This window comes from Odontesthes bonariensis, chromosome 6 (genome assembly GCF_027942865.1).
Source record: "Odontesthes bonariensis isolate fOdoBon6 chromosome 6, fOdoBon6.hap1, whole genome shotgun sequence".
Classification (NCBI taxonomy): domain Eukaryota; kingdom Metazoa; phylum Chordata; class Actinopteri; order Atheriniformes; family Atherinopsidae; genus Odontesthes; species Odontesthes bonariensis.
In genome coordinates, this window is record NC_134511.1 from 3,317,009 (window position 1) to 3,389,097 (window position 72,089).

Here is a 72,089-nt window from a genome sequence, read left to right on the forward strand (position 1 = left end):
GAAAATTTCTAGGGGGCGCCACTGAGCCATTTTGCTCCGCCCACACACAATACCCTTTACATACGTACGAAGTCGTCAGGGTGGACGTGTGTACCAAGTTTCATGACTTTGCGATGATGATAAGGCTTTCATATTACAAACGCCATCACACGATTTTCACCTCTGGCCACGCCCACACCGTTCAGAGTTTGGAAAAGTTTCTCCATGAAGTTTTGCCCTCATGTCTTAAGAGTAACCTGGCCAAGTTTTAGATTTTAGCATGAAATATGTAGGAGGAGTTTGATCAAATAAGAGGTGTGGAAAAAAATGAAGTTTCCGACCACCATTAGGTGGCGCTGTAGGTGGATATCACTTTTTTATATGTGCACGTTCAGGCTGGGTCCAGCATTCACCGTATGAAGTTTGGGACAGATTGGATAATGTATGTGGGAGTTATAAGCGACTTAATTTTTTATGGCGCGTCATAAATTTGAGGTGTCGCCACGGCCACGCCCTTTAAGTTTTGAAAAAGTTGGCCAATGATTTTTTCGGCCCATGTCTTAAGAGCAACCTGGCCAAGTTTGAAGGTTTTTGCATCAAATATGTAGGAGGAGTTCGATCAAATGCGAGGTGTGGAAAAAAAAAGACATTTCCAACCACCAGCAGGTGGCGCTATAAGTGGATGTCACTATTTTATATGTGAGCTTTCAGTCTGGGTCCAGCATTCACCGTATGAAGTTTGGGACAGATTGGATAATGTATGTGGGAGTTATAAGCGACTTCATTTTTCGTGGCGAGTGATGGCGAGTCATCAAACTTTGAGGCGTCGCCACGGCCACGCCCTTTAAGTTTTGAAAAAGTTGGCCAATGAATTTTTACCTCCATGTCTTAAGAGTAACCTGGCCAAGTTTGAAGTCTGTAGCATTAAATCTGTAGGACAAGTTCGATCTTAAGCAAGGCGTGGAATCGGTCAAAAATGGCACGAAAACGCACTTTCCATCCAAAATGGCCGCCTTCCTGTGTACGTGGCACATTGGCGGCAAGAGACTTTTTTGTGCGTCTGGGCATGATGGATGAGTGTACCGAATTTCGTCGTCCCACGCGAAACTAATCCTATTAAGGGGACCATTTTTAAGCATCGTAGGGGGCGCTACAGAGCCAATGAGCGACTCCCAAAGATATAATGTTTAGATTCTTTCATGTCGTCGACTAGCACGTGGCGCTCGCAAAATTTCCTGAGTTTTCGCATACCTTTTGCAAAGAATAAGAAAGAAAGAATAATAATAAACCTTACAGATACAATAGGGTCCTTGCAGTTTCACTGCTCGGTCCCTAATAAACCTTACAGATACAATAGGGTCCTTGCAGTTTCACTGCTCGGTCCCTAATTAAATATGTAGGAGGAGTTTGATCAAATGCGAGGTGTGAAAAAAAAAAGAAATTTCCAACCACCAGCAGGTGGCGCTGTAGGTGGATGTCTCTATTTTATATGTACACATTCAGGCTGGGTCCAGCATTCACCGTATGAAGTTTGGGACAGATTGGATAATGTATGTGGGAGTTATAAGCGACTTGATTTTTTATGGCGAGTCATAAATTTGAGGCGTCGCCACGGCCACGCCCTTTAAGTTTTGAAAAAGTTGGCCAATGATTTTTTCGGCCCATGTCTTAAGAGCAACCTGGCCAAGTTTGAAGGTTTTTGCATTAAATATGTAGGAGGAGTTTGATCAAATGCGAGGTGTGGAAAAAAAAAGACATTTCCAACCACCAGCAGGTGGCGCTATAGGTGGATGTCACTATTTTATATGTGAGCTTTCAGTCTGGGTCCAGCATTCACCGTATGAAGTTTGGGACAGATTGGATAATGTATGTGGGAGTTATAAGCGACTTCATTTTTCGTGGCGAGTGATGGCGAGTCATCAAACTTTGAGGCGTCGCCACGGCCACGCCCTTTAAGTTTTGAAAAAGTTGGCCAATGAATTTTTCCCTCCATGTCTTAAGAGTAACCTGGCCAAGTTTGAAGTCTGTAGCATTAAATCTGTAGGACAAGTTCGATCTTATGCAAGGCGTGGAATCGGTCAAAAATGGCACGAAAACGCACTTTCCATCCAAAATGGCCGCCTTCCTGTGGACGTGGGACCATGGCGGCAAGAGACTTTTTTGTGCGTCTGGGCATGATGAATGAGTGTACCAAATTTCGTCGTCCCATGCGAAACTAATCCTATTAAGGGGACCATTTTTAAGCATCATAGGGGGCGCTACAGAGTCAGTGAGCGACTCCCAAAAATATAAAGTTTAGATTCTTTCATGTCGTCGACCGGCACGTGGCGCTCGCAAAATTTCCTGAGTTTTCGCATACCTTTTGCAAAGAATAAGAAAGAAAGAAAGAATAATAATAATAATAATAAACCTTACAGATACAATAGGGTCCTTGCAGTTTCACTGCTCGGTCCCTAATAACTAGAAAGCTGCAAGCAGCTGTGAGCGGGACCGAGGTGTGTGTACGTTGGGATGTGCGCATGTTGGGGTATGCGCTGGACGCTTGAGCTGCAGCTCTGCCCACACGCACGATACCCTCTGCATACTTACAAGCACATAAAAACCCAAATGCGGAGGGGTTTTTGAAAATTTCTAGGGGGCGCCACTGAGCCATTTTGCTCCGCCCACACACAATACCCTTTACATACGTACGAGGTCATCAGGGTGGACGTGTGTGCCAAGTTTCATGACCTTGCGATCATGATAAGGCTTTCAAATCACAAACGCCATCAGACGATTTTCACCGCCTGGCCACGCCCACACCATTCTGAGTTTGGAAAAGTTTCTCCATGAATTTTTCCCCCCATGTCTTAAGAGTAACCTGGCCAAGTTTGAAGCCTGTAGCATTAATTCTGTAGGAGGAGTTTGAGGTGTGGGAAAAAAAAGACGTTTCCGACCACCAGCAGGTGGCGCTGTAGGTTGATGTCACTATGTTATATGTGCGCGTTGAGGCTGGGTCCAGCATTCACCGTATGAAGTTTGGGACAGATTGGATAATGTGTGTGGAAGTTATAAGCGACTTCATTTTTTGTGGCGAGTGATGGCGAGTCATCGAACTTTGAGAAGTCGCCACGGCCACGCCCTTTAAGTTTTGAAAAAGTTTCCCCATGAATTTTTCCCCCCATGTCTTAAGAGTAACCTGGCCAAGTTTGAAGTCTGTAGCATTAAATCTGTAGGACAAGTTCGATCTTAAGCAAGGCGTGAAATCGGTCAAAAATGGCACGAAAACGCACTTTCCATCCAAAATGGCCGCCTTCCTGTGCACGTGGGACCATGGCGGCAAGAGACCTTTTTGTGCGTCTGGGCATGATGAATGAGTGTACCAAATTTCGTCGTCCCACGCAAAACTAATCCTATTGCGAGGACCATTTTTAAGCATCATAGGGGGCGCTACAGAGTCAATGAGCGACTCCCAAAAATATAAAGTTTAGATTCTTTCATGTCGTCGACTGGCAAGTGGCGCTCGCAAAATTTCCTGAGTTTTCGCATACCTTTTGCAAAGAATAAGAAAGAAAGAAAGAATAATAATAATAAACCTTACAGATACAATAGGGTCCTTGCAGTTTCACTGCTCGGTCCCTAACTAGAAAGCTGCAAGCAGCTGTGAGCGGGACCGAGGTGTGCGTACGTTGGATGTGCGCACGTTGTGGCATGCGCTGGACTCCGTAGTCGCGCAGCTCCGCCCACCCGCACGATACCCTCTGCGTACGTACGAGCACATAATAACCCCAATGCGGAGGGGTTTTTGGAAATTTTTAGGGGGCGCCACTGAACCATTTTGCTCCGCCCACAAACGAAACCCTTTACATACACACGAGGTGGTCAGGGTGGACGTGTGTGCCAAGTTTCATGATCTTGCAATGGTGATAAGGCTTTCAAATCACAAACGCCATCACACGATTTTCACCGCCTGGCCACGCCCACACCGTTCAGAGTTTTAAAAAGTTTCTCCATGATTAATTTCCTCCATGTCTTAAGAATAACCTGGCCAAGTTTGAAGCTTGTAGCATTCAATATGTAGGAGGAGTTCGATAAAATATGAGTTGTGGAAAAAAAGAGACGTTTCCAACGACCAGCAGGTGGCGCTATATGTGGTTGTCACTATTTTATGTGTGCACGTTCAGGCTGGGTCCAGAAATCAACGTATGAAGTTTGGGACAGATTGGATAATGTTTGTGGGAGATATAAGCGACTTAATTCTTCATGGCAAGTCATAACTTTGAGGCGTCGCCACGGCCACGCCCTTTAAGGTTTGAAAAAGTTTCTCCATGAATTCCCCCCCCCCCATGTCTTAAGAGTAATCTGGCCAAGTTTGAAGCTTTTAGCATTAAATCTGTAGGAGTAGTTCGATCAAATGCGAGGTGTGGAAAAAAAAAGACATTTCCGACCACCAGCAGGTGGCGCTATAGGTGGATGTCAATATGATAATATGTACGCGTTCAGGCTGGGTCCAGCATTCACCGTAAGAAGATTCGGACAGACTGGATAATGTATGTGGGAGTTATAAGCGACTTCATTTTTTGTGGCGAGTGATGGCGAGTCATCGAACTTTGAGGCGTTGCCACGCCCACGCCCTTTAAGTTTTGAAAAAGTTTCTCCATGAATTTTTCCCCCCATCTCTTAAGAGTAACCTGGCCAAGTTTCAAGTCTGTAGCATTAAATCTGTAGGACAAGTTCGATCTTAAGCAAGGCGTGGAATCGGTCAAAAATGGCACGAAAACGCACTTTCCATCCAAAATGGCCGCCTTCCTGTGTACGTGGGACCATGGCGGCAAGAGACTTTTTTTTGCGTCTGGGCATGATGAATGAGTGTACCGAATTTTGTCGTCCCACGCGAAACTAATCCTATTGCGGGGACCATTTTTAAGCATTGTAGGGGGCGCTACAGAGTCAATGAGCGACTACCAAAAATATAAAGTTTAGATTCTTTCATGTCGTCGACCGGCATGTGGCGCTCGCAAAATTTCCTGAGTTTTCGCATACCTTTTGCAAAGAATAAGAAAGAAAGAAAGAAAGAATAATAACTAGAAAGCTGCAAGCAGCTGTGAGCGGGACCGAGGTGTGCGTACGTTGGGATGTGCGTACGTTGGGATGTGCGTACGTTGGGACATGCGCTGGATGCTGGAGCTGCAGCTCTACCTAAACGCACGATGACCTCTGCGTACGTACAAGCACATAATAACCCCAATGCGGAGGGGTTTTTGAAAATTTCTAGGGGGCGCCACTGAGCCATTTTGCTCCACCTACACACGATACCCTTTACATATGTACGAGTTCTTCAGGGTGGACGTGTGTGCCAAGTTTCTTGATCTTGCGATGATGATAAGGGTTTCAAATCACAAACGCCATCACACGATTTTCACCGCCTGGCCACGCCCACACCGTTCAGAGTTTGGAAAAGTTTCTCCATAAAGTTTTGCCCCCATGTCTTAAGAGTAACCTGGCTAAGTTTGAAGCTTGTAGCATTAAATTTGTAGGAGTAGTTTGATAAAATGTGAGGTTTGGAAAGAAAAGACGTTTCCAACCACCAGCAGGTGGCGCTATAGGTGGATGTCACTATTTTATATGTGCGCGTTCAGGCTGGGTCCAGCAATCACCGTATGAAGTTTGGGACGGATTGGATAATGTATGTGGAAGTTATAAGCGACTTAATTTTTCATGGCAAGTCATAAATTTGAGGCGTCGCCACGGCCACACCCTTTGAGGTTTGAAAAAGTTTCTCCATGAATTTTTCCCCCCATGTCTTAAGAGTAACCTGGCCAAGTTTGAAGTCTGTAGCATTAAATCTGTAGGACGAGTTCGATCAAATGCGAGATGTAGAATAAAAGAGATGTTTCCAACCCCCAGCAGGTGGCGCTATAGGTGGATGTCGTTATAATAATATGTACGCGTTCAGGCTGGTTCCAGCATTCACCGTATGAAGTTTGGGAGAGATTGGATAATGTATGTGGAAGTTATAAGCGACTTAATTTTTTGAGGCGAGTGATGGCGAGTCATCAAACTTTGAGGCGTCGCCACAGCCACACCCTTTAAGTTTTGAAAAAGTTTCCCCATGAATTTTTCCCCCCATGTCTTAAGAGTAACCTGGCCAAGTTTCAAGTCTGTAGCATTAAATCTGTAGGACAAGTTCGATCTTATGCAAGGCGTGGAATCGGCCAAAAATGGCACGAAAACGCACTTTCCATCCAAAATGGCCGCCTTCCTGTGGACGTGGGACCATGGCGGCATGAGACTTTTTTGTGCGTCTTGGCATGATGAATGAGTGTACCGAATTTCGTCGTCCCACGCAAAACTAATCCTATTGCGGGGACAATTTTTAAGCATCGTAGGGGGCGCTACAGAGCCAATAAGCGACTCCCAAAAATATAAAGTTTAGATTCTTTCATGTCGTCGACCGGCACGTGGCGCTTGCAAAATTTCCTGAGTTTTCGCATACCTTTTGCAAAGAATAAGAAAGAAAGAAAGAAAGAATAATAATAATAATAATAACTAGAAAGCTGCAAGCAGCTGTGAGCGGGACCGAGGTGTGCGTACGTTGGGATGTGCGTACGTTGGGGAATGCGCTGAACGCCGTAGTCGCGCAGCTCTGCCCACACGCACGATACCCTCTGCGTTAGTACGAGCACATAATAACCCCAATGCGGAGGGGTTGTTGAAAATTTCTAGGGGGCGACACTGAGCCATTTTGCTCCGCCCACACACGATACCCTTTACATACGTACGAGGTCGACAGGGTGGACGTGTGTGCCAAGCTTCATGACTTTGCGATGATGATAAGGCTTTCAAATCAGAAACGCCATTACAAGATTTTCACCGCCTTGCTACGGCCACGCCCTTTGAGATTTGAAAAAGTTTCTCCATGAATTTTTCCCCCCATGTCTTAAGAGTAACCTGGCCAAGTTTCAAGTCTGTAGCATTAAATCTGTAGGACGAATTCGATAAAATGCGAGGTGTGGAAAAAAAGAGATGTTTCCAACCCCCAGCAGGTGGCGCTATAGGTGGATGTCGCTATGATAATATGTACACATTCAGGCTGGTTCCAGCATTCACCGAATGAAGTTTGGGACAGATTAAATAATGTATGTGGGAGTTATAAGCGACTTCATTTTTTGTGGCGAGTGATGGCGAGTCATCGAACTTTGAGGCGTCGCCACGGCCACGCCCTTTGAGGTTTGAAAAAGTTTCTCCATGAATCTTTCCCCCCATGTCTTAAGAGTAACCTGGCCAAGTTTGAAGTCTGTAGCATTAAATCTGTAGCACAAGTTAGATCTTATGCAAGGCGTGGAATCGGCCAAAAATGGCACGAAAACGCACTTTCCATCAAAAATGGCCGCCTTCCTGTGGATGTGGGACCATGGCGGCATAAGACTTTTTTGTGCGTCTGGGCATGATGAATGAGTGTACCGAATTTCGTCGTCCCACGCAAAACTAACCCCAATGTGTGGACCATTTTTAAGTACCCTAGGGGGCGCCACTGAGCCACTTTGCTCCGCCCACATACGATACCCTTCACATACGTACGAGGTGTTCAGGATGGACGTGTGTGCCAAGTTTCATGACGTTGTGATGATGATAAGGCTTTCAAATCACAAACACCATCACACGATTTTCACCGCCTGGCCACGCCCGAATTGTTCAGAGTTTGGAAAAGTTTCTCCATGAAATTTTGCCCCCATGTCTTAAGAGTAACCTGGCTAAGTTTGAAGCTTGTAGCATTAAATCTGTAGGAGGAGTTTTATAAAATGTGAGGTGTGGCAAAAAAAGACATTTCCGACCACCAGCAGGTGGCGCTATAGGAGGATGTCACTATGATAATATGTACGCGTTCAAGCTGGGTCCAGCATTCACTGTATGAAGTTTGGGACAGATTGGATAATGAGTGTGGAAGTTATAAGCGACTTAATTCTTCATGGCGAGTCATAACTTTGAGGCGTCGCCACGGCCACGCCCTTTGAGGTTTGAAAAAGTTTCTCCATGACTCTTTCCCCCCATGTCTTAAGAGTAATCTGGCCAAGTTTCAAGCTTGTAGCATTAAATCTGTAGGACGAGTTCGATCAAATGCGAGATGTGGAAAAAAAGAGATGTTACCAACCCCCAGCAGGTGGCGCTATAGGTGGATGTCGTTATGATAATATGTACGCATTCAGGCTGGGTCCAGCATTCACCGTATGAAGTTTGGGACAGATTGGATAATGTATGTGGGAGTTATAAGCGACTTCATTTTTTGTGGCGAGTGATGGCGAGTCATCAAACTTTGAGGAGTTGCCACGCCCACGCCCTTTAAGTTTTGAAAAAGTTTCTCCATGAATCCCCCCCCCTATGTCTTAAGAGTAACCTGGCCAAGTTTGAAGTTTGTAGCATTACATCTGTAGGACAAGTTCGATCTTAAGCAAGGCGTGGAATCGGTCAAAAATGGCACGAAAACGCACTTTCCATCCAAAATGGCCGCCTTCCTGTGTACGTGGGACCATGGCGGCAAGAGACTTTTTTGTGCGTCTGGGCATGGTGAATGAGTGTACCGAATTTCATTGTCCTACGCGAAACTAACCCCATTGCGGGCACCATTTTTAAGCATCGTAGGGGGCGCTACAGAGCCAATGAGCAACTCCCAAAGATATAATGTTTAGATTCTTTCATGTCGTCGACTAGCACGTGGCGCTCGCAAAATTTCCTGAGTTTTCGCATACCTTTTGCAAAGAATAAGAAGAATAATAACTAGAAAGCTGCAAGCAGCTGTGAGCGGGACCGAGTGTGCGTACGTTGGGATGTGCGCACGTTGGGCATGCGCTGGACGCCGTAGTCGCGCAGCTCTGCCCACACGCACGATTTCCATTGCGTACGTACGAGCACGCAATAACCCCAATGCATAGGGTTTTTTGAAAATTTCTAGGGGGCGCCACTGAGCCATTTTGCTCCGCCCACACACAATACCCTTTACATATGCACAAGGTCGTCAGGGTGGACGTGTGTACCAAGTTTCATGACTTTACGATGATGATAAGGCTTTCATATTACAAACGGCATCACACGATTTTCACCTCTGGCCACGCCCACACCGTTCAGAGTTTGGAAAAGTTTCTCCATGAAGTTTTGCCCTCATGTCTTAAGAGTAACCTGGCCAAGTTTGAAGATTTTAGCATGAAATATGTAGGAGGAGTTTGATCAAATAAGAGGTGTGGAAAAAAATGAAGTTTCCGACCACCATTAGGTGGCGCTGTAGGTGGATATCACTTTTTTGTATGTGCACGTTCAGTCTGGGTCCAGCATTCACCATATGAAGTTTGGGACAGATTGGATAATGTATGTGGGAGTTATAAGCGACTTAATTTTTTATGGCGCGTCATAAATTTGAGGTGTCGCCACGGCCACGCCCTTTAAGTTTTGAAAAAGTTGGCCAATGATTTTTTCGGCCCATGTCTTAAGAGCAACCTGGCCAAGTTTGAAGGTTTTTGCATTAAATATGTAGGAGGAGTTCGATCAAATGCGAGGTGTGGAAAAAAAAAGACATTTCCAACCACCAGCAGGTGGCGCTATAGGTGGATGTCACTATTTTATATGTGAGCTTTCAGTCTGGGTCCAGCATTCACCGTATGAAGTTTGGGACAGATTGGATAATGTATGTGGGAGTTATAAGCGACTTCATTTTTCGTGGCGAGTGATGGCGAGTCATCAAACTTTGAGGCGTCGCCACGGCCACGCCCTTTAAGTTTTGAAAAAGTTGGCCAATGAATTTTTCCCTCCATGTCTTAAGAGTAACCTGGCCAAGTTTGAAGTCTGTAGCATTAAATCTGTAGGACAAGTTCGATCTTAAGCAAGGCGTGGAATCGGTCAAAAATGGCACGAAAACGCACTTTCCATCCAAAATGGCCGACTTCCTGTGGACGTGGGACCATGGCGGCATGAGACTTTTTTGTGCGTCTTGGCATGATGAATGAGTGTACCGAATTTCATCGTCCCACGCGAAACTAATCCTATTGCGGGGACAATTTTTAAGCATCGTAGGGGGCGCTACAGAGCCAATGAGCGACTCCCAAAAATATAAAGTTTAGATTCTTTCATGTCGTCGACTGGCAGGTGGTGCTCGCAAAATTTCCTGAGTTTTCGCATACCTTTTGCAAAGAATAAGAAAGAATAATAACTAGAAAGCTGCAAGCAGCTGTGAGCGGGACCGAGTGTGCGTACGTTGGGATGTGCGTACGTTGGGGCATGCGCTGGACGCTGGGGCTGTAGCTCTGCCCACACGCACGATATCCTCTCAGTACGTACGAGCACATAAAAACCCCAATGCAGAGTGGTTTTATGAAAATTTCTAGGGGGCGCCACTGAGCCATTTAGCACCGCCCACACACAATACTCTTTACATACGTACGAGGTCGACAAGGCGGACGTGTGTACCAAGTTTCATGACTTTGCGATGATGATAAGGCTTTCAAATCACAAACGCCATCACACGATTTTCACCGCCTGAACACGCCCACACCGTTCAGAGTTTGGAAAAGTTTCTCAAGATTTTTCTTCCCCCCTTGCTAAAGAGTAATCTGGCCAAGTTTGGAGCTGTTACCATAAAATGTGTAGGAGGAGTTCGATCAAATGCGAGTTGTTGAAAAAAAAAAAGTTTCCGATCACCAGTAGGTGGCGCTGTAGGTGTATATCACTATCTTATATGTGCGCATTTAGGCTGGGTCTAGCAATCACCGTATGAAGTTTGGGACAGATTGGATAATGTATGTGGGAGTTATAGGCGACTTAATTTTTTATGGCGAGTCATAAATTTGAGGAGTCGTCACGGCTACGCCCTTTGAGGTTTGAAAATGTTGGCCACTGATTTTTTCCCCCCATGTCTTAAGAGTAACCTGGCCAAGTTTGAAGCTTGTAGCATGAAATCTGTAGGAGGAGTTTGATCAAATGCGAGGTGTGGAAAAAAAAAGACATTTCCAACCACCAGCAGGTGGCGCTATAGGTGGATGTCACTATTTTACATGTGCGCGTTCAGGCTGGGTCCAGCAATCACCGGTTGAACTTTGGGAAAGATTGGATTATGTATGTGGAAGTTATAAGCGACTTCATTTTTCGTGGCGAGTGATGGCGAGTCATCAAACTTTGAGGCGTCGCCACGGCCACGCCCTTTAAGTTTTGAAAAAGTTGGCCAATGAATTTTTCCCTCCATGTCTTAAGAGTAACCTGGCCAAGTTTGAAGTCTGTAGCATGAAATCTGTAGGACAAGTTCGATCTTAAGCAAGGCGTGGAATCGGTCAAAAATGGCACGAAAACGCACTTTCCATCCAAAATGGCCGCCTTCCTGTGTACGTGGGACCATGGCGGCAAGAGACTTTTTTTTGCGTCTGGGCATGATGAATGAGTGTACCGAATTTCGTCGTCCCACGCGAAACTAATCCTATTAAGGGGACCATTTTTAAGCATCATAGGGGGCGCTACAGAGTCAATGAGCGACTCCCAAAAATATAAAGTTTAGATTCTTTCATGTCGTCGACTGGCAAGTGGCGCTCGCAAAATTTCCTGAGTTTTCGCATACCTTTTGCAAAGAATAAGAAAGAAAGAAAGAATAATAATAATAATAAACCTTACAGATACAATAGGGTCCTTGCAGTTTCACTGCTCGGTCCCTAATAACTAGAAAGCTGCAAGCAGCTGTGAGCGGGACCGAGTGTGCGTACGTTGGGATGTGCGTACGTTGGGGCATGCGCTGGACGCTGGGGCTGTAGCTCTGCCCACACGCACGATATCCTCTCAGTACGTACGAGCACATAAAAACCCCAATGCGGAGTGGTTTTATGAAAATTTCTAGGGGGCGCCACTGAGCCATTTAGCACCGCCCACACACAATACTCTTTACATACGTACGAGGTCGACAAGGCGGACGTGTGTACCAAGTTTCATGACTTTGCGATGATGATAAGGCTTTCAAATCACAAACGCCATCACACGAATTTCACCGCCTGAACACGCCCACACCGTTCAGAGTTTGGAAAAGTTTCTCAAGATTTTTCTTCCCCCCTTGCTAAAGAGTAATCTGGCCAAGTTTGGAGCTGTTACCATAAAATGTGTAGGAGGAGTTCGATCAAATGCGAGTTGTTGAAAAAAAAAAAGTTTCCGATCACCAGTAGGTGGCGCTGTAGGTGTATATCACTATCTTATATGTGCGCATTTAGGCTGGGTCTAGCAATCACCGTATGAAGTTTGGGACAGATTGGATAATGTATGTGGGAGTTATAGGCGACTTAATTTTTTATGGCGAGTCATAAATTTGAGGAGTCGTCACGGCTACGCCCTTTGAGGTTTGAAAACGTTGGCCACTGATTTTTTCCCCCCATGTCTTAAGAGTAACCTGGCCAAGTTTGAAGCTTGTAGCATGAAATCTGTAGGAGGAGTTTGATCAAATGCGAGGTGTGGAAAAAAAAAGACATTTCCAACCACCAGCAGGTGGCGCTATAGGTGGATGTCACTATTTTACATGTGCGCGTTCAGGCTGGGTCCAGCAATCACCGGTTGAACTTTGGGAAAGATTGGATTATGTATGTGGAAGTTATAAGCGACTTCATTTTTCGTGGCGAGTGATGGCGAGTCATCAAACTTTGAGGCGTCGCCACGGCCACGCCCTTTAAGTTTTGAAAAAGTTGGCCGATGAATTTTTCCCTCCATGTCTTAAGAGTAACCTGGCCAAGTTTGAAGTCTGTAGCATGAAATCTGTAGGACAAGTTCGATCTTAAGCAAGGCGTGGAATCGGTCAAAAATGGCACGAAAACGCACTTTCCATCCAAAATGGCCGCCTTCCTGTGTACGTGGGACCATGGCGGCAAGAGACTTTTTTTTGCGTCTGGGCATGATGAATGAGTGTACCGAATTTCGTCGTCCCACGCGAAACTAATCCTATTAAGGGGACCATTTTTAAGCATCATAGGGGGCGCTACAGAGTCAATGAGCGACTCCCAAAAATATAAAGTTTAGATTCTTTCATGTCGTCGACTGGCAAGTGGCGCTCGCAAAATTTCCTGAGTTTTCGCATACCTTTTGCAAAGAATAAGAAAGAAAGAAAGAATAATAATAATAATAAACCTTACAGATACAATAGGGTCCTTGCAGTTTCACTGCTCGGTCCCTAATAAACCTTACAGATACAATAGGGTCCTTGCAGTTTCACTGCTCGGTCCCTAATAAACCTTACAGATACAATAGGGTCCTTGCAGTTTCACTGCTCGGTCCCTAATAATAAACCTTACAGATACAATAGGGTCCTTGCAGTTTCACTGCTCGGTCCCTAATAAACCTTACAGATACAATAGGGTCCTTGCAGTTTCACTGCTCGGTCCCTAATAAAAATGGACCAGACTCAGTGAATAATTCCCTATACTCCCTATAAGATAGATCAGTGAGCAGTGCTGACCAACATGTCATTGGGGTCATCAGGTGGGAACCTCTTTTCATCAGCGTTTCGTCTAGTTGGGCCCACGACACATCCAGGAGAATAGAGAGTGATCACTGGCGTCCCAGAGTCACCCCCCTAATGCCAGCCATCACTGCTCCTCACACCACAACAACCATCTTTTTTTTTTTTTTTTTTTTACAGCCACAAGCTACCCCAGCCTCTCACCAACTGCACACCAGTCACAGCGGGGTGGGGATGCAAACCCTGGTTCGGGTAGGGGTAATGAAAGTATAGAGGGTGCCAGAGGTGGAGGCAGGACAAGACACACTAGCAGATTCAGCAGACAAACTCACCTAAACAGTCCTATAATCATTGAAAATGCCAGCAAAAACAAAGCCATACAACTCACTCAAAGCCAACTCACCTAAAATGGCCGCCTGGTTTCAAAAGGCTCACATGGGCCACACCCTCCACTTAAATATCCTGAACTTCTTCTTTGCTTTTTCCAAAAGTCTGTTTTCCCTAAGTGCTCCCCCTGCTGGGCCCCCAGCTGCTATTGCTTCTTCTAATTCAAATCCACTGACTGGACTTTACTGCTTCATCTGACACTTCCTTCACTATTTTCCTCACACTCTGTCCACTTACACCCAGTTCCCTCAACAATGAGACAGCAGACTTTGCAACAAATCCTCTACATCCTACTTCCACTGGACAGATTCTAACCTTCCATCCTCGCTGCTCTGCTTCTGCCCCCAACTCCACATATCTAAGCTTTTTCCTTTCATATGCTTCTGCTACTAATTCCTCCCAAGGAACAGTCAGCTCTATGAAATAGACTCTCATTCTACTCCTAGACCACAAGACTATATCAGGCCTTAGATTTGTAGAGGCTATCTCCTGGGGAACAACAAGCGTATTTCCTAAATCTACCTGCATCTCCCAATCACAAGCATCCTCCAAGCTGCCGTGCCTCCTTATCGTCTTTTTAACTTTCTCCCTCTCTTGAACAAACTGAATTGCAACTCTCTTCACCTTAGACCCTCCTAAATTTACCTGCCTTTGTTTATCTTCAATACCTGCAGCAAAGCTTCTTAATACTTGGTCATGTCGCCATGTATACCGGCCTTGTGACAGACTAACCTTAAAACCTGACAAAATATGGGCCAGTCTGTGGCGTAGTGGGTACAGCAGACGCTCCACGTACAGAGGCTATTGTCCTCGTGCAGCTGGCCCCGGTTCGAATCCCACATCGGACGCCCCTTTGCTGCGTGTTATTTCCCTCTCTCTGCCCCTTGCTTCCTGTCTCTCTTCACTGTCCTATAATAAAGGCATAAAAAGCCCCAAAAAAAAAACCTGACAAAATATTCCTTAGAGTTGCAGTACCTGAACATAACGGGTCTCCATTTACCCAGAGTTTTAGGTTCTGGGGAGTTGGCAATACATCATATGTTGCCCCTATCTAGGGAGAAAAATGTGTCCAGATCTCGCTCACTAAACTGAGGAACCAACCGCAGGTTACTGGCAACATCAAACGAACCAGAATTTGACCTACCAGAAGCATAGCCTGGAACTTGTTCAAACTGTATTTTGTTTCTTGAAGACCAAACTAAATGTGGACGGACCCCCAAACAGACAGCTGAAACAGCTGAGGCCTGGCAGAGGAAACCCACCCTTTGGTGATGTCCACTGTTTGCAGACCTCTGCAGGTCCACACAAGGGTTCAAATTGAGATTAAAAGTTGGAACTCTCTGAAACTTCTCTGTGGATGTAAATACATTGAAATGAAATCAGTAAAGTAGTAAATAGATTCATACAAGGTGGAGGACAACGTTAAAACATTCAGAAGTGACAGCACATGTAACACATGAATTCAGGAATTAAGACCACGGGAGGATCAGAGGATGACACATTTGTCTTTGTATTTCTTTTTCAGTTCATTTACTTCTTCTTCGTGCTTTTTCTTCAGTGTCTCCATCTCTTCCTTTACACATCTTTGCTTGTGGCCTGAGAGGTTTTCTAACAGTTTACTCTCTTTGTTGTGTCTCTCTTCTGTCTCTTGCATTTTTCTCTCATGCTTTTGTTTCGTTTCCCGTATTTCTTCCATGTGTTTTTCCATCAGAGCTGTAAAATCTTTGGTGTATTTTCGTCTGAATTCATTGAACTCTTCAGCTTGTTTTCTGGCGGGGTAGGGGATCTTTTTCTGGAACATTTTTTTACATATTGCTTGAAATACTCTTCACACCCCCATTGCAACCAATTAATTAAAAGTTTTGACACAAATATGAAAAGTTTTAGTGGCCTCTAGAACGTACAATCTAGGAAAAACAGTATCCAATCATTGTGAACGGTCCGGTCACAATGATTGGATTCTGATGCCGTCTATCAAACTGCAATCTGCTCCTCCTTCCCCCTCCTTCCCCCTGTGCGCGTACCCTGCTCGAATTACGCGCCCAGAAGCTTGGCAGGAAGCTAAACTAGAGCCAGCTTGGCTAGCACCTAGCATTATTAAACGTATAGTTAGCATAAACTAAATACTAAATACGGCAACGATCGATGCTTGCTGTCAGAACAGCGCTCGTGCACCTTCGTGCTCGTGCGCGTTCATGTACTCTAGAGGCGTGCCTTCGGGGGGAAAGTGAAGAAAAGGGTTGGGACTTTTTACCTGTGTATTTTCAAAATGCAGCTTCGCTGGACTCAAAATCCAGGATCTCCTACCCTACCTTTAATTATTTCCTGTTCATACTCCTTCTGAAGCTTTCTAAGTCTTTCTTGCTCCTCCTGTCGTTTCTGTTCATCCTCTTGATACCGATTCTTCCACCACTGTTTTCGCTCATCCTCCCACTTTTCTTGTTGCTGTCGGAGGTTAGAACGTGCGACGTAAAAAGGACATGGATGACGATGCACGAACAAAAACACAGAAAGCGTGTATCTTCAGACTACTTTATTCTGTTTCTATCTTTGTTCGGGTCTTTCTTTCTCGTCTTTCTTTGGGTCCTTGCCATATTCTTCCTCCCTCCTGTCGTCTTCTGCACCGCTCATCCTCTCGTCTTTCCGCTCTCTCTTGAGACTCTGGAAAACTCCCAAAACTCTGGTGAGCTCTTCTCTTCTCAAATCATCTCTACATCTTATAAAATCTGTTCTAATCTCTTAAAATCTCATCTTTCTCACTCTCTTCAAATCTTTCAAAAATCTGAAAATCTGACTTTGGGTTCGCGGGTTCCGTGGTTTGACTCGCGGAGGCGGGGCATGACGTAGGCTTACACTACTCTTTCAGCCAATGATATGCCTGAACTGTGGTGACGTCTGCCTGGGTGTCTCTGTGTGAGGTGATCTGTTCAGCATTTATATGGGGATTCCTGGATAAAACAAAGAAACTCTATTTCTCCATTACTCCCGTCTCATAGAACATTTGTCTCGGTGATTCTGAAAACACCCCAACTTGTTAAGATATGCAGATTAAAGATATAACATAGACTTATGATATAAAGATATCAAATAACACAACATGAAACAGATGATTATGAGTCTCAAAATTCAGATGAATACCTGTGGAGTCGTGACATATGAATAGCGAACCACACAATGTTAATTTTCTGTGTTAACAATGGAGATACCAACAATAACAAATAGATACCGACGGGACATCGTTAAAAGTTAAATTGTTGCATATAACTGTCCGGTTTACTGAGTCCGTGGGGATTTAAATATTCAACACTACAGACCACTAGGGGGCAATGTGGTTCCTTAGGCGGGTTGGTTTTTTCCAACAAGATTATTTCTTCGTCACATTTTAAGCCAGAATCATGCAAATTGTTCCTATATGCATCTTGTGACTTTAATGGAAACCTGAAAGACTTGCACAAAGTTAGTAGTTTAATACAGTTTTAAGATTTGGCTAAAAGTGAGTCTGGGTAAAGTCTTTTCAGTTCTTGTTTAGCCATCTGGTCCCTTATCTGGGGAAATGGGGGTAGTGTCAACTTCAATTTATTGGTCCAGATAAGATAGGCAAGTCTCCCACTTCTCTAAAAGAAGGGTTCTTTGTTAATTTGAGCTTATTCCAATTTATGGCAAGTGTCTGTTGCTAGTTCCACTCCCAAAAAGCTTTCAAAGGGCCGAAGGTCGTTATAACTTAGGCTTTTGTCTCTCTACTTTGTGTAGAATTTCCGATCTGTTCTTGCCCAGAAAAGAAAACATCCCCCATAGGAATGCTGGTATCTTCAGAGGCTGCAAGGCCTCTTAATCCAACACTGGGACTGCTACATGTATCTACATTTTCTGATCAGGTCCTTTAATGGAGGCTCTAACATGTCATTTTCCATCAAATCTAAACTCTGCTGTCTGGGTGTCGACATCAGAATCAGTGAATGATCAAATGATTGATCACTGAATTCTTTAAGAACAGTACAGAGCCTCTCTTTGGGTTCCTCAGTGAAGTTTTCAGGCTGCAGAAGCAACAGGAACACATGAGGTCCAGGAGCAGAGTAGCTCACACAGTCTTTTATGAACTCTGTCAGTTTGTATGCAGTGAGAATCTGCAGATCTGGAGTGTTGATGACTGATATTTCTTTCTGTGGTTCCAAAGGTCCAGTGATTCTCACACTGGTGTGAGGTGCTGAGTTAACTCTTGGATGCATGAACGACCTCTACCTACACTCTTCCATGAGTGGGGTCAAAAATGACCCCAATTAGAATCGATGTGTTTTTGCAATGAATTTAAAAAATGTCTTTCATTTTGGTTAAAGGTGATTATATTTATTATATTTGAGTCAACAAAAAACTGATTTTACATTTAACAAGGTTATTTATAACTTTTTTTTACAAGAAATAACATCAAACATCAAAATAATTATTAGAAATAATCCAATGACATAACAAGAAATGAATAGAAATTAAACTGACATGATGGAATACCTGATGACATCTTTACAGTCATCTTTGGTCAACACAAATATGAGCTCTTGAAAAAGTTTTATGTAACATTGTTTGTGTATTTGTAGGCCATTTGATTTGATGTTTCAATTGCATTTTATCATATTCCCCTTTTTTCCACAGACTGTTTTCCCCTTCTACCAAACACGTTTTATTACTGAATTATCAGCGTTTCCATCCAACAGTATTTTATATTCAAAGATAAATGATTGAAGAAAAAAAGAAAAGAAAAGAAAGTTCAGCCAATAAATTTTAATAGTCAGGTTCACTGTGTACAAAAATGTACTTTTGTGGGAATTTTTTGGGGATTTGTTGACCTATATATTTTTGGAATCTGCAGACCTTGGGGATTCCAAAAACCAATGTTGCCACTTGAACAGACACCTGTATGGCGGCCATTTTGAAATTCCAACTAAAACATCCACTCCCAGTATGAGGTTCCCCACTGAGCTCCTCTCAGACCAGCTGCCTCCCAGCAGAACAACCCTCAGCTCACACTGAAATGAAATAAACAGAAAAAACAGTTAACTGAGAGCTCTTAAAGGCACGGTTGGTAATCCTGTTCAAAAACACATTCTGTAATACTGGGTGAAATGGTCCGTCTATCCTGAGAGTAAGGCCCGACCGATTATCGGCCCCACCGATATATTGGGCCGATATTTAGCATTTTGGGGATATCGGCATCGGCCATACTTTCCATAAATTTCCACCGATAAGTTTATATAATTTTCACAACCAATTTTGCAGCCGTTTCGTTCTGAACGCGTCTTCTGCTCTCGCCACTTTGAATTCATGAGCATCGGCCCGCCCATCACAGCATCTGATTTGTTTGGCACACGGAATACAACCAATCAACACGCAAGGCTGCGAACGGTTTCAAGGCGGCCGTGGCGCAAGTTGGGGGCGGGGTGGCTACTGAACGCTGTGAGCGGCTTCAAGTCGGCTGCGGTGCAAGTGGGGCCACGGTGGTGGCAGTACTACTTGAAGCAGAGAGAACAAACTCCCTTCAAGGTAAGCATATACGAAGCCTTATCCCCTGCAATAAGTTACAAACACAACAACGTTGCAAAAGCACGGCACCACAACGTCTTTATTAGTGTATACAACTAGTGAAAATGGTCCATTTGATCTGTGTAACGACGCAAACCTTTAGCTCACGAAAGGATAACAAGAATGACGGCGAATACTCCTCACTGAAACGGTTGTCCATAAAGCAGTCTCAGCATAGTGTAGGCTACGGTCATTTTTAAACCCCCACATGGAAACGTGAACGTGTCTGTAGTTCTACACGAAAGGTGGACTGAAAGCCATGGTCAATGAAGACCAAATAAAACGTGTTTGTGTTTGTTCCTGAGACTAACCATTTGTTAGTGCAAGCCTGCTAGATACTTGGTAGCCTGCCGGTGTGAGAGTCTATCTTGTTCCGTAACAACTGGTTACCCAGCACGTTAGAACCAACGGTGATTGGTCGTAATGTCCCTCTTAATTAACTTTAATAGAATTAAGTTTTGGCCAGTCGCTGCGTTTCAAACATCTGGAGTAACATCTTGTTATGGCTAGCCAGATAGGCTGTCACACCACCACCGAGTAGCTAGCAGGCTTGCTCCAACAACCATGGTGTTAGATGAACAACTTCATGAAGCCGTACGCGACGCGACTCAGGCCCTAAAGGCACATTGCACGTTTAGCCTATTAGTTACTTTATTATGCGTTGCTAAGCGCTTTGACCATTTAAACACGCCCGGTGTGATATCAAAGTGCTGGCAGTTGGCCGATCTGTAGGGAGTTTGCCCAGACATTAGATGTGCGCTCGGTACAATGATCCAAATACTTTTTTGTAAATTGCCTTTATTTGAAAACATTATATTAAACTCAGACCTAAATGCTTTTGTTTCTCCTCGCTGTAATACCCTGCGCGAGTACTTATCATTCTCTCGCCCTGGTGATTCTTAGCATTCAGAACGCTGACTTTTAAAGGATCAGGCACAGATCGCCCGTCTTTCATTTTTCAACACCCCGTCTCCAACTACCATTCTCTGAACGTGACAATTAAAGTTTGGCTTTATTTTACAAATGCTGCTGGCAGCTCCCTGCACTTTTCATTTTTACAATTAAAAAGACTTAATGGATATGAAAGTTTGTGTCAGTGTGTGCTATTTTTAATTTATCGTGAATGTTTCTATTTATCGGTTGCACATATCGGTTATCGGCCTCCCATTTCCATAGTTATCGGTATCGGCCCTGAAAAAAACATATCGGTCGGGCCCTACCTGAGAGCCGGGCTGCTGACTTTTAAAACAGGGGAAGCCCATATTATGCGTTCAGGGTTGTAGTGGCTCGTGCCATCGCAAAGCAGAAGATAGCAAAGTTAAAAAGAATTACTTATAACATAGCTGTGTCTAGTATGACAAGTATGCCCAGCAAATACACAGAAAGAAGGTATAGACTTTGAAAATTCACACAGCAAGGCCAAAATCAAGTATGATGGAATCTAAGGCCTGTAAATGGCTGGATCTGTGGCTGGATCAGAATCTGTGGAGCATTTATCCCTGTCATAATGAATACTTAGAGTTTGATGGTGGTGGTAGGTATTCTTAAAAAAGGTAACATTTGTGAATGGGCAGCATGAATTCTGGAAAGAAACAACTAAAAGTATTACACAGTGCACCTTTAATGGAAATGGAAACGATGGGAAATGAGTGAAACTCCGACAGCACTTTCACAGACAACCAGTCTCTTTCGTATCCGCTTTGGGACTGAAGTTCCAGCGTGCTTCTCCACGCTTAAAATTTCGGCTGCCACAACATCTGATGGACAAACACTAACTCCAATCATCACGACACAGCCCCTCATATTGACACGCTCACGTCTAATATACCCCCAGAGACGCAGAGCAGCCTCGGAAGTGATGAGTTTTTGTCGATTAAGCCAATGACGACCTAGAATTGTAGAAGAAAACGTGACCCTCCCGCCCCCTCCTGAAGCCGGCAGCCCTCGGCTCGGAAGCCCGGCTGTTAGTGGCGGCTTCATAACATGATTTCCTCAGTGAACGGCGGCGATTTCAGAAGAAATCACTTCATTAAGGTGCAGGACAACATGTTGTAGTTATGAAAGTAAATGCAGTATTGGGCATATCTTGTGTTTTGTGAATAACTGTTTTATTGTCAATTTAACATTGAAGATGTAGCAATTTCGCCAGAGAATGGGAGAGGTTGTCCGGCTTCCCCTGTTGTCTCTGAATAGCCGCGGCTGCCTGAGAGTAATCTATACATGATGTATTTAGAAAAAGGGCCAAAAATAATCAGAGCTCTGTGGCAGCTGCAGGGCTGAAAAAAAGCTGACCAATCCAAACTCCTCAGGCCGAGGACAAAGAACCAATCAGATGCCTTCATGTCTAGTTCTGCCCGTTCTGCCTGCGCCCCCCTCTGCCGGCTCCCTCCTCCGCGCTTTTTTCACCGGTGCCGAAAATAACTTAATGTGAGTGCGATGGCAGAGAAAATGCAGCCAAAACTACCATTACTTTAAAGGGGAAGAAAAAGAAAGCCGGAGCAGAAACGGCTGCTCTGGATGAAGCCAGAAGCAAGACCAGAGCTACGGGACAGATACGTGAAGGCAAAGAAGAGGGCAGAGACTCCAAGTGGTGATGTCGGGGGCTTCAGACCTTCACCTCTTTGAACTGAATTAAAACATTAAAATGATCCAGATACTGCAGCAGCATCATGATGACAGTGTTCCTGCTCTTCATTGTTTTCTTCTCCACCTTCCTGGTTGTAGAGTAGCGGTAACCTTCAGGTAGCAGCAACACCTCTGTGACGGAGAAAATTGCAACTACTGGAGCATCGACTTGCACCACCGTATATAGCCGGCACGAAATCATGACGTCATCAACACTGCTCGTGCTAGCAGACGCGGCAACCATGCTAGAGCATGAAGACCTTGCTAACTCTCCAGGATTACCAACCATGACTTGAACTGGAACATTTTATTCAGTTTAAATCACTTGTAAGATTTGGTCTTTTTATCCCAGACACTAGATGCACAAGATGTTCCAGTAAAATATTTACTTTGTTCTTCTTCTCCCAGGCATAAGATGTTTCCAATCAAACATTTCTGTATTTCCTTTTTCATTCTGTTTGGCGCACGCCACAACGCCGTCCGGCTCATCAAGAGATAAGAAGTTAGCTTGCATACTCTGATACATGGACATTTTTTCCTTCTCCTGTGTTCGGGTATAATAAGACAAGCACTGAAACTGGAAGTCAGAGCTACACTCGGACACAGATGCTCTGTGTTGAAGTCTTGCTCTCTCTTGTACAAAAAATATTTAATAAACCTGTCTGAGTGCTTTTCACCTTAACAGTGCTTTGATAATCATTATTTTTTCCACCACACACTTAGCTGGAAAAACACCAGTCAGATATGAAAGAAGACCTCAGATAGAATCAATCAGTGATGTTTATGCACAGATTACATCATCTGTAACCTTTATTTTGGCTTTTAATGCATTTTTATTTTCCATCTAACTGCTGCATCCACCAACTGGACTGTAAGATGTAACTCGGTACTTCAGCTTCAGTCTTTCAGTAAAACAGAAGAAATTCATGAAAATGTAGAGCTGAGTGATCGTTTCATGAGTGGGCAGAGTAACACCACAAGCAGTGTTTGGTCAGACAGATCTGGATCCAACAGCAGCACTTTCAGTGGGATTTCTTAAGGAGAGTTCAGTTAAACTCACTGTCAGGTGGTAAGAGTTCATTGCTGCTGCTGCGTTTCCGAGGCTCCACAGCTGTAAAGAAAAAGATGAAAATTCATTCAGAGGGTCAATAAGTTGTCTTGTTATCTCAGTTTTTATTGTATGTTTTTACAAAATAAACACGTTATTTCCATCTTTACTGAGTCTTCATTTAAAAAGCAAATGTTCGGGCAGCTTCGTGGTCAGCACTGAATAACACCTGGCTCTGACAGGTTTCACAGCATTTTAACATCTGTACAGCAGCTGGTCCTCCACTTGTTGTTTGGGGGTCACTTTACATGCTCGGTTCCTCTGAGGTCTGTACCTTTGAAGACCTTTGAAGACATTTGTACAGGTCACCCTAAAATGCACTAGAATGCAGGAAATGGCATCTAAGAAATAAAAAATCTTCTGGGGGAGGACCCCCAGACCCCCCGCTGGAATATGGTCTACAGTTATAATTTGGACCCCCCCAATATCTACACGATGGTTTCGCCCTTGGCTTCAAACTTATTAAATTTTTATTTTTTTGTGAAGAATCAACAACAAGTTGGACACAATCGTGAAGTGGAATGAAATTTATTGGATGTGTCAAACTTTTTTAACAAATAAAAAACTGAAAAGTGGGGGGTGCAATATTATTCTGACTGCTGAATTAAACTGACTGCTGAACTTTAAAGGATTCAGAAAAAAGCAGGACTTTGTCTCTCACACCAAGTAAAAAGAAGATCTGAGTCAGTTCACTTTAAAGGGATGGTTCGCCTCTTTTGACATGAAGCTGTATGACATCCCATGTTAGCAATATCATTTATGAACATTTTCTTACCCCCTGCTGCGTCCTGTGAGCGGAGTCCCAGCTGAGTTTTGCGTTCCACGAAGCTAGTCCGGCTAGTTGGCTGGGGGCACAAAAATAAAGCGTTTTGCTTCTCAAAAAAATATCCGTTCAAAAGAGTAATACATTTGCATCACAAAATCGTTGTCCAGGAAAAAGTCAGACCTCACTTCGCTTGGCGCTATTTTTTGCCTCCCTTGATATCACTGCCTCCAATGTAAAACTGTGCAGACCGAAGAACAGACCGAGCAGTCCCCTGCTTCCGAGCAGTAAACACCGTAACAGGTGCAGCTATCGCTAGGTGGCTAGGGAGTGCTCGGTCTGCTCTTCGGTCTGCACAGTTTTACATTAGAGGCAGTGATATCAAGGGAGGCAAAAAATAGAGCCAAGCGAAGTGAGGTCTGACGTTTTCCTGGACAACGATTTTGTGATGCAAATGTATTACTCTTTTGAACGGATATTTTTTTGAGAAGCAAAACGCTTTATTTTTGTGCCCCCAGCCAACTAGCCGGAGTAGCTTTGTGGACCCCAAAACTCAGCTGGGACTCCGCTCACAGGACGCAGCGGGGGGTAAGAAGATGTTCATAAATGATGTTGCTAATATGGGATGTCATACAGCTTCATGTCAAAAGAGGCGAACTATCCCTTTAACTTCTGTATGCAGCAAATATTTTACAATAGAGGATTACAAAGAGGCAGCATCTGTTTTTGGGACCAGCTGCTGTGGAAAATGATTAGCACTTATGGATATCAAGTTCCATAAAAACTACTCTGTTATCAATCAAACATTCCTCCATAGATCAATAACCCAAATCATGTCTCCTATTCAAGATGGTGAAGACTGAAACATATTCCATTTTATATCAGTTAAGGGGATGGTTACACCTGGAGAACAAACCAGAAACTCACACCTACCTTCTTCACGACGTTTTAGTTCTTTTTGGTCCAACACATAAATGGAGAGAAAAGAAGAAGAAACAAAGTGAATATTTCATATTAAAAACAACACACCATAAACAAGCTGGAATTAAACTCTCTCTTTCTTTAAGGTGGACTGAAGAGAATCTGTAAACTCTAATCAAGTTGCAGCTTGATCACTGTTCAGAGAAGTGAAAATATTTGAATAAAATGTGCTTTGTGTCGACCATCTACACAACACTGTTATTCTGTCTGTTCAGGGAAGTTTTCCCAGTTGTTCCAGTTCAATTTGTTGAGAGGTGACGGGAAATGAAACTGCTGCCAGGATGACTTTGAACTGAATCAGTAACAGCTAAAAGGCCGACTAAAGGAATCCTTCAGCTGTTAAAGACATGAAACTTATCCACTGCTGACCTTTAATATCCTGGATCATAATATACAGTCTTTAAGAAGAACAAAGTCACCTCTTGGAAAGTGACCTAACTTTACCCTCAAATCTCAAACACACACTGAATGACAAATTTTCACGTCTTTGGCCCAAAACAAAGTGACAGGGTTGTGTTTTCTTACTTCTTGACTTGTAGTGCCTTCAGACACCCAAACATGTGTTCTCAAGCACAGATAAAGGGGATTTTTTTCATGTCACCTTTAAGTTAGACCAATGGTCCCAAAACTACGGCCACATTTTTTTTTTGGCCCTCCAAAATGTGTCCGTAATGTATTCCATCCCTCCCGCACCGGACTTCAACACCGTTAATCTCATTTCTTCCTGTTTATTCTCTATGGTGAGTACATGTGTAATTCCTTTGTTGGCCACTGGTAGGTTTTGGCGCTGTTGCGCAGCCTTTTTCAGAGACGGACTCTGGCCGATTTATCGAATGCTGCAAATGTAATAACATAAACACATTTTTGTCCTCTTATGGCCTCTGTATTTAGAATCCTATGCAGTCAACATAACATAACGTTCACACTGCTCTCACCTCAGTATTGTGTGTCGAAATAAAAGCTTTTGTTAAAAAGATTTTATTAAAACATACATTGCAAAATGTTTAAATGCATTGTGTTGTTAAATAAGCTGAGTAATAGTAGATTAGACTCATTATTTGCAAAATTCGTTTTGCAATATGTAGGCCTATTGATTTATTGATTAACAATGTGAAAGAAGTTGTGTAACATTCAAATGTCAAAACAAAACAATTCTAAGCCATGGTTTTATATGGCATTCAGATGTTCTTAATTGTTGTTCATTCTTGGAAGTTTTTTATGCCAAATAGAATTGTGTGAGTTCACAAATGTTGGAATAAATATGACTTTTAAAAATGCTTAAAGAGGCTTTTATCAAAAATTATTCATGTTATTATTATTATTTTGTGATTTCAGCTATTTCCATTTAAAACTGTGTTATATCATTTTAACATGATAGCAGCCTAACAGAAATAATAACAACAGCCTACATTGAATGGGCTAAAATTCAGCTAAGATAGATCTGCTGCATACAGTAGGCATATTTACTGTAATTTACATGGAAAATCTCCGGCCTCTGGCCCTCTCAAAGAGCCATGCAGAGCGAGCCGGCCCTCTTTAGAAAAAGTTTGGGGACCACTGAGTTAGACTAACAACCAGTCACAGATGCTTCAAGGTGGACTGAATTAAACTGGAAAGCATGATGGACTTCAGACCTGATAACTGACTACTGAACTTTAAAGGATTCAGAAAAAAGCAGGACTTTGTCTCTCACACCAAGTAAAAAGAAGATCTGAGTCAGTTCACTTTAACTTCTGTAAGCAGCAAATATTTTACAATAGAGGATTACAAGGAGGCAGCATCTGTTTTTGGGACCAGCTGCTGTGGAAAATGATTAGCACTTATGGATATCAAGTTCCATAAAAACTACTCTGTTATCAATCAAACATTCCTCCATAGATCAATAACCCAAATCATGTCTCCTATTCAAGATGGTGAAGACTGAAACATATTCCATTTTATATCAGTTAAGGGGCTGGTTACACCTGGAGAACAAAACAGTTACTCACACCTACCTTCTTCACGACGGTTTTGTTCTTTATGGTCCGGCACACATAAATGGAGAGAAAAGAAGAAGAAACAAAGTGAATATTTCATGTTAAAAACAACACACCATAAACAAGCTGGAATTAAACTCTCTCTTTCTTTAAGGTGGACTGAAGAGAATCTGTAAACTCTAATCAAGTTGCAGCTTGATCACTGTTCAGAGAACTGAAAATATTTGAATAAAATGTGCTTTGTGTCGACCATCTACACAACACTGTTATTCTGTCTGTTCAGGGAAGTTTTCCCAGTTGTTCCAGTTCAATTTGCTGAGAGGTGACGGGAAATGAAACTGCTGCCAGGATGACTTTGAACTGAATCAGTAACAGCTAAAAGGCCGACTAAAGGAATCCTTCAGCTGTTAAAGACATGAAACTTATCCACTGCTGACCTTTAATATCCTGGATCTGTCACACCGCGGTGAGGTTAAGTTGGGTTGTTGTCTCGTTTCATGTATTGTTTCGTCATTTCCTGTTTTATTTTGAAAGAACAACTTCCCTCTCGTTTCAGGTCAGTTGCCCTTCCTCTCGTGCTCCAGTCTGATTGTCGTATGAATGATTCCACCTGTTCCCCATTACCCCGGTGTGCTTAAGAGTCTGCGTCTCCCCCTGTCTTGTGCCAGTGTGTTGTGTATCTGTCCGATTGACGTACCTCACTCTCGCCTTGTACCAAGCCTGATCTGTTGCCAAGTTTTTCCCAAGTCTGCCAGTTGGTAAATTCCTCATTAGAGAGTTTTTTGTTTTTTCTGATAAAGTTTGATAATTAATCCTGTAAGAGTTACAGAGATAGTTTATGTTTATATCCCTCTTGTTTTTTTTCTCCCGGTTGGAGTGATTTTCATTTGTAATATTCTATAGTATAGTTCCTCCGCTTTTTAAGGAGAGGTATTTTGTTTTTTCTCCGCAGCAGGAGTGATCTTTATTTAATATTAACGTTTCATAGATCATTGTTTTTTCCTCCGTTAGAGGAGTGATTTTGAGTTTGATCATTTAAAGAGATATACTTTTCCATTTTGGAAAAGTATATTATTAGAACAATATTTCATAGCCTGATTAGTTTATCTGAATAGGAACTTGGTGAATCTGTTGCCCTCCTGAATAAAGCTCTAGGAATAACATCTCCTGCATCTGCGTCCTCCGTTCTCTAAGTGTGACAGAATCATGATATACAGTTTTTGAGAAGAACAAAGTCACCTCTTGGAAAGTGACCTAACTTTATCCTCAAATCTCAACCACACACTGAATGACACATTTTCACATCTATGGGCCCAAAACAAAGTGACAGGGTTGTGTTTTCTTACTTCTTGACTTGTAGTGACTTCAGACTCCCAAACATGTGCTCTCAAGCACAGAAAAAGGGGATTTTTTTCATGTCCCCTTTAAGTTAGACCAATGGTCCCCAAACTACGGCCCGCCTCGTCATATTTTATGGCCCTCCAAAATGTGTCCATAATGTATTCCATCCCTGCCGCACCGGACTTTAACACCGTTAATCTCATTTCTTCCTGTTTATTCTCTATGGTGAGAACATGTGTAATCCCTTTGTTGGCCACAGGTAGGTTTTGGCGCTGTTGCGCAGCCTTTTTCAGAGACGGACTCTGGCCGATTTATCGAATGCTGCAAATGTAATAACATAAACACATTTTTGTCCTCTTATGGCCACTGTATTTAGAATCCTATGGAGTCATCATAACATAACGTTCACACTGCTCTCACCTCAGTATTGTGTGTCAAAATAAAAGCTTTTTTTAAAAAGATTTTATTAAAACATACATTGCAAAATTTTTGAATGCGTTGTGTTGTTAAATAAGCTGAGTAATAGAAAATTAGACTCATTATTTGCAACATAAGTTTTGAAATATGTAGGCCTATTGATTTATTGATTAACAATGTGGTAGAAGTTGTGTAACTTTCAATTGTCAAAACAAAATAATTCTAAGCCATGGTTTTATATGGCAGTAAAATGTTCTTAATTGTTGTTCATTCTTGGAAGGTTTTATCCCAAATAGAATTGTGTGAGTTCACAAATGTTGGAATAAATATGATTTTTAAAAATGCTTAAAAAGGCTTTTATCTAAAATTATTCATGTTATTATTCTTATTTTGTGGTTTCAGCTATTTCCATTTAAAACTGTGTTATATCATTTTAACATGATAGCAGCCTAACAGAAATAATAACAGCCCACATTGAATGGGCTAAAATTCAGCTAAGATAGATCTGCTGCATACAGTAGGCATATTTACTGTAGTTTACATGGAAAATCTCTGGCCTCCGGCCCTCTCAAAGTGCCATGCAGAGCGAGCCGGCCCTCTTCAGAAAAAGTTTGGGGACCACTGAGTTAGACTAACAACCAGTCACAGATGCTTCAAGGTGGACTGAATTAAACTGGAAAGCATGATGGACTTCAGACCTGATAACTGACTGCTGAACTTTAAAGGATTCAGAAAAAAGCAGGACTTTGTCTCTCACACCAAGTAAAAAGAAGATCTGAGTCAGTTCACTTTAACTTCTGTATGCAGCAAATATTTTACAATAGAGGATTACAAGGAGGCAACATCTGTTTTTGGGACCAGCTGCTGTGGAAAATGATTAGCACTTATGGATATCAAGTTCCATAAAAACTACTCTGTTATCAATCAAACATTCCTCCATAGATCAATAACCCAAATCATGTCTCCTATTTAAGATGGTGAAGACTGAAACATATTCCATTTTAAATCAGTTAAGGGGCTGGTTACACCTGGAGAACAAAACAGTTACTCACACCTACCTTCATCACGACGGTTTTGTTCTTTATGGTCCGACACACAAAAATTGGAGAGAAAAGAAGAAGAAACAAAGTGAATATTTCATGTTAAAAACAACACACCATAAACAAGCTGGAATTAAACTCTCTCTCTTTAAGGTGGACTGAAGAGAATCTGTAAACTCTAATCAAGTTGCAGCGTGATCACTGTTCAGAGAACTGAAAATATTTGAATAAAATGTGCTTTGTGTCGACCATCTACACAACACTGTTATTCTGTCTGTTCAGGGAAGTTTTCCCAGTTGTTCCAGTTCAATTTGCTGAGAGGTGACGGGAAATGAAACTGCTGCCAGGATGACTTTGAACTGAATCAGTAACAGCTAAAAGACCGACTAAAGGAATCCTTCAGCTGTTAAAGATATGAAACTTATCCACTGCTGGCCTTTAATATCCTGGATCATAATATACAGTCTTTAAGAAGAACAAAGTCACCTCTTGGAAAGTGACCTAACTTTACCCTCAAATCTCAACCACACACACTGAGGCTACGTGCCCACGACAACGCTCTGAAGCATAAACGCAGATGTCCGTTTTTGTCCTCCACAATTTATCTAAGTTCTCAGGAGCGCTTGGGGGTGGATATCTGTCTATCCACGGGAACAGGGAAAACGTATAAAACTCATAAAACTCGCAGTTTGCCGATGTAGTATGCACGCCCCGGACGTAGGTGGCAGTTGCAACAACACCTTTGGTATTGTTATATGAGTTATATTGTTATATATTAATAAATATGAGAAATGCCTGTTTTGTGGCTACTTCCTCCGCGTCAGTTGGAAGAAAATGGCGAAGAGCGGCGGCAACAACAGTACGCCTTCAAACTTTGTTTGGACAGATGATGAGGTCCAGTTGCTCCTGAACACGACACTGAACTACAAAGCCAGGAAGGCAGTGGATAATGTGGATTGGGAGAGTGTCCAAAATAAAAATAGTGAGACATGGGAGTCGTTCATGGAGAACTACCCATTTAACGAGTGCAAAAAACGCACTTCTGCATTTTGAACTGTTCCTACGGCGACGAGAGGTTGGAAAGTTTTCAAGATCTCAACTCTGGGGGGCCTTTGTGTTTTCTCCGTTTTGAACTCCTAAAAACGCCGTCGCCGTGTGCAAGATAGGCACATCTGTCGAAATGTTCTACGTTTATCTGTCGTTACCGTTGTCGTGGGCACGTAGCCTGAATGACACATTTTCACGTCTATGGGCACAAAACAAAGTGACAGGGTTGTGTTTTCTTACTTCTTGACTTGTAGTGACTTCAGACACCCAAACATGTGCTCTCAAGCACAGAAAAAGGGGATTTTTTTCATGTCCCCTTTAAGTTAGACCAATGGTCCCAAAACTACGGCCCGCCACATTATATTTTTGGCCCTCCAAAATGTGTCCGTAATGTATTCCATCCCTGCCGCACCGGACTTTAACACCGTTAATCTCATTTCTTCCTGTTTATTCTCTATGGTGAGAACATGTGTAATTCCTTTTCTTGGCCACTGGTAGGTTTGGCGCTGTTGCGCAGCCTTTTTCAGAGATGGACTCTGGCCGATTTATCGAATGCTGCAAATGTAATAACATAAACACATTTTTGTCCTCTTGTGGCCACTGTATTTAGAATCCTATGCAGTCATCATAACATAACGTTCACACTGCTCTCAGCTCAGTATTGTGTCAAAATAAATGCTTTTTTTAAAAAGATTTTATTAAAACATACATTGCAAAATGTTTGAATGCATTGTGTTGTTAAATAAGCTGAGTAATAGTAAATTAGACTCATTATTTGCAACATAAGTTTTGAAATATGTACGCCTATTGATTTATTGATTAACAATGTGGTAGAAGTTTTGTAACTTTCAATTGTCAAAACAAAACAATTCTAAGCCATGGTTTTATATGGCATTAAAATGTTCTTAATTGTTGTTCATTCTTGGAAGTTTTTATCCCAAATAGAATTGTGTGAGTTCACAAAAGTTGGAATAAATATGATTTTTAAAAATGCTTAAACAGGCTTTTATCTAAAATTATTCATGTTATTATTATTATTTTGTGATTTCACCTATTTCCATTTAAAACTGTGTTATATCATTTTAACATGATAGCAGCCTAACAGAAATAATAACAACAGCCCACATTGAATGGGCTAAAATTCCGCTAAGATAGATCTGCTGCATACAGTAGGCATATTTACTGTAATTTACATGGAAAATCTCCGGCCTCCGGCCCTCTCAAAGAGCCATGCAGAGCGAGCCGGCCCTCTTTAGAAAAAGTTTGTGGACCACTGAGTTAGACTAACAACCAGTCACAGATGCTTCAAGGTGGACTGAATTAAACTGGAAAGCATGATGGACTTCAGACCTGATAACTGACTGCTGAACTTTAAAGGATTCAGAAAAAAGCAGGACTTTGTCTCTCACACCAAGTAAAAAGAAGATCTGAGTCAGTTCACTTTAACTTCTGTATGCAGCAAATATTTTACAATAGAGGATTACAAGGAGGCAACATCTGTTTTTGGGACCAGCTGCTGTGGAAAATGATTAGCACTTATGGATATCAAGTTCCATAAAATCTACTCTGTTATCAATCAAACATTCCTCCATAGATCAATAACCCAAATCATGTCTCCTATTCAAGATGGTGAAGACTGAAACATATTCCATTTTATATCAGTTAAGGGGCTGGTTACACCTGGAGAACAAAACAGTTACTCACACCTACCTTCATCACGACGGTTTTGTTCTTTATGGTCCGACACATAAATGGAGAGAAAAGAAGAAGAAACAAAGTGAATATTTCATATTAAAAACAACACACCATAAACAAGCTGGAATTAAACTCTCTTTCTTTAAGGTGGACTGAAGAGAATCTGTAAACTCTGATCAAGTTGCAGCTTGATCACTGTTCAGAGAACTGAAAATATTTGAATAAAATGTGCTTTGTGTCGACCATCTACACAACACTGTTATTCTGTCTGTTCAGGGAAGTTTTCCCAGTTGTTCCAGTTCAATTTGCTGAGAGGTGACGGGAAATGAAACTGCTGCCAGGATGACTTTGAACTGAATCAGTAACAGCTAAAAGGCCGACTAAAGGAATCCTTCAGCTGTTAAAGACATGAAACTTATCCACTGCTGGCCTTTAATATCCTGGATCATAATATACAGACTTTAAGAAGAACAAAGTCACCTCTTGGAAAGTGACCTAACTTTACCCTCAAATCTCAACCACACACTGAGGCTACGTGCCCACGACAACGCTCTGAAGCATAAACGCAGATGTCCGTTTTTTTCCTCCACAATTTATCTAAGTTCTCAGGAGCGCTTGGGGGTGGATATCTGTCTATCCACGGGAACAGGGAAAACGTATAAAACTCATAAAACTCGCAGTTTGCCGATGTAGTATGCACGCCCCGGACGTAGGTGGCAGTAGCAACAACACCTTTGGTATTGTTATATGAGTTATATTGTTATATATTAATAAATATGAGAAATGCCTGTTTTGTGGCTACTTCCTCCGCGTCAGTTGGAAGAAAATGGCGAAGAGCGGCGGCAACAACAGTACGCCTTCAAACTTTGTTTGGACAGATGATGAGGTCCAGTTGCTCCTGAACACAACACTGAACTACAAAGCCAGGAAGGCAGTGGATAATGTGGATTGGGAGAGTGTCCAAAATAAAAATAGTGAGACATGGGAGTCGTTCATGGAGAACTACCCACTTAACGTGTGCAAAAAACGCACTTCTGCATTTTGAACTGTTCCTACGGCGACGAGAGGTTGGAAAGTTTTCAAGATCTCCACTCTGGGGGGCGTTTGTGTTTTCTCCGTTTTGAACTCCTAAAAACGCCGTCGCCGTGTGCAAGATAGGCACATCTGTCGAAATGTTCTACGTTTATCTGTCGCTACCGTTGTCGTGGGCACGTAGCCTGAATGACACATTTTCACGTCTATGGGCACAAAACAAAGTGACAGGGTTGTGTTTTCTTACTTCTTGACTTGTAGTGACTTCAGACACCCAAACATGTGCTCTCAAGCACAGAAAAAGGGGATTTTTTTCATGTCCCCTTTAAGTTAGACCAATGGTCCCCAAACTACGGCCCGCCACATTATATTTTTGGCCCTCCAAAATGTGTCCATAATGTATTCCATCCCTGCCGCACCGGACTTTAACACCGTTAATCTAATTTCTTCCTGTTTATTCTCTATGGTGAAAACATGTGTAATTCCTTTGTTGGCCACTGGTAGGTTTTGGCGCTGTTGTGCAGCCTTTTTCAGAGACGGACTCTGGCAGATTTATCGAATGCTGCAAATGTAATAACATAAACACATTTTTGTCCTCTTATGGCCACTGTATTTAGAATCCTATGCAGTCATCATAACATAACGTTCACACTGCTCTCACCTCAGTATTGTGTGTCAAAATAAATGCTTTTTTTAAAAAGATTTTATTAAAACATACATTACAAAATGTTTGAATGCATTGTGTTGTTAAATAAGCTGAGTAATAGTAAATTAGACTAATTATTTGCAACATAAGTTTTGAAATATGTACGCCTATTGATTTATTGATTAACAATGTGAAAGAAGTTTTGTAACTTTCAATTGTCAAAACAAAACAATTCTAAGCCATGGTTTTATATGGCATTAAAATGTTCTTAATTGTTGTTCATTCTTGGAAGTTTTGTATGCCAAATAGAATTGTGTGAGTTCACAAATGTTGGAATAAATATGATTTTTAAAAATGCTTAAACAGGCTTTTATAGAAACTTATTCATGTTATTATTATTATTTTGAAACTGTGTTATATAATTTTAACATGATAGCAGCCTAATAAAAATAATAACAACAGCCTACATTGAATGGGCTAAAATTCAGCTAAGATAGATCTGCTGCATACAGTAGGCATATTTACTGTAATTTATATGGAAAATCTCCGGCCTCCGGCCCTCTCAAAGAGCCATGCAGAGCGAGCCGGCCCTCTTTAGAAAAAGTTTGGGGACCACTGAGTTAGACTAACAACCAGTCACAGATGCTTCAAGGTGGACTGAATTAAACTGGAAAGCATGATGGACTTCAGACCTGATAACTGACTGCTGAACTTTAAAGGATTCAGAAAAAAGCAGGACTTTGTCTCTCACACCAAGTAAAAAGAAGATCTGAGTCAGTTCACTTTAACTTCTGTATGCAGCAAATATTTTACAATAGAGGATTAAAAGGAGGCAACATCTGTTTTTGGGACCAGCTGCTGTGGAAAATGATTAGCACTTATGGATATCAAGTTCCATAAAAACTACTCTGTTATCAATCAAACATTCCTCCATAGATCAATAACCCAAATCATGTCTCCTATTCAAGATGGTGAAGACTGAAACATATTCCATTTTATATCAGTTAAGGGGCTGGTTACACCTGGAGAACAAAACAGTTACTCACACCTACCTTCATCGCGACGGTTTTGTTCTTTATGGTCCGACACACATAAATAGAGAGAAAAGAAGAAGAAACAAAGTGAATATTTCATGTTAAAAACAACACACCATAAACAAGCTGGAATTAAACTCTCTCTTTCTTTAAGGTGGACTGAAGAGAATCTGTAAACTCTGATCAAGTTGCAGCTTGATCACTGTTCAGAGAACTGAAAATATTTGAATAAAATGTGCTTTGTGTGGACCATCTACACAACACTGTTATTCTGTCTGTTCAGGGAAGTTTTCCCAGTTGTTCCAGTTCAATTTGCTGAGAGGTGACGGGAAATTAAACTGCTACCAGGATGACTTTGAACTGAATCAATAACAGCTAAAAGGCCGACTAAAGGAATCCTTCAGCTGTTAAAGACAGGAAACTTATCCACTGCTGACCTTTAATATCCTGGATCGTAATATACAGTCTTTAAGAAGAACAAAGTCACCTCTTGGAAAGTGACCTAACTTTACCCTCAAATCTCAACCACACACTGAATGACACATTTTCACATCTATGGGCCCAAAACAAAGTGACAGGGTTGTGTTTTCTTACTTCTTGACTTGTCGTGACTTCAGACACCCAAACATGTGCTCTCAAGCACAGAAAAAGGGGATTTTTTTCATGTCCCCTTTAAATTAGACCAATGGTCCCCAAACTACGGCCCGCCTCGTCATTTTTTATGGCCCTCCAAAATGTGTCCATAATGTATTCCATCCCTCCCGCACCGGACTTTAACACCGTTAATCTCATTTCTTCCTGTTTATTCTCTATGGTGAGAACATGTGTAATTCCTTTGTTGGCCACTGGTAGGTTTTGGCGCTGTTGTGCAGCCTTTTTCAGAGACGGACTCTGGCCGATTTATCGAATGCTGCAAATGTAATAACATAAACACATTTTTGTCCTCTTATGGCCACTGTATTTAGAATCCTATGCAGTCATCATAACATAACGTTCACACTGCTCTCACCTCAGTATTGTGTGTCGAAATAAAAGCTTTTTTAAAATATTTTATTAAAACATACATTGCAAAATGTTGCGTTGTGTTGTTAAATAAGCTGAGTAATAGTAAATTAGACTCATTATTTGCTAAATAAGTTTTGAAATATGTAGGCCTATGGATTTATTGATTAACAATGTGAAAGAAGTTGTGTAACTTTCAATTATCAAAACAAAAAACTATTCTAAGCCATGGTTTTATATGGCATTAAAATGTTCTTAATTGTTGCTCATTCTTGGAAGTTTTTATCCCAAATAGAATTGTGTGAGTTCACAAATGTTGGAATAAAATATGATTTTTAAAAATGCTTAAACAGGCTTTTATCTAAAATTATTCATGTTATTATTATTATTTTGTGATTTTAGCTATTTCCATTTAAAACTGTGTTATATAATTTTGACATGATAGCAGCCTAACAGAAATAATAACAACAGCCCACAATTAATGGGCTAAAATTCAGCTCAGATAGATCTGCTGCATACAGTAGGCATATTTACTGTAATTTACATGGAAAATCTCCGGCCTCCGGCCCTCTCAAAGAGCCATGCAGAGCGAGCCGGCCCTCTTTAGAAAAAGTTTGGGGACCACTGAGTTAAGCCCCATTCACACACGTCGCTGCTATTTACTCGCTCAGCGAGTGAAGTCAATAGAATGTCTATGTGTTTACGCGAGGCGAGTAGGCGAGGAGAGTACAAGCGATGCGATGTGGGCGGATTCCGAGATGAACATATTTCAACTTCGAGCGACGCGAGTAAAGCGAGTAGCCAATTAAAATGCAGAATACAGATTATTGACAGGTGACGTTCCCCCAGTGTTCTCCAAACAGTGGCCACCCAACCAAGTCAGCAAAAGCACCCAAGTGAGTGGTGAGTAAATAGCAGCGACGTGTGTGTATGGGGCTTTAGACTAACAACCAGTCACAGATGCTTCAAGGTGGACTGAATTAAACTGGAAAGCATGATGGACTTCAAACCTGATAACTGACTACTGAACTTTAAAGGATTCAGAAAAAAGCAGGACTTTGTCTCTCACACCAAGTAGAAAGAAGATCTGAGTCAGTTCACTTTAACTTCTGTATGCAGCAAATATTTTACAATAGAGGATTACAAGGAGGCAACATCTGTTTTTGGGACCAGCTGCTGTGGAAAATGATTAGCACTTATGGATATCAAGTTCCATAAAAACTACTCTGTTATCAATCAAACATTCCTCCATAGATCAATAACCCAAATCATGTTTCCTATTCAAGATGGTGAAGACTGAAACATATTCCATTTTATATCAGTTAAGGGGCTGGTTACACCTGGAGAACAAAACAGAAACTCACACCTACCTGCTTCACGACGGTTTTGTTCTTTATGGTCCGACACACATAAATGGAGAGAAAAGAAGAAGAAACAAAGTGAATATTTCATATTAAAAACAACACACCATAAACAAGCTGGAATTAAACTCTCTCTTTCTTTAAGGTGGACTGAAGAGAATCTGTAAACTCTAATCAAGTTGCAGCTTGATCACTGTTCAGAGAACTGAAAATATTTGAATAAAATGTGCTTTGTGTTGACCATCTACACAACACTGTTATTCTGTCTGTTCAGGGAAGTTTTCCCAGTTGTTCCAGTTTAATTTGCTGAGAGGTGACGGGAAATTAAACTGCTGCCAGGATGACTTTGAACTGAATCAGTAACAGCTAAAAGGCCGACTAAAGGAATCCTTCAGCTGTTAAAGACATGAAACTTATCCACTGCTGACCTTTAATATCCTGGATCATAATATACAGTCTTTAACAAGAACAAAGTCACCTCTTGGAAAGTGACCTAACTTTACCCTCAAATCTCAACCACACACTGAATGACAGATTTTCACATCTATGGGCCCAAAACAAAGTGACAGGGTTGTGTTTTCTTACTTCTTGACTTGTAGTGACTTCAAACACCCAAACATGTGTTCTCAAGCACAGAAAAAGGGGATTTCTTTCATGTCCCCTTTAAGTTAGACCAATGGTCCCAAAACTACGGCCCGCCTCGTCATTTTTTATGGTCCTCCAAAATGTGTCCATAATGTATTCCATCCCTCCCGCACCGGACTTTAACACCGTTAATCTCATTTCTTCCTGTTTATTCTCTATGGTGAGAACATGTGTAATTCCTTTAGTGGCCACTGGTAGGTTTTGGCGCTGTTGTGCAGCCTTTTCAGAGACGGATTCTGGCCGATTTATCGAATGCTGCAAATGTAATAACATAAACGCATTTTTGTCCTATTATGGCCACTGTATTTAGAATCCTGTGGTCATCATAACATAACGTTCACACTGCTCTCACCTCAGTATTGTGTGTCGAAATAAAAGCTTTTTTAAAATATTTTATTAAAACATACATTGCAACACAAAATGTTCTTAATTGTTGTTCATTCTTGGAAGTTTTTATCTCAAATAGAATTGTGTGAGTTCACAAATGTTTGAATAAAATATGATTTTTAAAAATGCTTAAACAGGCTTTTATCTAAAATTATTCATGTTATTATTATTATTTTGTGATTTCAGCTATTTCCATTTAAAACTGTGTTATATCATTTTAACATGATAGCAGCCTAACAAAAATAATAACAACAGCCCACATTGAATGGGCTAAAATTCAGCTAAGATAGATCTGCTGCATACAGTAGGCATATTTACTGTAATTTACATGGAAAATCTCCGGCCTCCGGCCCTCTCAAAGAGCCGTGCAGAGCGAGCCGGCCCTCTTTAGAAAAAGTTTGGGGACCACTGAGTTAGACTAACAACCAGTCACAGATGCTTCAAGGTGGACTGAATTAAACTGGAAAGCGTGATGGACTTCAAACCTGATAACTGGCTACTGAACTTTAAAGGACTCAGAAAAAAAGCAGGACTTTGTCTCTCACACCAAGTAAAAAGAAGATCTGAGTCAGTTCACTTTAACTTCTGTATGCAGCAAATATTTTACAATAGAGGATTACAAGGAGGCAACATCTGTTTTTGGGACCAGCTGCTGTTGTGCAAACTTCCCTGTTCTGCCGTGCGTGTGACGTCACCATCACATCCGGAAGGACCCGATTAGTCCTGGATTTACACGTGAACAATATAGCCTGACTGCAGCAGTGTTACCTGTTGGTCGCTGAGCACCTTCATAACGGTGTAAACCGAACCGGGCCGGACCCGTCATTACTGTTATAAGTGTCGGTTGTGCGTGAGTACAATGTAAGTGTGCATTGACTGTTTAACATTATCATGCCATTTCTAATGTGTGCGCCGTGGTTGCTAGCAGGCCGCCATGTTGTAGAGTTTGTTCTCACTCACGGAGTTTTTATGTTAGATATATATTTCCACAGACCTATTCATATGTCCATTTAAGTTACATATGTGTTACAAAACATACAATACTGTTGGGATTGAGTGTCTATGATCGTGGATGGGTTTTATATCGGACAATATCTGCTTTATTTACTTTCTGTTGTAATGATGTGGTCTGAAGCGCCCCTGTGTGGCCGTTCTATAGTATTACTGATTATCGTCACTAGATTCATTATTCACTGTATTCTGCATGTAGTACTGTGTGCTTGTTTAATTGTTTATTCAAGTCAGTGACATATTTCTTTATTATTGTTTATTTATTTCCTTATTTAGGAAACCACAACTAACAAAAATGGTGTGTCCTGTTCCGATCTGCGTGGATCAATAAATAAGATTTAAAGAAACCTCTGGAGTAGCTGCAGTTTTTCTAGCAGAAGACTAAGGCCAGACTGTGTACGCCAGCATCCAAAATATATTCTACAGCTGTGGAAAATGATTAGCACTTATGGATATCAAGTTCCATAAAAACTACTCTGTTATCAATCAAACATTCCTCCATAGATCAATAACCCAAATCATGTCTCCTATTCAAGATGGTGAAGACTGAAACATATTCCATTTTATATCAGTTAAGGGGCTGGTTACACCTGGAGAACAAAACAGAAACTCACACCTACCTGCTTCACGACGTTTTTGTTCTTTATGGTCCGACACACATAAATGGAGAGAAAAGAAGAAGAAACAAAGTGAATATTTTATATTAAAAACAACACACCATAAACAAGCTGGAATTAAACTCTCTCTCTCTTTAAGGTGGACTGAAGAGAATCTGTAAACTCTAATCAAGTTGCAACTTGATCACTGTTCTGAGAACTGAAAATATTTGAATAAAATGTGCTTTGTGTCGACCATCTACACAACACTGTTATTCTGTCTGTTCAGGGAAGTTTTCCCAGTTGTTCCAGTTCAATTTGCTGAGAGGTGACGGGAAATGAAACTGCTGCCAGGATGACTTTGAACTGAATCAGTAACAGCTCAAAGGCCGACTAAAGGAATCCTTCAGCTGTTAAAGACATGAAACTTATCCACTGCTGACCTTTAATATCCTGGATCATAATATACAGTCTTTAACAAGAACAAAGTCACCTCTTGGAAAGTGACCTAACTTTACCCTCAAAATCTCAACCACACACTGAATGACACATTTTCACGTCTATGGAACCAAAACAAAGTGACAGGGTTGTGTTTTCTTACTTCTTGACTTGTAGTGACTTCAGACACCCAAACATGTGCTCTCAAGCACAGAAAAAGGGGATTTTTTTCATGTCCCCTTTAAATTAGACCAATGGTCCCCAAACTACGGCCCGCCTCGTCATTTTTTATGGCCCTCCAAAATGTGTCCATAATGTATTCCATCCCTCCCGCACTGGACTTTAACACCGTTAATCTCATTTCTTCCTGTTTATTCTCTATGGTGAGAACATGTGTAATTCCTTTAGTGGCCACTGGTAGGTTTTGGCGCTGTTGTGCAGCCTTTTTCAGAGATGGACTCTGGCCGATTTATCGAATGCTGCAAATGTAATAACATAAACTCATTTTTGTCCTCTTATGGCCACTGTATTTAGAATCCTATGCAGTCATCATAACATAATGTTCACACTGCTCTCACCTCAGTATTGTGTCGAAATAAAAGCTTTTTTAAAATATTTTATTAAAACATACATTGCAAAATGTTGCGTTGTGTTGTTAAATAAGCTGAGTAATAGTAAATTAGACTCATTATTTGCTAAATAAGTTTTGAAATATGTAGGCCTATGGATTTATTGATTAACAATGTGAAAGAAGTTGTGTAACTTTCAATTATCAAAACAAAACAATTCTAAGCCATGGTTTTATATGGCATTAAGATGTTCTTAATTGTTGTTCATTCTTGGAAGTTTTTTATGCCAAATAGAATTGTGTGAGTTCACAAATGTTGGAATAAAATATGATTTTTAAAAATGCTTAAACAGGCTTTTATCTAAAATTATTCATGTTATTATTATTATTTTGTGATTTCAGCTATTTCCATTTAAAACTGTGTTATATCATTTTAACATGATAGCAGCCTAACAAAAATAATAACAACAGCCCACATTGAATGGGCTAAAATTCAGCTAAGATAGATCTGCTGCATACAGTAGGCATATTTACTGTAATTTACATGGAAAATCTCCGGCCTCCGGCCCTCTCAAAGAGCCATGCAGAGCGAGCCGGCCCTCTTTAGAAAAAGTTTGGGGACCACTGAGTTAGACTAACAACCAGTCACAGATGCTTCAAGGTGGACTGAATTAAACTGGAAAGCATGATGGACTTCAGACCTGATAACTGACTGCTGAACTTTAAAGGATTCAGAAAAAAGCAGGACTTTGTCTCTCACACCAAGTAAAAAGAAGATCTGAGTCAGTTCACTTTAACTTCTGTATGCAGCAAATATTTTACAATAGAGGATTACAAGGAGGCAACATCTGTTTTTGGGACCAGCTGCTGTGGAAAATGATTAGCACTTATGGATATCAACTTCCATAAAAACTACTCTGTTATCAATCAAACATTCCTCCATAGATCAACAACCCAAATCATGTCTCCTATTCAAGATGGTGAAGACTGAAACATATTCCATTTTATATCAGTTAAAGTGATACTCCGGAGTAGATTCAACCTGGGGTCATTTGAACCGTGACATCCAGCCAAGTAGCCCACCCGCAGTTTTTTCGATATTGACTGAATATCAGCTGAGTTACTGAGTTATCCCGAATAGCTTCGTACAAGGGTTAATGGATCCTGGCAGTATCTCCAAAATTACCACACTAAAATCACATGCCATGACACCAAACTTCTACAGGAGTACAAATATGGTCTGTACTCACCAAACGATGCATTTGGAAGTTTGAAAATAGTCCAGGAGTTTATTATTATCAACACAAGCCTGATAGCTTCTCTGCAGCTAAAGCTGCGTCGACGTCACTTCAGAGAGCTGGGAGCTTCAAAATAAGATGAGGGTTGATCTACTACTGTAGACAACAAAGCAAGGCTGCTCAGTTTCTCCATTGATAAAATAACTTCACAACTCTACAACATAAAAATTCATAAAAAAAAACATGTAGAATATAGCATATACTTTGTTGTCTACAGTAGTAGATCAACCCTCATCTTACTTTGAAGCTCCCAGCTCTCTGAAGTGACGTCGACGCAGCTTTAGCTGCAGAGAAGCTATCAGGCTTGTGTTGATAATAATAAACTCCTGGACTATTTTCAAACTTCCAAATGCATCGTTTGGTGAGTACAGACCATATTTGTACTACTGTAGAAGTTTGGTGTCATGGCATGTGATTTTAGTGTGGTAATTTTGGAGATACGGACCAGGATCCATTAACCCTTGTACAAAGCTATTCAGGATAACTCAGTAACTCAGCTGATGTTCAGCCAATATCGAAAAAACTGCGGGTGGGCTACTTGGCTGGATATCACGGTTCAAATGACCCCAGGTTGAATCTACTCCGGAGTATCACTTTAAGGGGCTGGTTACACCTGGAGAACAAAACAGAAACTCACACCTACCTGCTTCACGACGGTTTTGTTCTTTATGGTCCGGCACACATAAATGGAGAGAAAAGAAGAAGAAACAAAGTGAATATTTCATATTAAAAACAACACACCATAAACAAGCTGGAATTAAACTCTCTCTCTTTAAGGTGGACTGAAGAGAATCTGTAAACTCTAATCAAGTTGCAGCTTGATCACTGTTCAGAGAACTGAAAATATTTGAATAAAATATGCTTTGTGTCGACCATCTACACAACACTGTTATTCTGTCTGTTCAGGGAAGTTTTCCCAGTTGTTCCAGTTCAATTTGCTGAGAGGTGACGAGAAATGAAACTGCTGCCAGGATGACTTTGAACTGAATCAGTAAAGGCTGAGTTATACTTCTTTTAACTGCCCTTGCGCTTGCGTCTTGCGCGTATGTTAATGGCTCGAGACGTTTATGCTTCATTTTGCTTTGTCGGCGGTTGCGTGTGCTGCGTGGCGATTCACCGCCTGGACAGTAGGTGGAGTAGCGGGTTTTTTCAATGACAAGCCTACTATGATGAAAGGAAATTCACCGCCAGGACCTCTTGGAGTGGATTCATGCTTCTTCTTCTTGTAAATAGCCGGTATTTTGTCAGATTTTCAACACTTTGGGGGTCTAAACGACTACTTTCTCGCCTGAAAATGTTTCAAATGTTGCTAAAGTTATATATTTACAGAGTTTATAGCTTAAGGGAAATCAGCTTTTCAGGCCGGCTGATTTCGGCTCGGGCAGGAGTGAAGTGCACTGTGTGTAAACGCTCTGCATACTGTCAAATCGAGTATGCCGTTTTCAAGTAGTATGCGGTTTCGACCACAGCCAGTGGCTTGCGCTTGCGTCTTGCGTAAAGTTTAGAAAATTGAGGTGACACACGCAAGCACGCAAGGGGGGGCTTGCAACCGCGCAAGGGCTTGCGTTGCTGCTTGCGTTACCGACTTTAAACCAGGCTTAACAGCTAAAAGGCCGACTAAAGGAATCCTTCAGCTGTTAAAGACATGAAACTTATCCACTGCTGGCCTTTAATATCCTGGATCATAATATACAGTCTTTAACAAGAACAAAGTCACCTCTTGGAAAGTGACCTAACTTTACCCTCAAATCTCAACCACACACTGAGGCTACGTGCCCACGACAACGCTCTGAAGCATAAACGCAGATGTCCGTTTTTGTCGTCCACAATTTATCTAAGTTCTCAGGAGCGCTTGGGGGTGGATATCTGTCTATCCACGGGAACAGGGAAAACGTATAAAACTCACAGTTTGCCGATGTAGTATGCACGCCCCGGACGTAGGTGGCAGTAGCAACAATACCTTTGGTATTGTTATATGGTAAATGGACTGTACTTGTATAGCGCTTTTCTAGTCTAACTGACCACTCAAAGCGCTTCTAACACTACATGCCACATTCACCCATTCGCACACACTCATACAGCACGTCTACATCTATACACACTACGTGCTTTATATTCATTCACACAACCATTCATACACCGACAGATTTATCGGTAGGCAACGTGGGGTTCAGTGTCTTGCCCAAGGACACTTCGACATGTAGCCCGTGGAAGCCGGAGTCGAACCAACGACCTTCCGATTGGTGGGTGACTGCTCTTCCTCCTGAGCTACAGCCGCCCACGTGAGTTTTATATGAGTTATATTGTTATATATTAATAAATATGAGAAATGCCTGTTTTGTGGCTACTTCCTCCGCGTCAGTTGGAAGAAAATGGCGAAGAGCGGCGGCAACAACAGTACGCCTTCAAACTTTGTTTGGACAGATGATGAGGTCCAGTTGCTCCTGAACACGACACTGAACTACAAAGCCAGGAAGGCAGTGGATAATGTGGATTGGGAGAGTGTCCAAAATAAAAATAGTGAGACATGGGAGTCGTTCATGGAGAACTACCCATTTAACGAGTGCAAAAAACGCACTTCTGCATTTTGAACTGTTCCTACGGCGACGAGAGGTTGGAAAGTTTTCAAGATCTCCACTCTGGGGGGCGTTTGTGTTTTCTCCGTTTTGAACTCCTAAAAACGCCGTCGCCGTGTGCAAGATAGGCACATCTGTCGAAATGTTCTACGTTTATCTGTCGCTACCATTGTAGTGGGCACGTAGCCTGAATGACACATTTTCACGTCTATGGGCACAAAACAAAGTGACAGGGTTGTGTTTTTTTACTTCTTGACTTGTAGTGACTTCAGACACCCAAACATGTGCTCTCAAGCACAGAAAAAGGGGATTTTTTTCATGTCCCCTTTAAGTTAGACCAATGGTCCCCAAACTACGGCCCGCCACATTATATTTTTGGCCCTCCAAAATGTGTCCATAATGTATTCCATCCCTGCCGCACCGGACTTTAACACCGTTAATCTCATTTCTTCCTGTTTATTCTCTATGGCGAGTACATGTGTAATTCCTTTGTTGGCCACTGGCAGGTTTTGGCGCTGTTGTGCAGCCTTTTTCAGAGACGGACTCTGGCCGATTTATCGAATGCTGCAAATGTAATAACATAAACACATTTTTGTCCTCTTGTGGCCACTGTATTTAGAATCCTATGCAGTCATAACATAACATTCACACTGCTCTCACCCCAGTATTGTGTGTCAAAATAAATGCTTTTTTTAAAAGATTTTATTAAAACATACATTGCAAAATGTTTGAATGCATTGTGTTGTTAAATAAGCTGAGTAATAGTATATTAGACTCATTATTTGCAACATAAGTTTTGAAATATGTACGCCTATGGATTTATTGATTAACTATGTGAAAGAAGTTGTGTAACTTTCAATTGTCAAAACAAAACAATTCTAAGCCATGGTTTTATATGGCATTAAAATTTTCTTAAATGTTGTTCATTCTTGGAAGTTTTTTTATGCCAAATAGAATTGTGTGAGTTCACAAATGTTGGAATAAAATATTATTTTTTAAAATGCTTAAACAGGCTTTTATCTAAAATTATTCATGTTATTATTATTATTTTGTGATTTCAGCTATTTCCATTTAAAACTGTGTTATATCATTTTAACATGATAGCAGCCTAACAGAAATAATAACAACAGCCCACATTGAATGGGCTAAAATTCAGCTAAGATAGATCTGCTGCATACAGTAGGCATATTTACTGTAATTTACATGGAAAATCTCCGGCCTCCGGCCCTCTCAAAGAGCCATGCAGAGCGAGCCGGCCCTCTTTAGAAAAAGTTTGGGGACCACTGAGTTAGACTAACAACCAGTTGCAGATGCTTCAAGGTGGACTGAATTAAACTGGAAAGCATGATGGACTTCAAACCTGATAACTGACTGCTGAACTTTAAAGGATTCAGAAAAAAGCAGGACTTTGTCTCTCACACCAAGTAAAAAGAAGATCTGAGTCAGTTCACTGTAACTTCTGTATGCAGCAAATATTTTACAATAGAGGATTACAAGGAGGCAACATCTGTTTTTGGGACCAGCTGCTGTGGAAAATGATTAGCACTTATGGATATCAAGTTCCATAAAAACTACTCTGTTATCAATCAAACATTCCTCCATAGATCAATAACCCAAATCATGTCTCCTATTCAAGATGGTGAAGACTGAAACATATTCCATTTTATATCAGTTAAGGGGCTGGTTACACCTGGAGATTAAAACAGAAACTCACACCTACCTTCTTCGCGACGTTTTAAATCTTTATGGTCCGACACACATAAATGGAGAGAAAAGAAGAAGAAACAAAGTGAATATTTCATATTAAAAAAAACACACCATAAACAAGCTGGAATTAAACTCTCTCTCTCTTTAAGGTGGACTGAAGAGAATCTGTAAACTCTAATCAAGTTGCAGCTTGATCACTGTTCAGAGAACTGAAAATATTTGAATAAAATGTACTTTGTGTCGACCATCTACACAACACTGTTATTCTGTCTGTTCAGAGAAGTTTTCCCAGTTGTTCCAGTTCAATTTGCTGAGAGGTGATGGGAAATGAAACTGCTGCTAGGATGACTTTGAACTGAATCAGTAACAGCTAAAAGGCCGACTAAAGGAATCCTTCAGCTATTAAAGACATGAAACTTATCCACTGCTGACCTTTAATATCCTGGATCATAATATACAGTCTTTAAGAAGAACAAAGTCACCTCTTGGAAAGTGACCTAACTTTACCCTCAAATCTCAACCACACACTGAATGACACATTTTCACATCTATGGGCCCAAAACAAAGTGACAGGGTTGTGTTTTCTTACTTCTTGACTTGTAGTGACTTCAGAAACCCAAACATGTGGTCTCAAGCACAGAAAAAGGGGATTTTTTTCATGTCCCCTTTAAGTTAGACCAATGGTCCCAAAACTACGGCCCGCCTCGTCATTTTTTATGGCCCTCCAAAATGTGTCCGTAATGTATTCCATCCCTCCCGCACCGGACTTTAACACCGTTAATCTCATTTCTTCCTGTTTATTCTCTATGGTGAGTACATGTGTAATTCCTTTGTTGGCCACAGGTAGGTTTTGGCGCTGTTGTGCAGCCTTTTTCAGAGACGGACTCTGGCCGATTTATCGAATGCTGCAAATGTAATAACATAAACACATTTTTGTCCTCTTATGGCCACTGTATTTAGAATCCTATGCAGTCATCATAACATAACGTTCACACTGCTCTCACCTCAGTATTGTGTGTCAAAATAAATGCTTTTTTAAAATATTTTATTAAAACATACATTGCAAAATGTTTGGCTGCATTGTGTTGTTAAATAAGCTGAGTAATAGTAAATTAGACTCATTATTTGCAACACAAGTTTTGAAATATGTACGCCTATGGATTTATTGATTAACAATGTGAAAGAAGTTGTGTAATTTTCAATTGTCAAAACAGAACAATTCTAAGCCATGGTTTTATATGGCATTAAGATGTTCTTAATTGTTGTTCATTCTTGGAAGTTTTTTATGCCAAATAGAATTGTGTGAGTTCACAAATGTTGGAATAAAATATTATTTTCTAAAATGCTTAAACAGGCTTTTATCTAAAATTATTCATGTTATTATTCTTATTTTGTGATTTCAGCTATTTCCATTTAAAACTGTGTTATATCATTTTAACATGATAGCAGCCTAACAGAAATAATAACAACAGCCTACATTGAATGGGCTAAAATTTCAGCTAAGATAGATCTGCTGCATGCAGTAGGCATATTTACTGTAATTTATATGGAAAATCTCCGGCCTCCGGCCCTCTCAAAGAGCCATGCAGAGCGAGCCGGCCCTCTTTAGAAAAAGTTTGGGGACCACTGAGTTAGACTAACAACCAGTCACAGATGCTTCAAGGTGGACTGAATTAAACTGGAAAGCATGATGGACTTCAAACCTGATAACTGACTGCTGAACTTTAAAGGATTCAGAAAAAAGCAGGACTTTTTCTCTAACACCAAGTAAAAAGAAGATCTGAGTCAGTTCACTTTAACTTCTGTATGCAGCAAATATTTTACAATAGAGGATTACAAGGAGGCAACATCTGTTTTTGGGACCAGCTGCTGTGGAAAATGATTAGCACTTATGGATATCAAGTTCCATAAAAACTACTCTGTTATCAATCAAACATTCCTCCATAGATCAATAACCCAAATCATGTCTCCTATTCAAGATGGTGAAGACTGAAACATATTCCATTTTATATCAGTTAAGGGGCTGGTTACACCTGGAGAACAAAACAGAAACTCACACCTACCTTCTTCACGACGTTTTAAATCTTTATGGTCCGACACACATAAATGGAGAGAAAAGAAGAAGAAACAAAGTGAATATTTCATATTAAAAACAACACACCATAAACAAGATGGAATTACACTCTCTTTCTTTAAGGTGGACTGAAGAGAATCTGTAAACTCTAATCAAGTTGCAGCTTGATCACTGTTCAGAGAACTGAAAATATTTGAATAAAATGTGCTTTGTGTCGACCATCTACACAACACTGTTATTCTGTCGGTTCAGGGAAGTTTTCCCAGTTGTTCCAGTTCAATTTGTTGAGAGGTGACGGGAAATGAAACTGCTGCCAGGATGACTTTGAACTGAATCAATAACAGCTAAAAGGCCGACTAAAGGAATCCTTCAGCTGTTAAAGACATGAAACTTATCCACTGCTGACCTTTAATATCCTGGATCATAATATACAGTCTTTAAGAAGAACAAAGTCACCTCTTGGAAAGTGACCTAACTTTACCCTCAAATCTCAACCACACACTGAATGACACATTTTCACATCTATGGGCCAAAACAAAGTGACAGGGTTGTGTTTTCTTACTTCTTGACTTGTAGTGACTTCAGACACCCAAACATGTGCTCTCAAGCACAGAAAATGGGGATTTTTTTCATGTCCCCTTTAAGTTAGACCAGTGGTCCCAAAACTACGGCCCGCCACATTATATTTTTGGCCCTCCAAAATGTGTCCATAATGTATTCCATCCCTGCCGCACCGGCCTTCAACACCGTTAATCTCATTTCTTCCTGTTTATTCTCTATGGTGAGAACATGTGTAATTCCTTTGTTGGCCACTAATAGGTTTTGGCGCTGTTGTGCAGCCTTTTTCAGAGATGGACTCTGGCCGATTTATCGAATGCTGCAAATGTAATAACATAAACGCATTTTTGTCCTCTTATGGCCACTGTATTTAGAATCCTATGCAGTCATCATAACATAACGTTCACACTGCTCTCACCTCAGTATTGTGTGTAAAAATAAATGCTTTTCTTTAAAGATTTTATTAAAACATACATTGCAAAATGTTTGAATGCATTGTGTTGTTAAATAAGCTGAGTAATAGTAAATTAGACTCATTATTTGCAACATAAGTTTTGAAATATGTACGCCTATGGATTTATTGATTAACAATGTTAAATAAGTTTTGTAACTTTCAATTGTCAAATCAAAACAATTCTAAGCCATGGTTTTATATGACATTAAAATGTTCTTAATTGTTGCTCATTCTTGGAAGTTTTTATCCCAAATCGAATTGTGTGAGTTCACAAATGTTGGAATAAAATATTATTTTTTAAAATGCTTAAACAGGCTTTTATCTAAAATTATTCATGTTATTATTATTATTTTGTGATTACAGCTATTTCCATTTAACACTGTGTTATATCATTTTAACATGATAGCAGCCTAACAGAAATAATAACAACAGCCCACATTGAATGGGCTAAAATTCAGCTAAGATAGATCTGCTGCATACAGTAGGCATATTTACTGTAATTTACATGGAAAATCTCCGGCCTCCGGCCCTCTCAAAGAGCCATGCAGAGCGAGCCGGCCCTCTTTAGAAAAAGTTTGGGGACCACTGAGTTAGACTAACAACCAGTCACAGATGCTTCAAGGTGGACTGAATTAAACTGGAAAGCATGATGGACTTCAGACCTGATAACTGACTGCTGAACTTTAAAGGATTCAGAAAAAAAGCAGGACTTTGTCTCTCACACCAAGTAAAAAGAAGATCTGAGTCAGTTCACTTTAACTTCTGTATGCAGCAAATATTTTACAATAGAGGATTACAAGGAGGCAACATCTGTTTTTGGGACCAGCTGCTGTGGAAAATGATTAGCACTTATAAATATCAAGTTCCATAAAAACTACTCTGTTATCAATAAAACATTCCTCCATAGCTGAATAACCCAAATCATGTCTCCTATTCAAGATGGTGAAGACTGAAACATATTCCATTTTATATCAGTTAAGGGGCTGGTTACACCTGGAGAACAAACTAGTTACTCACACCTACCTTCTTCACGACGTTTTAGTTCTTTATGGTCCAACACACATAAATGGAGATAAAAGAAGAAGAAACAAAGTGAATAATTCATATTAAAAACAACACACCATAAACAAGCTGGAATTAAACTCTCTCTTTCTTTAAAGGAGACATATTTTACCTATTTAAACAATTTAGAATTGGTCTATGTGCTATACAAAACATGTTCATGAAGTTCTTTGCACAAAATCACTCTCACATAAAGAGATTTCACCAGCTCTATTCTTGCCAGTTTCAGTCTCTCCCAAATTGAGCCGTTTAAAGGGCTCTTTCACTTTTATGCAAATAAGCTGTTGCTGGCCCCGCCCCGCCCCGCTCATGAGAAGCCTCTGGCTGCATGTACTGTTTACCCTTTTGTTTTGAGGGTCCAAAAGGTACATATATGTACTCAAGTGGTAAAAGGTACATATATGTACCTTTTTTTCTACATGCTGGGGTACAATAGACAGTCTGTGTTAGGCTACTTAAGGGTACAAAACTATCCTTCAGAGGGTACTGCCCCATTGACAAGCCATCATACCCCTAAATGTACAATTCTGTACTTTATTTTCTGAGAGTGTATGTTTAAACTATTTTTTTTAAATTCTTAGATTGTTTTTAAAGTGTTTATAATTGTATAAACATTTGTATTGCTTTATTATGTCTTGCTACTGGATGCTTGAATTTCCTTCGGGATCAATAAAGTATCTATCTATCTATCTATCTATCTATCTATCTATCTATCTATCTATCTATCTATCTATCTATCTATCTATCTATCTATCTATCTATCCATCTATCTATCTATCTATCCCCTATGAATTAAGGGTTCATTTGTTTTCAGTGCAGAGCCTCTGCAGTCTCCAGCCTGACTCACCTGTGGTGCGTTTCTGGAGACCCAGATGTCCAGCAGCAGCTCCAGTCTCTGCCGGTGATACCTCCCGGTGGTTTTCACAGCCACGAACAGGGAGCGCTCCTCCGTGCCGGGCCGCTCTCCTCTCCCGGGCCAGCCGCCTGAAATAAGTTGAGAAAAACATCCGCGCTCCCTGCAGCCGGCAGCTCCTTCTGGTGTCCGCCAGTGAGGACAGCCTCCCGGCCGCCAGCAGACAGGTGACCGCGGCGACAGCAGCAAGAGGTCCCACTGAGCTGAAGGCGAGCCTCGGTCCCCCGGCAGGCTTCCACATGTTTTCTCAACAGGGACCTCGCGCTGCTGTCGCCGCGATCAGCTGTCTGCTGGCGGCCGGGAGGCTGTCCTCACTGGCGGACACCAGAAGGAGCTGCCGGCTGCAGGGGGCGTGGATGTTTTCTCAACTTATTTCAGGCGGCTGGCCGGGAGAGGAGAGCCGTGAACGAGCGGCCCGGCGCGGAGGAGCGCTCCCCCCTCGGCCCCGGTGGAGCAGTTCACACAGGCTGACCTGTTCGTGGCTGTGAAAACCACCGAGGGGTATCACCGGCAGAGACTGGAGCTATTTCCATTTAAAACTGTGTTATATCATTTTAACATGATAGCAGCCTAACAGAAATAATAACAACAGCCTACATTGAATGGGCTAACATTCAGCTAAGATAGATCTGCTGCATACAGTAGGCATATTTACCGTAATTTACATGGAAAATCTCCGGCCTCCGGCCCTCTCAAAGAACCATGCAGAGCGAGCCGGCACTCTTTAGAAAAAGTTTGGGGACCACTGAGTTAGACTAACAACCAGTCACAGATGCTTCAAGGTGGACTGAATTAAACTGGAAAGCATGATGGACTTCAGACCTGATAACTGACTGCTGAACTTTAAAGGATTCAGAAAAAAGCAGGACTTTGTCTCTCACACCAAGTAAAAAGAAGATCTGAGTCAGTTCACTTTAACTTCTGTATGCAGCAAATATTTTACAATAGAGGATTACAAGGAGGCAACATCTGTTTTTGGGACCAGCTGCTGTAGAAAATGATTAGCACTTATGGATATCAAGTTCCATAAAAACTACTCTGTTATCAATCAAACATTCCTCCATAGATCAATAACCCAAATCATGTTTCCTATTCAAGATGGTGAAGACTGAAACATATTCCATTTTATATCAGTTAAGGGGCTGGTTACACCTGGAAAACAAAACAGAAACTCACACCTACCTTCTTCACGACGTTTTTGTTCTTTATGGTCCAACACATAAATTGAGAGAAAAGAAGAAGAAACAAAGTGAATATTTCATATTAAAAACAACACACCATAAACAAGCTGGAATTAAACTCTCTCTCTCTCTTTAAGGTGGACTGAAGAGAATCTGTAAACTCTAATCAAGTTGCAGCTTGATCACTGTTCAGAGAACTGAAAATATTTGAATAAAACGTGCTTTGTGTCGACCATCTACACAACACTGTTATTCTGTCTGTTCAGGGAAGTTTTCCCAGTTATTCCAGTTCAATTTGCTGAGAGGTGACGGGAAATGAAACTGCTGCCAGGATGACTTTGAACTGAATCAGTAACAGCTAAAAGGCCGACTAAAGGAATCATTCAGCTGTTAAAGACATGAAACTTATCCACTGCTGACCTTTAATATCCTGGATCATAATATACAGTCTTTAAGAAGAACAAAGTCACCTCTTGGAAAGTGACCTAACTTTACCCTCAAATCTCAACCACACACTGAATGACACATTTTCACATCTATGGGCCCAAAACAAAGTGACAGGGTTGTGTTTTCTTACTTCTTGACTTGTAGTGACTTCAGACACCCAAACATGTGCTCTCAAGCACAGAAAAAGGGGATTTTTTTCATGTCCCCTTTAAGTTAGACCAATGGTCCCAAAACTACGGCCCGCCTCGTCATTTTTTTGGCCCTCTAAAATGTGTCCGTAATGTATTCCATCCCTCCCGCACCGGACTTTAACACCGTTAATCTCATTTCTTCCTGTTTATTCTCTATGGTGAGTACATGTGTAATTCCTTTTCTTGGCCACTGGCAGGTTTTGGCGCTGTTGTGCAGCCTTTTTCAGAGACGGACTCAGGCCGATATATCGAATGCTGCAAATGTAAAAACATAAACACATTTTTGTCCTCTTATGGCCACTGTATTTAGAATCCTATGCAGTCATCATAGCATAACATTCACACTGCTCTCACCTCAGTATTGTGTGTCAAAATAAATGCTTTTTTTAAAAGATTTTATTAAAACATACATTGCAAAATGTTTGAATGCATTGTGTTGTTAAATAAGCTGAGTAATAGTAAATTAGACTCATTATTTGCAACACAAGTTTTGAAATATGTACGCCTATTGATTTATTGATTAACAATGTGAAAGAAGTTGTGTAACTTTCAATTGTCAAAACAAAACAATTCTAAGCCATGGTTTTATATGGCAGTAAAATGTTCTTAATTGTTGCTCATTCTTGGAAGTTTTTATCCCAAATAGAATTGTGTGAGTTCACAAATGTTGGAATAAATTATTATTTTTTAAAATGCTTAAACAGGCTTTTATCTAAAATTATTCATGTTATTATTCTTATTTTGTGATTTCAGCTATTTCCATTTAAAACTTGTTATATCATTTTAACATGATAGCAGCCTAACAGAAATAATAACAACAGCCCACATTGAATGGGCTAAAATTCAGCTAAGATAGATCTGCTGCATACAGTAGGCATATTTACTGTAATTTACATGGAAAATCTCCGGCCTCCGGCCCTCTCAAAGGGCCATGCAGAGCGAGCCGGCCCTCTTTAGAAAAAGTTTGGGGACCACTGAGTTAGACTAACAACCAGTCACAGATGCTTCAAGGTGGACTGAATTAAACTGGAAAGCATGATGGACTTCAAACCTGATAACTGACTACTGAACTTTAAAGGATTCAGAAAAAAGCAGGACTTTGTCTCTCACACCAAGCAAAAAGAAGATCTGAGTCAGTTCACTTTAACTTCTGTATGCAGCAAATATTTTACAATAGAGGATTTCAAGGAGGCAACATCTGTTTTTGGGACCAGCTGCTGTGGAAAATGATTAGCACTTAGGGATATCAAGTTCCATAAAAACTACTCTGTTATCAATCAAACATTCCTCCATAGATCAATAACCCAAATCATGTCTCCTATTCAAGATGGTGAAGACTGAAACATATTCCATTTTATATCAGTTAAGGGGCTGGTTACACCTGGAGAACAAAACAGAAACTCACACCTACCTTCTTCACGACGTTTTAGTTCTTTATGGTCCGACACACATAAATGGAGAGAAAAGAAGAAGAAACAAAGTGAATATTTCATATTAAAAACAACACACCATAAACAAGCTGGAATTAAACTCTCTCTCTCTCTTTAAGGTGGACTGAAGAGAATCTGTAAACTTTAATCAAGTTGCAGCTCGATCACTGTTCAGAGAACTGAAAATATTTGAATAAAATGTGCTTTGTGTCGACCATCTACACAACACTGTTATTCTGTCTGTTCAGGGAAGTTTTCCCAGTTGTTCCAGTTCAATTTGCTGAGAGGTGACGGGAAATGAAACTGCTGCCAGGATGACTTTGAACTGAATCAGTAACAGCTAAAAGGCCGACTAAAGGAATCCTTCAGCTGTTAAAGACATGAAACTTATCCACTGCTGACCTTTAATATCCTGGATCATAATTTACAGTCTTTAAGAAGAACAAAGTCACCTCTTGGAAAGTGACCTAACTTTACCCTCAAATCTCAACCACACACTGAATGACACATTTTCACATCTATGGGCCCAAAACAAAGTGACAGGGTTGTGTTTTCTTACTTCTTGACTTGTAGTGACTTCAGACACCCAAACATGTGCTCTCAAGCACAGAAAAAGGGGATTTTTTTCATGTCCCCTTTAAATTAGACCAGTGGTCCCAAAACTACGGCCCGCCACATCATTTTTTTGGCCCTCTAAAATGTGTCCATAATGTATTCCATCCCTGCCGCACCGGACTTTAACACCATTAATCTCATTTCTTCCTGTTTATTCTCTATGGCGAGTACTTGTGTAATTCCTTTTCTTGGCCACTGGTAGGTTTTGGCGCTGTTGCGCAGCCTTTTTCAGAGACGGATTCTGGCCGATTTATCGAATGCTGCAAATGTAAAAACATAAACACATTTTTGTCCTCTTGTGGCCACTGTATTTAGAATCCTATGCAGTCATCATAACATAACGTTCACACTGCTCTCACCTCAGTATTGTGTGTCAAAATAAATGCTTTTTTTAAAAGATTTTATTAAAACATACATTGCAAAATGTTTGAATGCATTGTGTTGTTAAATAAGCTGAGTAATAGTAAATTAGACTCATTATATGCAACATAAGTTTTGAAATATGTACGCCTATTGATTTATTGATTAACAATGTGAAAGAAGTTGTGTAACTTTCAATTGTCAAAACAAAACAATTCTAAGCCATGGTTTTATATGGCATTAAAATGTTCTTAATTGTGGTTCATTCTTGGAAGTTTTTATCCCAAATCGAATTGTGTGAGTTCACAAATGTTGGAATAAAATATGATTTTTTAAAATGCTTAAACAGGCTTTTATCTAAAATTATTCATGTTATTATTATTATTTTGTGATTTCAGCTATTTCCATTTAAAACTGTATTATATCATTTGAACATGATAGCAGCCTAACAGAAATAATAACAACAGCCCACACTGAATGGGCTAAAATTCAGCTAAGATAGATCTGCTGCATACAGTAGGCATATTTACTGTAATTTACATGGAAAATCTCCGGCCTCCGGCCCTCTCAAAGAGCCATGCAGAGCGAGCCGGCCCTCTTTAGAAAAAGTTTGGGGACCACTGAGTTAGACTAACAACCAGTCACAGATGCTTCAAGGTGGACTGAATTAAACTGGAAAGCATGATGGACTTCAGACCTGATAACTGACTGCTGAACTTTAAAGGATTCAGAAAAAAAGCAGGACTTTGTCTCTCACACCAAGTAAAAGAAGATCTGAGTCAGTTCACTTTAACTTCTGTATGCAGCAAATATTTTACAATAGAGGATTACAAGGAGGCAACATCTGTTTTTGGGACCAGCTGCTGTGGAAAATGATTAGCACTTATGGATATCAAGTTCCATAAAAACTACTCTGTTATCAATCAAACATTCCTCCATAGATCAATAACCCAAATCATGTCTCCTATTCAAGATGGTGAAGACTGAAACATATTCCATTTTATATCAGTTAAGGGGCTGGTTACACCTGGAGAACAAAACAGTTACTCACACCTACCTTCTTCACGACGTTTTAGTTCTTTATGGTCCAACACATAAATTGAGAGAAAAGAAGAAGAAACAAAGTGAACATTTCATATTAAAAACAACACACCATAAACAAGCTGGAATTAAACTCACTCTTTCTTTAAAGGAGACATATTTTACCTATTTAAACAATTTAGAATTGGTCTATGTGCTATACAAAACATGTTCATGAAGTTCTTTGCACAAAATCACTCTCACATAAAGAGATTTCACCAGCTCTATTCTTGCCAGTTTCAGTCTCTCCCAAATTGAGCCGTTTAAAGGGCTCTTTCACTTTTATGCAAATAAGCTGTTGCTGGCCCCGCCCCGCCCCGCTCATGAGAAGCCTCTGGCTGCATGTACTGTTTACCCTTTTGTTTTGAGGGTCCAAAAGGTACATATATGTACTCAAGTGGTAAAAGGTACATATATGTACCTTTTTTTCTACATGCTGGGGTACAATAGACAGTCTGTGTTAGGCTACTTAAGGGTACAAAACTATCCTGCCCCATTGACAAGCCATCATACCCCTAAATGTACAATTCTGTACTTTATTTTCTGAGAGTGTATATTTAAACTATTTTTTTTAAATTCTTAGATTGTTTTTAAAGTGTTTATAATTGTATAAACATTTGTATTGCTTTATTATGTCTTGCTACTGGATGCTTGAATTTCCTTCGGGATCAATAAAGTATCTATCTATCTATCTATCTATCTATCTATCTATCTATCTGTCCCCTATGAATTAAGGGTTCATTTGTTTTCAGTGCAGAGCCTCTGCAGTCTCCAGCCTGACTCACCTGTGGTGCGTTTCTGGAGACCCAGATGTCCAGCAGCAGCTCCAGTCTCTGCCGGTGATACCTCCCGGTGGTTTTCACAGCCACGAACAGGGAGCGCTCCTCCGTGCCGGGCCGCTCTCCTCTCCCGGGCCAGCCGCCTGAAATAAGTTGAGAAAAACATCCGCGCTCCCTGCAGCCGGCAGCTCCTTCTGGTGTCCGCCAGTGAGGACAGCCTCCCGGCCGCCAGCAGACAGGTGACCGCGGCGACAGCAGCAAGAGGTCCCGCTGAGCTGAAGGCGAGCCTCGGTCCCCCGGCAGGCTTCCACATGTTTTCTCAACAGGGACCTCGCGCTGCTGTCGCCGCGATCAGCTGTCTGCTGGCGGCCGGGAGGCTGTCCTCACTGGCGGACACCAGAAGGAGCTACCGGCTGCAGGGAGCGCGGATGTTTTTCTCAACTTATTTCAGGCGGCTGGCCGGGAGAGGAGAGCCGTGAACGAGCGGCCCGGCGCGGAGGAGCGCTCCCCCCTCGGCCCCGGTGGAGCAGTTCACACAGGCTGACCTGTTCGTGGCTGTGAAAACCACCGAGGGGTATCACCGGCAGAGACTGGAGCTATTTCCATTTAAAACTGTGTTATATCATTTTAACATGATAGCAGCCTAACAGAAATAATAACAACAGCCTACATTGAATGTGCTAAAATTTAGCTAAGATAGATCTGCTGCATACAGTAGGCATATTTACTGTAATTTACATGGAAAATCTCCGGCCTCCGGCCCTCTCAAAGAGCCATGCAGAGCGAGCCGGCCCTCTTTAGAAAAAGTTTGGGGACCACTGAGTTAGACTAACAACCAGTCACAGATGCTTCAAGGTGGACTGAATTAAACTGGAAAGCATGATGGACTTCAAACCTGATAACTGACTGCTGAACTTTAAAGGATTCAGAAAAAAGCAGGACTTTGTCTCTCACACCAAGTAAAAAGAAGATCTGAGTCAGTTCACTTTAACTTCTGTATGCAGCAAATATTTTACAATAGAGGATTACAAGGAGGCAACATCTGTTTTTGGGACCAGCTGCTGTGGAAAATGATTAGCACTTATGGATATCAAGTTCCATAAAAACTACTCTGTTATCAATCAAACATTCCTCCATAGATCAATAACCCAAATCATGTGTCCTATTCAAGATGGTGAAGACTGAAACATATTCCATTTTATATCAGTTAAGGGGCTGGTTACACCTGGAGAACAAAACAGTTACTCACACCTACCTTCTTCACGACGTTTTTGGTCTTTATGGTCCGACACACATAAATGGAGAGAAAAGAAGAAGAAACAAAGTGAATATTTCATATTAAAAACAACACACCATAAACAAGCTGGAATTAAACTCTCTCTCTCTTTAAGGTGGACTGAAGAGAATCTGTAAACTCTAATCAAGTTGCAGCTTGATCACTGTTCAGAGAACTGAAAATATTTGAATAAAATGTGCTTTGTGTCGACCATCTACACAACACTGTTATTCTGTCTGTTCAGGGAAGTTTTCCCAGTTGTTCCAGTTCAATTTGCTGAGAGGTGACGGGAAATGAAACTGCTGCCAGGATGACTTTGAACTGAATCAGTAACAGCTAAAAGGCCGACTAAAGGAATCCTTCAGCTGTTAACGACATGAAACTTATCCACTGCTGACCTTTAATATCCTGGATCATAATTTACAGTGTTTAAGAAGAACAAAGTCACCTCTTGGAAAGTGACCTAACTTTACCCTCAAATCTCAACCACACACTGAATGACACATTTTCACATCTATGGGCCCAAAACAAAGTGACAGGGTTGTGTTTCCTTACTTCTTGTCTAGTAATGACTTCAGACACCCAAACATGTGCTCTCAAGCACAGAAAAAGGGGATTTTTTTCATGTCCCCTTTAAGTTAGACCAATGGTCCCAAAACTACGGCCCTCCTCGTCATATTTTTTGGCCCTCCAAAATGTGTCCGTAATGTATTCCATCCCTCCCGCACCGGACTTTAACACCGTTAATCTCATTTCTTCCTGTTTATTCTCTATGGTGAGTACATGTGTAATTCCTTTGTTGGCCACAGGTAGGTTTGGCGCTGTTGTGCAGCCTTTTTCAGAGACGGACTCTGGCCGATTTATCGAATGCTGCAAATGTAATAACATAAACGCATTTTTGTCCTCTTATGGCCACTGTATTTAGAATCCTATGCAGTCAACATAACATAACATTCACACTGCTCTCACCTCAGTATTGTGTGTCAAAATAAATGCTTTTTTTAAAATATTTTATTAAAACATACATTGCAAAATGTTTGAATGCATTGTGTTGTTAAATAAGCTGAGTAATAGTAAATTAGACTCATTATTTGCAACATAAGTTTTGAAATATGTACGCCTATGGATTTATTGATTAACAATGTGAAAGAAGTTGTGTAACTTTCAATTGTCAAAACAAAACAATTCTAAGCCATGGTTTTATATGGCATTAAAATGTTCTTAATTGTTGCTCATTCTTGGAAGTTTTTTATCCCAAATAGAATTGTGAGGGTTCACAAATGTTGGAATAAAATATTATTTTTTTAAAATGCTTAAACAGGCTTTTATCTAAAATTATTCATGTTATTATTATTATTTTGTGATTTCAGCTATTTCCATTTAAAACTGTGTTATATCATTTTAACATGATAGCAGCCTAACAGAAATAATAACAACAGCCCACACTGAATGGGCTAAAATTCAGCTAAGATAGATCTGCTGCGTACAGTAGGCATATTTACTGTAATTTCCATGGAAAATCTCCGGCCTCCGGCCCTCTCAAAGAGCCATGCAGAGCGAGCCGGCCCTCTTTAGAAAAAGTTTGGGGACCACTGAGTTAGACTAACAACCAGTCACAGATGCTTCAAGGTGGACTGAATTAAACTGGAAAGCATGTTGGACTTCAGACCTGATAACTGACTGCTGAACTTTAAAGGATTCAGAAAAAAGCAGGACTTTGTCTCTCACACCAAGTAAAAAGAAGATCTGAGTCAGTTCACTTTAACTTCTGTATGCAGCAAATATTTTACAATAGAGGATTACAAGGAGGCAACATCTGTTTTTGGGACCAGCTGCTGTGGAAAATGATTAGCACTTATGGATATCAAGTTCCATAAAAACTACTCTGTAATCAATCAAACATTCCTCCATAGATCAATAACCCAAATCATGTCTCCTATTCAAGATGGTGAAGACTGAAACATATTCCATTTTATATCAGTTAAGGGGCTGGTTACACCTGGAGAACAAAACAGTTACTCACACCTACCTTCTTCACGACGTTTTAAATCTTTATGGTCCGACACACATAAATGGAGAGAAAAGAAGAAGAAACAAAGTGAATATTTCATATTAAAAACAACACACCATAAACAAGCTGGAATTAAACTCTCTCTCTCTTTAAGGTGGACTGAAGAGAATCTGTAAACTCTAATCAAGTTGCAGCGTGATCACTGTTCAGAGAAGTGAAAATATTTGAATAAAATGTGCTTTGTGTCGACCATCTACACAACACTGTTATTCTGTCTGTTCAGGGAAGTTTTCCCAGTTGTTCCAGTTCAATTTGCTGAGAGGTGACGGGAAATGAAACTGCTGCCAGGATGACTTTGAACTGAATCAGTAACAGCTAAAAGGCCGACTAAAGGAATCCTTCAGCTGTTAAAGACATGAAACTTATCCACTGCTGACCTTTAATATCCTGGATCATAATATACAGTCTTTAAGAAGAACAAAGTCACCTCTTGGAAAGTGACCTAACTTTACCCTCAAATCTCAACCACACACTGAATGACACATTTTCACATCTATGGGCCAAAACAAAGTGACAGGGTTGTGTTTTCTTACTTCTTGACTTGTAATGACTTCAGACACCCAAACATGTGCTCTCAAGCACAGAAAAAGGGGATTTTTTTCATGTCCCCTTTAAGTTAGACCAATGGTCCCAAAACTACGGCCCTCCTCGTCATTTTTTATGGTCCTCCAAAATGTGTCCGTAATGTATTCCATCCCTCCCGCACCGGACTTCAACACCGTTAATCTAATTTCTTCCTGTTTATTCTCTATGGTGAGTACATGTGTAATTCCTTTAGTGGCCACTGGTAGGTTTTGGCGCTGTTGCGCAGCCTTTTTCAGAGACGGACTCAGGCCGATTTATCGAATGCTGCAAATGTAATAACATAAACACATTTTTGTCCTCTTATGGCCTCTGTATTTAGAATCCTATGCAGTCATCATAACATAACGTTCACACTGCTCTCACCTCAGTATTGTGTGTCAAAATAAATGCTTTTTTTAAAAGATTTTATTAAAACATACATTGCAAAATGTTTGAATGCATTGTGTTGTTAAATAAGCTTAGTAATAGAAAAGTAGACTCATTATTTGCAACATAAGTTTTGAAATATGTACGCCTATGGATTTATTGATTAACAATGTGAAAGAAGTTGTGTAACTTTCAATTGTCAAAACAAAACAATTCTAAGCCATGGTTTTATATGGCATTAAGATGTTCTTAATTGTTGTTCATTCTTGGAATTTTTTATGCCAAATAGAATTGTGTGAGTTCACAAATGTTGGAATAAATTATTATTTTTTAAAATGCTTAAACAGGCTTTTATCTAAAATTATTCATGTTATTATTATTATTTTGTGATTTCAGCTATTTCCATTTAAAACTGTGTTATATCATTTTAACATGATAGCAGCCTAACAGAAATAATAACAACAGCCCACATTGAATGGGCTAAAATTCAGCTAAGATAGATCTGCTGCATACAGTAGGCATATTTACTGTAGTTTACATGGAAAATCTCCGGCCTCCGGCCCTCTCAAAGAGCCATGCAGAGCGAGCCGGCCCTCTTTAGAAAAAGTTTGGGGACCACTGAGTTAGACTAACAACCAGTCACAGATGCTTCAAGGTGGACTGAATTAAACTGGAAAGCATGATGGACTTCAAACCTGATAACTGACTGCTGAACTTTAAAGGATTCAGAAAAAAGCAGGACTTTGTCTCTCACACCAAGTAAAAAGAAGATCTGAGTCAGTTCACTTTAACTTCTGTATGCAGCAAATATTTTACAATAGAGGATTACAAAGAGGCAACATCTGTTTTTGGGACCAGCTGCTGTGGAAAATGATTAGCACTTATGGATATCAAGTTCCATAAAAACTACTCTGTTATCAATCAAACATTCCTCCATAGATCAATAACCCAAATCATGTGTCCTATTCAAGATGGTGAAGACTGAAACATATTCCATTTTATATCAGTTAAGGGGCTGGTTACACCTGGAGAACAAAACAGTTACTCACACCTACCTTCTTCACGACGTTTTAAATCTTTATGGTCCGACACACATAAATGGAGAGAAAAGAAGAAGAAACAAAGTGAATATTTCATATTAAAAACAACAAACTAAAACAAGCTGGAATTAAACTCTCTCTCTCTTTAAGGTGGACTGAAGAGAATCTGTAAACTCTGATCAACTTGCAGCTTGATCACTGTTCAGAGAACTGAAAATATTTGAATAAAATGTGCTTTGTGTCGACCATCTACACAACACTGTTATTCTGTCTGTTCAGGGAAGTTTTCCCAGTTGTTCCAGTTCAATTTGCTGAGAGGTGACGGGAAATTTAACTGCTACCAGGATGACTTTGAACTGAATCAGTAACAGCTAAAAGGCCGACTAAAGGAATCCTTCAGCTGTTAAAGACATGAAACTTATCCACTGCTGACCTTTAATATCCTGGATCATAATATACAGACTTTAAGAAGAACAAAGTCACCTCTTGGAAAGTGACCTAACTTTACCCTCAAATCTCAACCACACACTGAATGACACATTTTCACATCAATGGGCCCAAAACAAAGTGACAGGGTTGTGTTTTCTTACTTCTTGACTTGTAGTGACTTCAGACACCCAAACATGTGCTCTCAAGCACAGAAAAAGGGGATTTTTTTCATGTCCCCTTTAAGTTAGACCAATGGTCCCAAAACTACGGCCCGCCACATCATTTTTTATGGCCCTCCAAAATGTGTCCGCAATGTATTCCATCCCTCCCGCACCGGACTTTAACACCGTTAATCTCATTTCTTCCTGTTTATTCTCTATGGTGAGTACATGTGTAATTCCTTTGTTGGCCACAGGTAGGTTTGGCGCTGTTGTGCAGCCTTTTTCAGAGACGGACTCTGGCCGATTTATCGAATGCTGCAAATGTAATAACATAAACACATTTTTGTCCTCTTATGGCCACTGTATTTAGAATCCTATGCAGTCATCATAACATAACGTTCACACTGCTTTCACCTCAGTATAGTGTGTCAAAATAAATGCTTTTTTTAAAAGATTTTATTAAAACATACATTGCAAAATGTTTGAATGCGTTGTGTTGTTAAATAAGCTGAGTAATAGTATATTAGACTCATTATTTGCAACATAAGTTTTGAAATATGTAGGCCTATTGATTTATTGATTAACAATGTGAAAGAAGTTGTGTAACTTTCAATTGTCAAAACAAAATAATTCTAAGCCATGGTTTTATATGGCATTAAGATGTTCTTAATTGTTGTTCATTCTTGGAAGTTTTTTATGCCAAATAGAATTGTGTGAGTTCACAAATGTTGGAATAAAATATTATTTTTTAAAATGCTTAAACAGGCTTTTATCTAAAATTATTCATGTTATTATTATTATTTTGTGATTTCAGCTATTTCCATTTAAAACTGTGTTATATCATTTTAACATGATAGCAGCCTAACAGAAATAATAACAACAGCCCACATTGAATGGGCTAAAATTCAGCTAAGATAGATCTGCTGCATACAGTAGGCATATTTACTGTAGTTTACATGGAAAATCTCCGGCCTCCGGCCCTCTCAAAGAACCATACAGAGCGAGCCGGCCCTCTTTAGAAAAAGTTTGGGGACCACTGAGTTAGACTAACAACCAGTCACAGATGCTTCAAGGTGGACTGAATTAAATTGGGAAGCATGATGGACTTCAAACCTGATAACTGACTGCTGAACTTTAAAGGATTCAGAAAAAAGCAGGACTTTGTCTCTCACACCAAGTAAAAAGAAGATCTGAGTCAGTTCACTGTAACTTCTGTATGCAGCAAATATTTTACAATAGAGGATTACAAGGAGGCAACATCTGTTTTTGGGACCAGCTGCTGTGGAAAATGATTAGCACTTATGGATATCAAGTTCCATAAAAACTACTCTGTTATCAATCAAACATTCCTCCATAGATCAATAACCCAAATCATGTGTCCTATTCAAGATGGTGAAGACTGAAACATATTCCATTTTATATCAGTTAAGGGGCTGGTTACACCTGGAGAACAAAACAGTTACTCACACCTACCTTCTTCACGACGTTTTAAATCTTTATGGTCCGACACACATAAATGGAGAGAAAAGAAGAAGAAACAAAGTGAATATTTCATATTAAAAACAACACACCATAAACAAGCTGGAATTAAACTCTCTCCTTCTTTAAGGTGGACTGAAGAGAATCTGTAAACTCTGATCAACTTGCAGCTTGATCACTGTTCAGAGAACTGAAAATATTTGAATAAAATGTGCTTTGTGTCGACCATCTACACAACACTGTTATTCTGTCTGTTCAGGGAAGTTTTCCCAGTTGTTCCAGTTCAATTTGCTGGGAGGTGACGGGAAATTTAACTGCTGCCAGGATGACTTTGAACTGAATCGGTAACAGCTAAAAGACCGACTAAAGGAATCCTTCAGCTGTTAAAGATATGAAACTTATCCACTACTGACCTTTAATATGCTGGATCATAATATACAGTCTTTAAGAAGAACAAAGTCACCTCTTGGAAAGTGACCTAACTTTACCCTCAAATCTCAACCACACACTGAATGACACATTTTCACATCTATGGGCCCAAAACAAAGTGACAGGGTTGTGTTTTCTTACTTCTTGACTTGTAGTGCCTTCAGACACCCAAACATGTGTTCTCAAGCACAGAAAAAGGGGATTTTTTTCATGTCTCCTTTAAGTTAGACCAATGGTCCCAAAACTACGGCCCGCCACATCATTTTTTTGGCCCTCTAAAATGTGTCCATAATGTATTCCATCCCTCCCGCACCGGACTTTAACACCGTTAATCTCATTTCTTCCTGTTTATTCTCTATGGTGAGTACATGTGTAATTCCTTTGTTGGCCACAGGTAGGTTTGGCGCTGTTGTGCAGCCTTTTTCAGAGACGGACTCTGGCCGATTTATCGAATGCTGCAAATGTAATAACATAAACGCATTTTTGTCCTCTTATGGCCTCTGTATTTAGAATCCTATGCAGTCATCATAACATAACGTTCACACTGCTCTCACCTCAGTATTGTGTGTCAAAATAAATGCTTTTTTTAAAAGATTTTATTAAAACATACATTGCAAAATGTTTGAATGCATAGTGTTGTTAAATAAGCTGAGTAATAGTAAGTTAGACTCATTATTTGCAACATAAGTTTTGAAATATGTACGCCTATGGATTTATTGATTAACAATGTGAAAGAAGTTGTGTAACTTTCAATTGTCAAAACAAAATAATTCTAAGCCATGGTTTTATATGGCATTAAAATGTTCTTAATTGTTGTTCATTCTTGGAAGTTTTGTATGCCAAATAGAATTGTGTGAGTTCACAAATGTTGGAATGAAATATTATTTTTTTTAAATGCTTAAACAGGCTTTTATCTAAAATTATTCATGTCATTATTATTATTATTTTGTGATTTCAGCTATTTCCATTTAAAACTGTGTTATATAATTTTAACATGATAGCAGCCTAACAGAAATAATAACAACAGCCCACATTGAATGGGCTAAAATTCAGCTAAGATAGATCTGCTGCATACAGTAGGCATATTTACTGTAATTTACATGGAAAATCTCCGGCCTCCGGCCCTCTCAAAGAACCATGCAGAGCGAGCCGGCACTCTTTAGAAAAAGTTTGGGGACCACTGAGTTAGACTAACAACCAGTCACAGATGCTTCAAGGTGGACTGAATTAAACTGGAAAGCATGATGGACTTCAAACCTGATAACTGACTGCTGAACTTTAAAGGATTCAGAAAAAAGCAGGACTTTGTCTCTCACACCAAGTAAAAAGAAGATCTGAGTCAGTTCACTGTAACTTCTGTATGCAGCAAATATTTTACAATAGAGGATTACAAGGAGGCAACATCTGTTTTTGGGACCAGCTGCTGTGGAAAATGATTAGCACTTATGGATATCAAGTTCCATAAAAACTACTCTGTTATCAATCAAACATTCCTCCATAGATCAATAACCCAAATCATGTGTCCTATTCAAGATGGTGAAGACTGAAACATATTCCATTTTATATCAGTTAAGGGGCTGGTTACACCTGGAGAACAAAACAGTTACTCACACCTACCTGCTTCACGACGTTTTAAATCTTTATGGTCCGACACACATAAATGGAGAGAAAAGAAGAAGAAACAAAGTGAATATTTCATATTAAAAACAACACACCATAAACAAGCTGGAATTAAACTCTCTCCTTCTTTAAGGTGGACTGAAGAGAATCTGTAAACTCTGATCAACTTGCAGCTTGATCACTGTTCAGAGAACTGAAAATATTTGAATAAAATGTGCTTTGTGTCGACCATCTACACAACACTGTTATTCTGTCTGTTCAGGGAAGTTTTCCCAGTTGTTCCAGTTCAATTTGCTGAGAGGTGACGGGAAATTTAACTGCTGCCAGGATGACTTTGAACTGAATCGGTAACAGCTAAAAGACCGACTAAAGGAATCCTTCAGCTGTTAAAGATATGAAACTTATCCACTACTGACCTTTAATATGCTGGATCATAATATACAGTCTTTAAGAAGAACAAAGTCACCTCTTGGAAAGTGACCTAACTTTACCCTCAAATCTCAACCACACACTGAATGACACATTTTCACGTCTATGGGCCCAAAACAAAGTGACAGGGTTGTGTTTTCTTACTTCTTGACTTGTAGTGCCTTCAGACACCCAAACATGTGTTCTCAAGCACAGAAAAAGGGGATTTTTTTCATGTCTCTTTTAAGTTAGACCAATGGTCCCAAAACTACGGCCCGCCACATCATTTTTTTGGCCCTCTAAAATGTGTCCATAATGTATTCCATCCCTCCCGCACCGGACTTTAACACCGTTAATCTCATTTCTTCCTGTTTATTCTCTATGGTGAGTACATGTGTAATTCCTTTGTTGGCCACAGGTAGGTTTGGCGCTGTTGTGCAGCCTTTTTCAGAGACGGACTCTGGCCGATTTATCGAATGCTGCAAATGTAATAACATAAACGCATTTTTGTCCTCTTATGGCCTCTGTATTTAGAATCCTATGCAGTCATCATAACATAACGTTCACACTGCTCTCACCTCAGTATTGTGTGTCAAAATAAATGCTTTTTTTAAAAGATTTTATTAAAACATACATTGCAAAATGTTTGAATGCATAGTGTTGTTAAATAAGCTGAGTAATAGTAAGTTAGACTCATTATTTGCAACATAAGTTTTGAAATATGTACGCCTATGGATTTATTGATTAACAATGTGAAAGAAGTTGTGTAACTTTCAATTGTCAAAACAAAATAATTCTAAGCCATGGTTTTATATGGCATTAAAATGTTCTTAATTGTTGTTCATTCTTGGAAGTTTTGTATGCCAAATAGAATTGTGTGAGTTCACAAATGTTGGAATGAAATATTATTTTTTTTAAATGCTTAAACAGGCTTTTATCTAAAATTATTCATGTCATTATTATTATTATTTTGTGATTTCAGCTATTTCCATTTAAAACTGTGTTATATAATTTTAACATGATAGCAGCCTAACAGAAATAATAACAACAGCCCACATTGAATGGGCTAAAATTCAGCTAAGATAGATCTGCTGCATACAGTAGGCATATTTACTGTAATTTACATGGAAAATCTCCGGCCTCCGGCCCTCTCAAAGAACCATGCAGAGCGAGCCGGCACTCTTTAGAAAAAGTTTGGGGACCACTGAGTTAGACTAACAACCAGTCACAGATGCTTCAAGGTGGACTGAATTAAACTGGAAAGCATGATGGACTTCAAACCTGATAACTGACTGCTGAACTTTAAAGGATTCAGAAAAAAGCAGGACTTTGTCTCTCACACCAAGTAAAAAGAAGATCTGAGTCAGTTCACTTTAACTTCTGTATGCAGCAAATATTTTACAATAGAGGATTACAAGGAGGCAACATCTGTTTTTGGGACCAGCTGCTGTGGAAAATGATTAGCACTTATGGATATCAAGTTCCATAAAAACTACTCTGTTATCAATCAAACATTCCTCCATAGATCAATAACCCAAATCATGTCTCCTATTCAAGATGGTGAAGACTGAAACATATTCCATTTTATATCAGTTAAGGGGCTGGTTACACCTGGAGAACAAACCAGTTACTCACACCTACCTTCTTCACGACGTTTTTGTTCTTTATGGTCCGACACACATAAATGGAGAGAAAAGAAGAAGAAACAAAGTGAATATTTCATATTAAAAACAACACACCATAAACAAGCTGGAATTAAACTCTCTCTCTCTTTAAGGTGGACTGAAGAGAATCTGTAAACTCTAATCAAGTTGCAGCTTGATCACTGTTCAGAGAACTGAAAATATTTGAATAAAATGTGCTTTGTGTCGACCATCTACACAACACTGTTATTCTGTCTGTTCAGGGAAGTTTTCCCAGTTGTTCCAGTTCAATTTGCTGAGAGGTGACGGGAAATCAAACTGCTGCCAGGATGACTTTGAACTGAATCAGTAACAGCTAAAAGGCCGACTAAAGGAATCATTCAGCTGTTAAAGACATGAAACTTATCCACTGCTGACCTTTAATATGCTGGATCATAATATACAGTCTTTAAGAAGAACAAAGTCACCTCTTGGAAAGTGACCTAACTTTACCCTCAAATCTCAACCACACACTGAATGACACATTTTCACATCTATGGGCCCAAAACAAAGTGACAGGGTTGTGTTTTCTTACTTCTTGACTTGTAGTGACTTCAGACACCCAAACATGTGTTCTCAAGCACAGAAAAAGGGGATTTTTTTCATGTCCCCTTTAAGTTAGACCAATGTTCCCAAAACTACGGCCCGCCACATCATTTTTTTGGCCCTCTAAAATGTGTCCATAATGTATTCCATCCCTCCCGCACCGGACTTTAACACCGTTAATCTCATTTCTTCCTGTTTATTCTCTTTGGTGAGTACATGTGTAATTCCTTTGTTGGCCACTGGTAGGTTTTGGCGCTGTTGTGCAGCCTTTTCAGAGACGGACTCTGGCCGATTTATCGAATGCTGCAAATGTAATAACATAAACACATTTTTCTCCTCTTATGGCCACTGTATTTAGAATCCTATGCAGTCAACATAACATAACGTTCACACTGCTCTCACCTCAGTATTATGTGTCAAAATAAATGCTTTTTTTAAAAGATTTTATTAAAACATACATTGCAAAATGTTTGAATGCATTGTGTTGTTAAATAAGCTGAGTAATAGAAAAGTAGACTCATTATTTGCAACATAAGTTTTGAAATATGTACGCCTATTGATTTATTGATTAACAATGTGAAAGAAGTTGTGTAACTTTCAATTATCAAAACAAAATAATTCTAAGCCATGGTTTTATATGGCATTAAAATGTTCTTAATTGTTGTTCATTCTTGGAAGTTTTGTATGCCAAATAGAATTGTGTGAGTTCACAAATGTCGGAATAAAATATTATTTTTTAAAATGCTTAAACAGGCTTTTATCTAAAATTATTCATGTTATTATTATTATTTTGTGATTTCAGCTATTTCCATTTAAAACTTGTTATATCATTTTAACATGATAGCAGCCTAACAGAAATAATAACAACAGCCCACATTGAATGTGCTAAAATTCAGCTAAGATAGATCTGCTGCATACAGTAGGCATATTTACTGTAATTTACATGGAAAATCTCCGCCCTCCGGCCCTCTCAAAGAGCCGTGCAGAGCGAGCCGGCCCTCTTTAGAAAAAGTTTGGGGACCACTGAGTTAGACTAACAACCAGTCACAGATGCTTCAAGGTGGACTGAATTAAACTGGAAAGCATGATGGACTTCAAACCTGATAACTGACTGCTGAACTTTAAAGGATTCAGAAAAAAGCAGGACTTTGTCTCTCACACCAAGTAAAAAGAAGATCTGAGTCAGTTCACTTTAACTTCTGTATGCAGCAAATATTTTACAATAGAGGATTACAAGGAGGCAACATCTGTTTTTGGGACCAGCTGCTGTGGAAAATGATTAGCACTTATGGATATCAAGTTCCATAAAAACTACTCTGTTATCAATCAAACATTCCTCCATAGATCAATAACCCAAATCATGTGTCCTATTCAAGATGGTGAAGACTGAAACATATTCCATTTTATATCAGTTAAGGGGCTGGTTACACCTGGAGAACAAACCAGTTACTCACACCTACCTTCTTCACGACGTTTTAGTTCTTTATGGTCCGACACATAAATGGAGAGAAAAGAAGAAGAAACAAAGTGAATATTTCATATTAAAAACAACACACCATAAACAAGCTGGAATTAAACTCTCTCTTTCTTTAAAGGAGACATATTTTACCTATTTAAACAATTTAGAATTGGTCTATGTGCTATACAAAACATGTTCATGAAGTTCTTTGCACAAAATCACTCTCACATAAAGAGATTTCACCAGCTCTATTCTTGCCAGTTTCAGTCTCTCCCAAATTGAGCCGTTTAAAGGGCTCTTTCACTTTTATGCAAATAAGCTGTTGCTGGCCCCGCCCCGCCCCGCTCATGAGAAGCCTCTGGCTGCATGTACTGTTTACCCTTTTGTTTTGAGGGTCCAAAAGGTACATATATGTACTCAAGTGGTAAAAGGTACATATATGTACCTTTTTTTCTACATGCTGGGGTACAATAGACAGTCTGTGTTAGGCTACTTAAGGGTACAAAACTATCCTTCAGAGGGTACTGCCCCATTGACAAGCCATCATACCCCTAAATGTACAATTCTGTACTTTATTTTCTGAGAGTGTATGTTTAAACTATTTTTTTTAAATTCTTAGATTGTTTTTAAAGTGTTTATAATTGTATAAACATTTGTATTGCTTTATTATGTCTTGCTACTGGATGCTTGAATTTCCTTCGGGATCAATAAAGTATCTA

At 40.3% G+C, this 72,089-nt stretch overlaps 1 protein-coding gene across 1 annotated transcript; it reads right to left on the minus strand.

The window, feature by feature from the left end:
• Window positions 1-18,279: 18,279 nt before the first annotated feature.
• On the minus strand, window positions 18,280-51,977 carry LOC142382705 (uncharacterized). The gene is made up of 14 exons (XM_075468827.1): window positions 51,671-51,977; window positions 50,785-50,805; window positions 48,739-48,759; window positions 46,689-46,709; window positions 43,036-43,056; window positions 40,113-40,133; window positions 37,459-37,479; window positions 35,105-35,125; window positions 32,390-32,410; window positions 29,651-29,671; window positions 26,853-26,873; window positions 24,811-24,831; window positions 23,067-23,117; window positions 18,280-18,828 (listed from the first exon to the last, which is right to left on the minus strand). Exons 1-14 carry the CDS (start codon window positions 51,975-51,977, stop codon window positions 18,824-18,826), a joined length of 594 nt encoding a protein of 197 aa, XP_075324942.1. The 3' UTR covers window positions 18,280-18,823.
• Window positions 51,978-72,089: the final 20,112 nt, after the last annotated feature.

Coding starts and splice junctions, on each gene's coding strand:
- LOC142382705 (XM_075468827.1), bottom strand. CDS start 51,977: ATGTGGAAGCCTGCCGGGGGACCGAGGCTCGCCTTCAGCTCAGTGGGA. Junction 43,057..46,688: donor TTTAAAACGTCGCGAAGAAG/GTAGGTGTGAGT, acceptor CGGACCATAAAG/AACAAAACCGTCGTGAAGCA. Junction 35,126..37,458: donor ACAAAACCGTCGTGAAGCAG/GTAGGTGTGAGT, acceptor CGGACCATAAAG/AACAAAACCGTCGCGATGAA.